Raw genomic sequence first — 72,089 nt, forward strand, 5'->3', positions numbered from 1 at the left:
AAATAAGTGAGATTATTTATTACGAGGAGAATGAGGCTCAAGGAGATCAGGAAGCTCATCTGGGTCAGAAAACTAGAAGGTATTCCCGTGGGACTCAGCTCCAGGCTTCTCTGATTGAGTCCTGATTATTCAAAGCTGTGTGCTTTGCATCATGTCCCTTGAGCATAGCTGGATCCAGGAGTCCAGCTCCTCACAGATCACAGCATTTCTGGAGCTGTGTTGAACCAAATTTTGTTGCTAATCTGGACTGAGTCACGCCCACCAAATACTGGCTGACAGTCCACACAATGCAGCCACCTTCTAGAGCTACGGGCTAACAGTTGTTGATAGATGTCTTTCCTGTCCTTATGGAGTTTAGTACATGAAGGGAAGAACACACTCATGGTAGCCTCCTTCATCGGATGGCATGGTTCACCCATCCTTAATACATTTTGGAGCCTAATGGTACACAAATTGCTTTTCTATTTGAATTGTCTTTGAATTGTGTTCCGAGAAGAGCAAGAAGAGAAAGTTTCTTCTTAGCTGGGGCTGCATTAAGGTTGAATGTGTTCATTCAATGAATCCTTCTTTGAACACATTTTTTAAAAGGGAAGATGAAGATGAGGAGCCATTTTGTGTAGTCACGGGCAGATAAGCAGAATGAGAAGAAAAGAATGACGGGTCACATAAACTACTGCAAGTCTTTTTTTGCAACGGAATGTATGTACCAGGTTCCAACAAACTGTGTGCCTTTAATTGGCGATTAGTCATTCTAATCAATTCACCAAACATATCCCCAGCCCTGATTCTACCTATGTGTGGAGAGGTAGTGACTGTACGTGTTGAAATGCTGGGTGGCGGTCCGAGCACACACTGTCCAGGCACCTGTCTATACCTGTCTGTATGGTAGGTGCCCACGGAGTCCCTCCTGTTTGGAGCGGAGTCTCGTGTACTTGTCAGGCTCCCTTTCAGAGGAGACCTTTCTTCCCACCCTGAAAGCAGACTCTCCTCCTGACAAAGCTGTCTTGGAGCTCGAGAGGCACTAACAGGAGCCAAGAGGAGAAACAGCGGCAGCTGGGCGGCACTTCTGACAGAATGAAGTCATTGTTGAGGTCCTCCAAGGGAAAGCATTTAGAAACTAGAACTGAAATTAGGGGCAGCTACAGAGAAGTGGAGAGAGGAGCGGGTAAAGAGGAGGCTGGCACATAAAATGAACTGGAGTCTGGAGGCTGAGCCTCCCAGTGCTTCTGATGCTTTGCTTTCCATAAGTGCAGAGCGGGCAGACAACAATACAGAGAAGTGTGGGCCTTCTTCTCTTTGAACCCCTAAAGTGCTCGGGGACAAAAGCCATCTAGCTCTTAACCAAGGGAGGAATGTAAAAGACCCTCCAAAGTGATCTAAGTTTTAGTATCTCATGGTGAGAAGTCACTTTTTAACCCTTGGTTATCTTCCAAAGAAGCTGCCCGAAAAAAAGTTTTTAAGACAGGTTAATTGGCTAATGTCTTAGCCATTATGGTTGGTTGGTTTGTTTTTTAATTGCAACCTACTCTCAAAGTACAATAACAACAAAAATCTCTGTAAAGAAAAAGCTGGAAGAAAACGTCATGCTAGCTTATTGTATGAAATTCCTCTTTTACCAGATTCTTTCTGTGAGCAGAAACTCAGCTTTAGGCGTTCATACCATTAGAATTAACGTTCTAGCAATAATGTTAAGAAATGATGACATACAATTAAAATATGGTATTTATAGCAGTAGAAACAGTTACACCTCAGACGCGAAGAGAATGAGAACAGCCCTTCCTTTCTCATCTCTGAATCAAACATAACGATTTAGTAATTTCTAAAAACCCATTATTAGACTTTTATTTTGATTATTCTTCCAACAATTCAATTTCACAATGTTAAGTGCTTTGTGTACCTGGCTGTCCTTCTCAAGAGGATTCTGGTAGCATAAGAACCCGAATGTTATCCAAGCCCGTTTTCTTTGAATTATAGGAATCTCCAGAGTGCATTCTTTCCTACATAGGGAGATAGCATGGCTTAAATTTTTCTGAATAATTTTCAAAATCAAATTTGAAAGTTTTCATGAGAGATGATCCTCCCCGGTGGGTGATATGAAGCATAACCTAAGGGGAAAACATGAAAATAATTAGCATAAGATATATTACCATATAGATGCCTTTGAAATAATAAACAGCTGAAAACCAAAATACTTATCCTCAAAAGAAAGTTATGAGAAAATATGAAATTAATATACACTTCTCACATGACAACCTCAGCCTGAAAGCCTGAAACAGAATATTCTCATTCAATGAAGGGTGGGATGGCCAGGGAAATGGAGAAAAAACCTCAAACCACCCTTCCTACATTCTTGTTTTCTTCATCATTGCTACATCAATTTTCTCTCTTTACTCTTACTCCATGCTACCCCTTTTCTGTTTTAGGTAGGAAAAGAAGTATCTCTTACACTTCTTCTAAGAGAAGAAACGCAGAGTAGACAGATCCAATATTCTTTCTCTCTTTTCTTCCCCTCTCCTTTGGCTAATCTTCTATCCTTCCCTAGATGGCATAAGAAATGCTAGGCTTGGCAATTCAATTATCAAGAGCACTGAGGAGCTTCAGATGAAAGGGGACAGTACTTAGCGCTTGCTAACCGTGGACCATAAACATCACTGATCATTTTTCCCTTTTGAGTTAGTATAGCCTCTCAAGGTAGTGAGCTTGCATATATGTGCTGTGAAAAGAAGAATGTCTTTGAAAACGACCCTTACTCAAAAATCTGATCTGGTAACCTTGGAAAAATTCGTTAACCACAATTAGCTTCAGGGGCGCCTGAGTGGCTCAGTTGGTTAAGCGTCTGACTTTCGGTTTTGGCTCAAGGTCATGATTTTAGGATCTTGATATTGAGCCTGGCGTTGGGCTCCATGCTCAGCATGGAGTTTGCTTGTCCTTCTCCTTCTACTCCTCTCCCTACACACTCTCTCTCTCAGACGTAAATAAAATCTTTAAAAAAATGTAAAAAACCCCCCACAATTAACTTCCTATTTCTCTTTCTACAAAAGAGCAGTTGTGTTGTCTCATTTCCAGAGAGCTGTGACAAGTAGAGGTTATATAATGATGACCTGGAATACAGTAGGGGTTCAGTGACAGTAGCCCCATTCTTTCCTCAATGTCTTTAGTGAAAACTCCATACATTTTAAATTCTGGGATTTGGTAAGCCTACTTTCCCACTCCCAATTTGCATGTATGTAGATTACTGTATAGGCTAAAGACATTTATTAATGCCTCAAAATAATGATATTTTGTTCTGGGTTCATCGGATCCAACCGCACTTTAAAAGTATCTGATATAGGGGAATTCCCTGAAGAAGCCCCTTGACCGTCAAAATAGTCAGTGTCCCCATATCTGGACCATCTACATTATTTCAGTTCTTGCAATATTTAGTTATTTTAATGGCTGTCTGTACAGCACTTAGAATGCTACGAATGGGTACTTTGCCAATAATATCCTTTGATTTTCTCAATTTGTTTTCAACTTTGAACTTTTGAGTGATGCTAATTACTTAACAAACATTGTGTGTCTTGGTCTCTTGGCATATAAAATGGGAAGGAAAGCTTCTTTACAAAATATGGAGTTCTGTAGAGATTTGAAACTCTAACTTGGTTTAAGTCACTTCATTCTCCTTCTGTGGAGAACAGATCTGGAACTTACCCTTTTTGTTATCTAATACCGGCTTCTATGTCAACAGTTACTGGTCCAGCAAAACATACCCATTGATTTCTTGAATGTTTATATTCCTTCATCAATACTTAGCACACTGCTGACATACAGTATTGAGACTGGGATGGGGAAACCCCCTCATGTATGTTTTTTTGTTTGTTTTGTTTTTGTCTTGGTTTTTGTTGTTGTTGTTGTTGTTTACAAATATGCTACCTAGTTAAGTTTGTGAGAAGCATTTTGCTCAGAACATTTTGGATGCTTTGCATGAACACAGACTGTCCTCTGTTTACTTTCGCCTGCTTAGACTTATCTGACTGACCATACATCTTCAGGTAGACATCATTTGCAGGACATTCCTGCTGAATGTCCTTTAATCCTTATCCTTTTTCTCCACTCTGGCCTAATGGAGACCCAGCTTACTGCCCAGTAAGTTTAAAAAAGAAAATGTTTAAAAAGACCCACCCCAGGTAAATAAATGAAATAATAAAAATAATAAATGAAAAGCTAGTTTTCTTTGGCTTTCGGGATTTGAAAATATTTTGATTGCCTGCATGCTGAGAATGGCTCCTCTGTCTATGAAGGAAAAGGGCCTGTTTCACAAATCAAATAAATACATATGTATACAGAAGATATTCTCAACAGTCTGCCAGTCATACGCTGGTAAGGTAAAACATGTTCTCTTCTGCAATTTGAAAAGGATTTGAGACTCAACCAATTTGTTCCTGAAGGATATTTTGACTTCTTATGGGGGGTGGGGGTGGGGAGCTTGTTTTAATGCTAATGACGTGCAAATGTGTTTGTTCTATGTTGTTTTCAAAGTTTAAAACCATTCCAGGTGAGTAGTGGGAAATGTGCAGGCCAGTCTTCCTGAAAACTCTAAAATCTTTTTCTGTTTTATTGATACATTTTCAAATCGTTCTTTCCAAAGTTTCTGCTTTCAGAACTAGAGTTCTGTTAAGGCTTGATAACATGAAAGCAAACCTTCCAAGTCAGCCTCCATTGGTTATTTTTTTCAGGTGGTAGACTTTTCATTTGTTTCATACATGGCCAAAATATTTTTTCTTCAATTCCACCATAACAAAATAGTCAAAATCACAAAAGGTACTTTGACGCTAACATTTCCTTGACTGAAAACATAGGTGGGAAGATTAAATCTCCTGCCAACACACAAGAATATTCTTCAAATATTCTCCACGACTAGGAATACAAGTCGGCAGAAACAGTAATATTCATCTACCTTGGATATAAACCCTTCAAGGATGAAGATTTGGGGTACATGATGGAAAAACAACAATGATTAGGTCATAATAATGACTGAGGCATTATCTCCTTGAGCTCTACTTAAATCATCCTCTTCTGTTTCCTACTTTCTCTTGCCCAGCAGTGACTAAGCACAAACACTGCACCCACAGACAATCCTTACTGTTAACTGGAATGTTTTGTCATCGGCTGAACTGGTGTTTCATAAGAAACTGGCATATTCCCATTTCTCCTCCCATCTGACAACACAAATAATTTATAAAAATCCATGCCTCATTTATCCCTTCTTCATAAAACCGTTAGACATATTTACATGGCATCATGGTAACACCACAGTATTAGACACATTAATGAAAAGACCCGTTTATCCCTAGAATTTTTTCCTCACCAAATTCCATGACCTGAGCAACCAAGATGACTTTAAGTAGGTAAATGGCTAAATAAATGTGGTATATCCAGATAATGGAATATTATTCAGTGCTAAAAAGAAATGAGCTACCAAGCCATGAAAAGGCAAGGAGGGACCTCCAATGCAGATTATTAATTGAAAGAAGCCAATCTGAAAGAGTAAATTCTGTTAGATTCCAACCGTATGATGCTATTGAGAAGGCAAACTACAGATACAGAAATGAAGTCGGTGTTTGCCAAAGGTGGTGTGAGGAGGGGAAGAGGTGACTAGACAGAGCATAGAGCCTAGAGGATTTACGGTGCAATGCAACCATTAGAATGATGGATATATATAATTATATGTTTGTCCAAACCCACAGAATGTACCTCACCAACAGTGAAGCCTAAGTTAAATATGGACTTTGGGTGATTATGATGTGTCAATGTATGTTCTTCCTCGGTAAAAAACCATGTGCCAGGAGCGCCTGGGTGGCTCAGTGGGTTAAAGCCTCTGCCTTCTGCTCAGGTCATGATCTTAAAGTCCTGGGATCCAGCCCCGCATTGGGCTCTCTGCTCAGTGGGGAGCCTGTTTCCCCCTCTCTCTCTGCCTACTTGGGACCTCTGTCAAATAAATAAAATCTTTAAAAAAACAACAACCATGTGCCATTCTAGTGATGTTGACAGTGAGGGAGGCTATGCACGAGTAGGGCAGGGGGTATATGGGATATCTCTGTACTTCCCTCTCAATTTTGTTATAAGCTGTTAAGTGCTTTAAAAAACTTAAGTCTTTTTAAAAAATGCCACAATCTGCTATATATCTGGCCTTGTCATATTTGAGTTCTGATAAAATAGCAAATATTCTTAGCTCCATACCCTTGATTACCTGCTTGCTTTTCTGTCTGCTAGAAGAGCTTGGGGGCAGCTCAAAGTCAATGTCTGAGAACCCTTTCCACAGCCACCAACTGGAGAGATACAGGAGAGAATGTTTACGTTCCTTAAGGTCAGGCTCAATCACTGATTAGTTCAAAAATATTTTTTCTAAAATCTGTTCTCTGAAGGTGGGACATGCCTGCAGGTGTTATTAAAAAGTCTTTGTGGTACTAATGATTGGATAGTTCTCCCATTTATCACTATGATGTGCAATCTGAGAACTGGACTCTGAATCTTAGATCTGTCCCGCACTAGCAACATGATTTGTCTCCTCTGTAGTTGCAAGGTCAACCACAGAGGGCTGTGAGAAGAAGAAAACATAAGGGGAGGTGCCCTATAAATTGGAAAGTATGCAGTAAATATTGTTTTTTTTTTGAGATATGGTTATCATGATGATAATCGTTACATGAGGACCAGCTGATTTTATAATATATGAAAAAGAAGATATGAGGAACAATACTAGATACAGTATGATGATTAAGCCCAAGAATGTAATTTAATAGAAACATATGATTTTGTTTATCTGACCCAGAATGGGAAAAATCACGAGCTCATCTAAAAGTTCTTGTGTAAAATGAAATTCTCCAAGTTTCTTCCAATGTATTTGATGGGAATTGATGCTTAGTAATAGATGTCATTTATTGGGGTTTGTTACCATATGCTTCTTACGGTTAAACATTTTGTGTGAATCATCTTGTTCCGTTAGTAGGGCAGGAACTGATATATTCTACCATATTAGGTAATACCAAGAATGTATAACATATAAGGGCATATTATATAAAAAGAATGGATAGAGTTATGTAAGCCCCAATAAGGCTATTTCATTTTTGAATGGGATTTCATGGAACTGATAAATTCAAGAGGAGGGAGGTAGGAGGACAGATTTGGGCACCTGGACTGACTGGAAGGGGTATCAGGAAAATGAAGTGGTAAGTTAATATGGCTATATGGGTGGACAAGAGGAGAGGTTTCAGGGAAATGTACAGGTCATGAACAAAATTCCCAATTCTTGTGAGGATATGGTCCCTCTCGCAGTAGAACACTGCTCCCCCACTACACAAATTATCCCTGAAAACTATGCCATTCTTCTGAACATTTATTGGTCACTGTATTCTATATACTGTCCACTCCTGACTTCTGACACTCACCCAGGACAAAGCCTACACCACCCTGGGAGGTCTGGGCTGAGGTACAGAAACTAATCTTCAATATTAATTTAACCAACCCCAATTGTGCAGACATATTTGTTGCTGAAAGTTCTATAATATATTTCAATTTCAGAGCTAAATTTGAATATTCTGTTGCCATGTGCATCAGTGAGAATAAAACTTGAGTAAACATTGAGTAAGCCAAGGTAGAATCCACAATACCAATTTTTCCATTTAGCTTGAAAATACGTTTTGGGGCTTGTTAACACAGTATTTTAACAAGCGCAAAAAAACTCCGAGTATTTATTTACAACATATATGATCATTTTTCCTTTTCCACAGAAGAGCAAGTAGGTGGGCAACTCAATGGAGAGAATAATACAAAGTAGGAGATGTGACTGCCTTTCCAGATTTCTACTCCTTAGAGTAAAATGGGCATCCTACTCCTTGCACCACTGGGTTGCACTGAGCAGCATATTTAAGAATAACAGAAATAACTGTGGTTGTGGGATGATTTTTTGCTAATTGAAAGGATGGACAGATTCCTGGGAAGACTTACTATCAAACCCTGAAAGTAGCCTTTGATGACACATGAGATATAGAACAGCCTAGTGGGCTTGAATCTTGGCTCTGTCACATCAGAGTCTCTGTGCTTCAGATTCCCTTCCAGAAAATAGGGAGAGTAACAGCCTCCACACCAAAGGTCTTTGTGAGTGCTCAGACCGGTACTTGGAGCAGAGCAAACACAGTGTGTGTGATAGACATGACCGTGACCATCAGCCCCATTATTCACAATGATCCGTTCATCATTTCAGAGACAAAAGATAACCTTCATGTCATGTAGGCTTTTAGCACAAGGGGAGATTAAATACCATTTCATTATCTCAGCGATAGCCAATTTATTCATTATTATATATAGAGTGCTTACTATGTGCCAAGCACTACAGTATTAAGCAAGGCAGAAAAACTCCTTCTCCTTATAGAATTTCCATTCGGGGGGATGGTAGACAATTAAAAAAAATTAATAATATAATATCTGTACTATGGACTATGTAGAAAACTACAGGGATGCCTGGGTGTCTCAGTAGGTTAAGCCTCTGCCTTCAGCTCAGGTCATAATATCAGGGTCCTGGATCAAACCCCGCATCGGGCTCTCTGCTCAGCAGGGAGCCTGCTTCCACCCTCTCTCTGGTGCCTCTCTCCCTACTTGTGATCTCTCTGTCAAATAAATATATAAAATCTTAAAAAAAAAAAAAAGGAAACTACATAGTTTAAACTACATAGTCTACACTACAGAGAAAACTAAAGGAAGATAGAGAAATGTGGGGTGACCTTTACTGTCCCCATGTTCACTGTGTTTGACACACAGCTTACCACACACCCTGCTTTTCCTCCGAGAGGAATTCTCAGTCTGACATTCTAGGTAACTGCTTCACTGAAATCTCAACCATTTGGCTGCAACAAAAATAATCCAGCATATGAACGCATCCAGATAGACATATGTACACTGGTTTTCTGAAATGTAATGTGTATGTAATTTCCCGAATGGCTGGTTGTCACATCCATCTGGTCTTATTTCCATAGCACTTGAATGCACCACGAGGATATAAACCCTAAAAGCTAGAAAACAGAATTTAAATACCCAAACACATACGAGGTGTGTTTTCAAAAGCAGCAGACAAGCGAGCACTGTGGTATCTTCATTAACTTCTCTGCCACAGTTGAGAGTAGCTAAGACTCAGCACAAAGGCCACCAAACATAAAAGACATTCCATGGCCAGACCTCATTAAGTGGGCTTAAGACAAGCCTGATGATCTAATGACAAAAATCTAGTTTGGAATTTCTGGACATAAGAACCCTGAAAAAGTTCACATACACCAACGCTCTACCATGCCTTCTATCCCAAAAAGGCAACAACGCAGCCTCCATTGGTCCACGTAGTTCATGAATCAAAGCCCAGGGAAGGATGTTGTCCTCTTCAACCACACTTAATAAGAAATTGTGTACTTTGTGTTTTTAGGTTTGGGCTCTGGTCCTATTTAAACTGCACAGATGTTGAAGGCTCCTAAATTAACAGTGGTCTCCCGGGAGATGCTGATCAGGCTGCACATACCGACAAAGGCATGGTTAGAATTCAGACACCACACTGCTCAGAAAATATTTCTGCTACCGTTTCCCCTCTGTCGAAAAGGCCTTTCCTATTTCTACATTCTTTCTGCACCGGTGGAGTCTGGATCATGTTAGACTGTACTTCCTTAAATGCCACGTAGAATTCTCCAGTTGCTTTTGGTGTGCGTGTCTGTCCACTCCAACTACTTTTACATCCCTTGAGTGAAGGAACAGACCCTTTGGTGAAATGGCAGCACTTGTGTGTGCCCCACACAGTGGGAAGTGCCTTATAGATACTGTTAACCCCCATAGCCATCTTATGATGAACTTAATTTTAAAGACAAGCAAGTGAAGATTCAAATAGTTTGCCCCACCTATAACTGGTGGAGAACCAATGATCTACACCCAGGCCATCTGATTTCAGAGACCACATTGTATTCCACCATCCCTGCAGGGAGGAATAAATGTTTGTTGAAGGAATACATGAACAAATGCACGTATTACTTAATATCTTAGAATTAAAGGAGGAAGAATCTGCCACTTGAACTATATCCTGTTGCAATAGTAGGTGTATAATGATAAGATAGTTATTTGAAGTCCTTGGGACATTTGTCTTATATTCTCTATGTTCCAATAGTATCTTTTGGGATACCTCACAAACACAAAGTATTGTGAAATATTCATGGAATCAGTGAAATAGTTTAACCCAACATAACAAGTAACATATGAATGAGATGATTTCCTTGGGGTCATTTTCCACTTCCTGTTACTAGCTCCTTATATGAAGGAAGAACAGATTTTTCTAAAATCTGGCTCCGGGTGCTAATTTCATAAGAAATCCCTACACATGTACACATGTTTCCACCTCTGGGCTCTTGGCCAGGCCTGAAAGAGACCTAAATTCCTGGTCCCAGCTTTTCAAAATATAGCTCACCTCATTTCTACAAAAGTCCTAGTAGTAAGGATGGAAATAGTAATCTTTAACTATTGTGAACAAGGCAATGAGTCAGAATATCTTAACACATGTTTACTGAGGAGAAACAAATTCCAGTCCACCTGTCAAAACATGGATAATGTCCTGGATTTCACAATATACGCATCCCTCAGCCCTCTATTTAAATACGGTAATATTTACATAGGATGTTACTCTGCTAATATTGCATGGAGAAACAGCATTAATAGCTTCTTTTTCCCAAACAGTCCAGAAAAAGTCTCTGAGTGTATTCTCCAACCTTCATTGCTTCCCTGTCCCTCAGTGTAGCAAGTGATTCTGGGTAAGTCCCTTAACATCTCTGCCTATCCCATTTATAAAGAAAAATGTAATGTCACTTATCCTATCTCGTTACTGTGAAGATTACATACAATCATGTGTGCAGAATTGCTTCTGAGCCATGAAATGTTACATAGCTGTAAGAAATTATATGAACCGAAGGAAGATATGTTTGTGTATAACACACCTTGAGAAGCCAGGTGTTTAATTTCATTCTTATGTAAATGATATGTGTATGTATATAAACACACATGCACATATATACACCCAGGACAAAATGGGCTTGTATGTGTACTGATGGGAAATTTGAATCACTTTGCTGCATAAGACTTTAAGAGTTAATGAATGTCACATTAAGAAAATTTCTCTAATAATTTCTGTTGGTTTTTGATGCAGAGCTATCGTGTTTTATTAAATAATTATATCTACTATTTATTAAGTGCCAACTTGATGATATGCATTGGGTTAATGTGTTTATATACATTGTGTGGTTTATTCATTGTAACACCACTCTAGATAGGTATTATTATCTCTCTGTTGCATATGGATAAACTAAGGCCCGAAAAGAATTAAGAAATGCCCCCCAAGGTCACATTGCTGGCAAATGACAGAGGCAAAATCTTCAGGTCTGCCTATTTACAAAGCTTCGCTTACCAGGTCAAATCCTATTCATCCGAAATTTGCATTAATTCAAGTGTAGCGTATGTTATGCTTATCCTAGAGCAAATTCAAATGAATTCTGTTCTTTGTAAAATGTTAGGCTTCCTCTGACCAAACATAAACTGATCAAAAACATGCAACTTTCTAAAAATAACCAGGAACTTTAACTTTTTAATTTTTTAACGTATCTTCAGAGGGTTTACAACGGCTGGGCCAGGAAATACACAATATCCTATAATTTAGGTTACTGAGCTATAAATGGGGTTAATGGCTATGATTTGGACTCCCTGGTACCCATAGTTCACTCCAGGCATCCCTCAGGTTCTCCTACTGTGTGCATACCACTTCTCCTGTCCTACAGCTATGCAAGGTACAGGGGAAGGTTTAACAAAGAAGCAAAAGATAACCTTCAGGGAGTCTACAGTCTATCCCTTTGAAAAGAGACCAGCATACACGAAGCACTCAGAGAGTCAAATTAATCTTAGAATACATTAGCAATACTTAGAAGTAATAAAACTAAATCAAAATTTCTTCAAAGGATTAAGTCTCTCAGCCTTTAACTCAGTCTGACCTGCTTCCCCCACATGCCAATTAGAGTTCAAAGAAAAGATTCATACACTTCATTTACAGATCTATTGAACCTTGGGCACAAGTGATAAATCCTTAATAAGTCAGAAAGATAGCTATATTTATTCTTAAAATTAACTAATTTGCACACTGAGGTTAAGTGATTTGCCTAAAGACAATTCATTGCAATGTCTGATAACACTCCGTAACTCCATTTTACATTTCACATCACTGACCTGGTTTCCCATTTTAAGGTTACTGTGTAGAAATGCTAACACACAATCAACAAAGATTATGGAAGAGATTTTGACACCAAGTAAGTTCACATCTGCACAAAAGAGACAAAGACAAACAAACAAAAACTTACTAAAATACATAGGGAATCTCATGATGAGCAAAGAGTGCCCCAGACATCACTGATAATAGAAGAGATGAATGAGCTTGGCAGGGAGAACTTTCCTTCTTTTCTCTCTGCTCTGAAAGAGGACTTAGGTTTATTCAGAAGTCCCTTTACTGAGTCTAGCAGCATGACAGTAACCACATTCAACAATCAAACTGGTTGGGGGACGTTAGTGTCTACATTCAACCCTTCATTTAGGTGATTTTATGAAAGTATGTATACACACACACATACACACACACACACACACACACATATTTTGAACTCCCTGAGACTACCCACAGAACATGTGGCAAACTACCATTAGCTGCTGGGAAACAAAATACTCCCAAGTTTTAAAAAAGAAATATTTCCAGAATAAAGGAATTTTATATTAGGCATTTTTGAAAAGGCGAATGTCAAAATGATAATTGAAGGCAAGACAAATCTGAAGGTGACTTTTTAAAGCATGTTATTAAATAACCATAATTGTAATACACATAAATTTTATTAAAAAAATACTGGGGTGAGCTTCATTGATTAGACAGCAAATGGCAATGCTATGTTACATCTAACTGGTGTTAATACAGAAAATGGAAGACCAATGGTCCAAGCAGGGCTTATGTCCCTTTTTCAACTTTGACTTAGGCTATTTCGAGGACTCCACGGTTTCTGGGGCCAGTTCACTGTACTTTAACATTTCTATAGCCAAAATGTAACGAGAGCAGAGTCATTTCCACAAATTCCCTATTTTCAGTACTAGATTTGATTGTAATTTTGCTGGATCTAAACCTATCTTTGAGAACCCAAATGACACAAAACTTTGGGAATAGAAATTAGCATAATTGAAATAATTTGATTTTTGGTAATTATAATTCTCACTTACACCCAAATTAAATATGCCAAACTATAATTATGTTCAAATTTGCATCATGAAAATTATCCCCATTTTGCTCATGGCATCTTAAAATACCTAATAAGGGATCTTAAACTCTTAAGTTTGAATCAAGAGGCCTATTTTCAAGCCTTTGGGAAGAAGAGACTTCTTATGTATTAAGCACAGTTATTCAGCCTCTTGGGAAAGATATCTTTCCCGATATGATGTGTAGGATTTGTACTATAATTTTTGGGTACCTCGAAGCTACCTTGCCATTAATGAGCCCTGAGTGCCATAGCAGATGGTAAAAGATTAATGCTTTCTTTGGAGAAAAACTTTAAGCAAAGCAGGTCATGCTTTAGGACACAGGTAATGGGAATCAAAGACATAGTAAGAGTTGTAATACTTTAAATCTGGGCACTTCAAAATAAGCATGATTTTGCGACCCATTTTTAAATGATCAAAGATGAGAGACAACGTGAAGGCACTGAGAACTTACCTTCCAGTACTGCAAAGTGCTCAGTGATTCCTAAGCACCCTATGATCAAAATATTATTATTATTATTATTTACTGGGGATACAAAAAGAAAACACCCCTAAAATACTACTCACTGGAAGCTGTCTGTTTAACTAACCTTTCTACTACTGGATTTCATTAAATTAACCAGTTAATGTGATTAAATTTGCAAGGTCGTCTATTTATCTTCATCTTTGGGACAGTGGGTGGATGTAATCTGGGAATATATTGGCCAAGAAGTAGATGAGGATGGATGTGCAGGGCTGGCACACGTCAAAGCACACGATGAGTTTCTTAGAAGAAAAACATATGAATACATCGCCGGTTGAGTAAAATATTCACATTAATACAGGAATAAAGAAGAAGAACCCTGGCTGACATCCCATCTGTTCTTCTGAATTAAATTTAGAAATCATATGTAATATAGACATTTCTGTCTGAATATCATAAAACCCTGACACATCTAGGCTTTCATTAGAAAGCTCCATGATGTGACTTGAATAACAATCTGTCTTAGCTAATTAGTATTTTCAGTTTAGCATATTCACTTCCAGACATATTGCTGTTTGCACATGGTAATTTAGGTAAACAGATACCATCCACAGCTGCATCAATTAACACTGCTAATCAAAACTGAATTCAGGTAATTAGGCACATTTATGCAAAAAAATGTGTAATTTTGGAGAAAAGCTAGATTCTTCAGTAATATGTCAATAAGTAAAAAAAATCTCCCTTTGCTTATGAAGATGAAGAATGAGGGGAGAGAAATCATCATTAATATATACATCATGCAGACAGAGTCAAAATTCCTAAATTAAATCTCAAACTTTAATTGGCCTGTATTTTCAGAAATTGGATCATATTTTTCATAAATGTTTCTCTCAATGTTTCCACATAGAGAAGTTGATTCACATCTGCCTAAGGGTTTAATCATCATCAAGCAGGACTCAAATGGTTAATGAATTCTCAAGTATTTATATACTTAGAAGAGATGTTGGTCAAACTTGTTCTTCCATCTTGCTTAGCATCTCTTAAGGAAGATGCTCTCGTTTTCTTATACACTTTACTGTTCTCTGCTGCAAAGGACTTTTATTTACAGTTAGAATCACAAGAGTAATTTCTAATTTTCCTGCAAATACTCTTACACCCCTCCCCCGATTCTACACAATGCCTTCGAGTTGTCTTTTCATTCATTTTCAAAATGAATATTGTGAATCATTTTTCTTATTTTCCTATAAACATAAACCCATCTGATAATTTTGATTATTCTAATCAGTTCAGAAAAACTAGTTTCGCTGTTGGTAAGTTATCAGTAACCAGTAACTAACAATTCAGGCTGGGAGGAAATTGGCAGGCTTAAGCATTAAAGCCGAAGTAAAGAAAAAATTGGGTCATTTTCAAAAGAATTCTACAGTAGATATGAGAATCTATCCATCATCTATCATCTATCTCAATTTCCCTTTTCTCTTTTCCAACTCTGAAGCTGAGATTTGTTTCTTAGTGCAAACCCCAGGACTTTATAAGGAAATATTGAGTTCAATATCCTTAACTTTATTTTGATGGTAATAATCATGATCCAGTTTAACAAACACTCCCTTGGTACCTATCATGTCTCAGGTGCTCTCCTACGCCCTTGTGGGCAGAAACAGAGATGGCTTTAGACCTATCGCACCCCTCTGAGCCAAGCTCTGAGGGTTCACAGACCAAAAGAATCAAATTTTAAAAAGTGGACCAAGTCTCCAACTGAAAATTGATCTGTCAATTCCAAACTTCTGGAACCTCCTATGCTAATTTTGCAAAGGTTTACTTTTTGTTTAACCCATGCTAACTCTTTTGTTCTCATAATAAATTAGGAAATGAGGACAATAATTGCTTCTGCCAGAGGAGCATGATGGCTTTCTTTCACATTACAGTAACCCCATACAATATCTATCTATCTATCTATCTATCTATCTATCGAGATTTTTTTCACATATTCCCTTAAACTCATTTGGTATGAGCAACTGGGCAATTCCCAATGGGAGAGCAATCTGACAGACTCCAGGCTCCTATGCAGTTTTAGGAGGAGAGATCATAAAAACATGGAGGCACATTTATCAAGGGTTGTTAAACTGCTTAGCCAATGACAGTGTGTGAGGCGAGGTGGGGATACCTCTGACTCTCACTGGGTTCAACAGAATTATTTACAAATTTCAAATGAAAGACAGTTAAGTACAAACATTTTAAAGACAGTTTTTTAAAAGAAGAGCCTATTGGCTGACTTTCAATGAATTAAATGATTAATATTTAGGGAGGATAATTTTTAGTCTCCATGAAATGAGCCAACCAAGTGAAGTTCATTGCATGGATGTGCCCATGAATAATCTCTGTCATTCTAAAGCACCTCTTCTCTTCCTTAGGAACAAATCAGAGGAGAGTTCCTTCTTTCCTTGTAGTCCTGCAATTTAGCAAATTCCTTTGTCTGAGAGAAGAGTTTACAATCATCTCAAATCCCCATGCTCGCAGTCACCAAGTTTCAGCAAAGCGGGATGCTACGGCTATGGCAACACTAGCTCTGGTGTTTCAAGAAGGCCTTGAAATATGGCACCTGCTTCTAAGACAGGACAATTGCTCTCCACCCTCAGTCTCAGTTTCTGGTCCAGAAAACGTGACTCCTGGGCCCACCTGGCTACGCTGAGGGGATACCTGGTACATACGAGGTACCCAAATAATTCTTGTTGACACCCCCATACAGATTAGTTGGTGATGGCTCCAGAAAGACTAACGCTAAAGGCATTTTAGTCAGATGTTATTTTATCAAGCAGTTCTCCATATTCCAAAGTCCTATGCGGAAGTGGTGCTAAAACAAGTGGCATGGAATGCACCTCCCCAACAGGCCACAAGTCACTACCCTCCAGTAGGTCACCTTCCAATTCACCTGAAAACTGATGCTTCAGAACTTTCACAATTGCCTGGGAAGTGAACATCGGAGCATTTATGGTATCTGGGGTATCTTTATGATTTTGTCAAACTACAAGAAAAAATTCATTTGACTGACGTTAACCAAATAATTTTATTCTAGAAGCACTGCCCGCTAAGGAGAATAACATCTCGAAAAATTCAGACAAGTTCTTGACCATGAGGGATTTTAAAAACCTTGAAAATCCTTGCGTTTGCCACTTGTTGTCTCTCTTTGATCTGGTACCATCCGATTGCTCATAGTAGGTCTACTCTAAATTTTTGTGGCATTAAATTATTGACTCACAAACCATACAAGATGCAGTGAATAACATGATACCACTGGTCACTCTCAGGACAGTCTGTTTTTTAAGCACCAGGACTCCGACTAAAATATGTGGCCCAAGAAATATCAAATGGATTAATTTTGGTTGTTAATGGTAAAGAATGTTCTTCTGCAGCCATAAGAGAAAATGTCAGGTCTGGGACTGGGTGGATTAGAGGCGAACAGATTGCCAGAAACAAAGGCAACAAAGAAATAAAAATGTCTTCTAAATACACTGAAGCAAAACAAATGATTGGATTTGGGATTTAACAAAATATAATCTTATTTGCTTCTGCTCTTTCAGCACATCTTTTCTCTATGCCAAGACAATATGAATCTCGCCTTCTCAAGCCATATTTTCTTTTATGGGAAAGACTGCTGGGAACTGAGGGCAACACACCGAAGATATTATCATTAGATTGGCATATTCGTTTTTTATGCTGAGAGGATGTCATGTTTACAATAAATTTTAATGCCCCCAATTATTTTCATTCAGTTCTGGTAAGAGGTAAAATAAGAATAATCAAATTAGAGGGGATTATTGAATTACAGCTGAAGAATGAATAGTGCTTATTTTAGAGACTGAGTTTAGAGTAGTGTTTGTTTGTTTTAGCGAGATGTGTCTCTAATAAGAAAAGTATTATCACGGAACAATTGGGTCTTTAAAAAGTTGGACAATTTAATGTATCCAAGCTAAAGCTGATAAACTATACTTTATCAGACAAGGTACAGAACAACATATTTGTTTACAGCTTATGATTGAATACCAGCCCCACGATTAAGAATTAGGAAATTATCTTTATAGCAAACAGATCTTAGCCAAACAGGTTATTAATCTGTGCTGCAAGGTATCACCCCGCTCTTTGGAGGGTGCCAGAGTCACTTTGCCAACGGAATTCCCTCTCACTCTATCACAGGATTTTCATCTTTGACTTTCTGCATAGGCCTGGAGTAGAAGCCTATCTTTCAGGAAAATATGCTAAAAAGGGTACATGAATAGCTTGTGCAAAAACAAACCATAGCACCTCAGGCTTTTTAATTTTTACACTGTAATACTTGGGACTTTCGTCCCTTGACATGTTCAGAGTGAATGCTTTGATGAAAAGAGAGAAAAGTAAATTACATATAGAATGAAGAGAATCTGTATTATCATTTTAATAGTCCACAGACACATAAAAGGAAGATGTTGCTCACTATGTGGTGGGACTTAAACAACTCACTGACTTGGGAATAAAAAAACTTAACATGGTATAAAAAATGGCAACAGCTTTTGCAGTGACGTGAATACGTAACTTCACAAATTTTCTGAAATATTTAACGAAGAAAAATAAAACCCAACCATTACGTGACTTTGTAAACAACGAGAGTTTGCTCCTCCTATAACATTTTTGGACCTAATGGAAGATACTGAATATATTTATAGACTCTCAGAGTCACAGGCAACGAAATTCTAAACATTAGAAATAAATCAACGTTTGCAACAAACAGCTTCATAAGCAACCATACCACAAAGCCTCGATTTTCAGGAGACGTCATACAGATTTAACACGGATATAATATCCAGTTTAGGTGGCTAGCAGTGGATTAGAATAGAGAGGTCCCTGTTATTTATTCCTAACCTCTTCAGGACATTTCTAGATCGGTTATTCTATTGAGATCATGCATTTTTCAGTGTGTGGAGATTGCCTTCAGGCTCCCGGCTTTTTTTTGAGGTGGTGGTTTTGATGTTTGGATAGGAGGAGTGATGCCTGGGATGCTTCCCACGTGCTCCCAATTATCTATACAGTATTCCAAATTCCCTGCCACTGGGATGCTCTCACCAGAGCTATGATCCTTCAAAAGCAGCATCCCATTCAGACGTGCAAAAATGAAAATTAAAATAGGTTTTTTAAATTATTATTAGTTGAATGACATACGACCTGCTCAGTGTTTGCATTTAAATTGGCCAGAATAATTCAGCTCTAGCTTTTAATTTCAGAAGGGTTAATCACCCTAACAAAGGTCAATCAAACTTTAATCTTCAATAAAATTGCTACAGCCCCAATCACCTGCAGGACATTTATTATATTCCTATTTCCATGCGAAAGAACGCATAGCTTTCATTATGCATCACTAATCTTCTAACTCTTTACATTAGCACATTTTACCAAAAATATTAATTCCTTTGAAACTCTGACAAGAGTTCATTTCTACACATCTCAGGAGATAATCCTGTTTAAAAGAACGGGTGCATCAGCTGTGAACCACTTTCCTGGCTTTTTCTAATCCTCATAGACCTTCGCTACTCCAACTGAGTTCTTACAATAGGAAATCTCAATGACACAAAATGTTATGGAGGTTTAGGTTAAAACAACATTATATCATTTTAGGAACTTAATCCCCCCTATTGTCTGTGATTATGCCACTCATCTCCTTGTTTCTATCCATAATGTTTACTGCGTTCAAAAGTTATTGATTGGAGGAAGCAAATGTTAACCATATTTGAACAGCAGCAGAAAGACTTAAATTCATTAATTTGTTCACTCAATAAATATATATCGAGTGCCCATTATGTGCCAGATACTAGGAGGCGAGAAATGCAAAGTCAAAGAAAAAAAGAGATTCTCTCTCACGAGAATAACACTCTCTTCCTAAAATGACATCCAGGATATAATAAAATGATATCTTAAACCTCCACTTTCAGCATTTCTTATCAACGTCATTAAATTTTACTGAAGATTAAAAATGTGTTGAGTCAAATTTTAGCCAAAATTTCAACAGTTTTTTTCTATTATTCGGACACTTAAAGAGTTTAAAATTCACAATCCCGCAAGTGGCTCATTTTTTAAGTTTTGAGATTATGAAATTTGATTTTTACATTTTCAAATAAATATATTCAGAGTATCTAGTCTCCCATGGCTAGGAATAAAGCCGTGAGAAAGTTTAAAAGGTCTTATTAAAAATATGCATTGCTATGCACTCATTTGTTTCCAAAATGTTATTTCATTATGTTTAAAAAACTGCTATGAACACATACAACAAATGGTATTGGTAAAACAAACAAACAAACAAACAAAAAAACACACACAAAATTTTACTTTATTTTTGCCATGACATACCGGTCTACACGACCACAGAGGGAAGCAAAGAACCTCAGGGTAAGTCCCAATTATACTGCAGATTGATTGCTTTGGTATTCTAGCGGTGACATGACACAGCATAAACAGCCCAAACTTCACCTTCTGCATCATTTTTGAGAAACCTTCCTCTCTCTTTGTACTCTGAGGAAGCACACAGGCATATGCACAGAGGCACACGCTCCTCCTCATTAATATTCAAGTTCATTAATTAGCAATATGTGATGGCTATAATTTGGGAAACTCCCCAGAGCCTGAATATTCAATCAAGCAAAGCAAATCCCAGTAAAAAGGAAAATACAGGTATGACAGTCAATGGCCAGACTGGCATTGAGGAATAGCACGATTTTAAGATATGCTGGTCTTTCTAAATGTTGTAAAAAGCCCCAATTATTTGACAAAAGTCAAGACCCCAGCCTTCCTTCCCCCTGCTTTAAGCATTTCCTGAAACTGAAATAGGACCTCTACATCTTCTATAACTATGCTTGCTTTTTTCACCCCCATAACGAGGTTGACACAATAGAAAAAGCAGAGCAATGGCTCTTATTTTTGAGCAAAATGAATCCAAGGCTACACGATATAAAATGTTCAATTGATACTTGTTAACAAACAGTTAATCTGAAAACCAATAAAGATTAGACAAAACGACAGACAAAACATTGCTTTATACTCTATTTTCTGTTTCAAAAGCCATTTCATTATAGTTCTAAATTCCCAGATTTGGGAAAAAACCCAAAGCTTTCAGAGAATATGCTGTAAATGCTCAAGATGCATATGGATCTTTTTACGAATCATTTTGGTCACAAAACAAAACGGAATCCACAAACCATCAAACAAAATCTAAATAAGAAAGCCCAGGTGTGAAATTATGAAAAAACAAACAAACAAACAAACGTACCTTTGGCTGAACAAGTTCACAATTTCTCATCTTGCCTATACGGCTTTGCCATTCCACCTTGAGCAAAAGTCAACTCCGTGTCCCTTGTGATCTTTGTGACAATGCCATCATATCACTGGCAAATTTTTTGATTAAACTTTGCAGATATAGTAGCAACTTTGTTAATTATGATATTAGCCAGCTGGCGGGTACAATCAGTCAACCGCTGTAAGAAAGCCAGACAAAGAGACATCTAATCATTGCAACCAGAGCAGATAAATTTTGTTCCTTTCTCATACGTGTCACAGATTCTATCCCTTCTGACCCTCTCCTCAGCCATCGACTGTCAAATTTAGATTCTGCAAGCTCCCAGCTTCCCTTTATCCCTGCCTTAGATCTGAAACTCCTGGTTATCAGGAAGACACGCGTCACCAGCTGTCTCGGAGCAGGAAAGCAATCAGGTGAATACTACTTATTATCTTGCATTGCTTTCTGAGGAGTGACAAGATTGATTTGGGACCCAGAATACTTCAGATCTCAGACATGTAGTTCCTAGGGTTTTGAGTTCAAATAGGAAGCTATGTGTAAGGTTGCAACAGAGAGTACTTCAATCCCAGTGTTAGGGATATGGGATATTAGAAACTTAAGGAGAATTAAAAACAACAACAACAAAAAAACTATCAGAGCTCCTTTTTCAGATGCCTTTGTATTTTCTTTTCCACGTCTGCGTTACCTTGGTCATGTCTATGAACAGATTGTTACCCAGCGGAGACAGCTTTATGGCTAAGTAGCCTTAGGTCAACCCATGGAAACTGTATTCTGACATTATGAAGTTGTCTCCATCCATCCCCTTTTCATCAGCAAGAGTACTCTATAAATTCCCATTCCTGGAACTCACCCTCGCAAATAAGTTCAAATCATACTTACAGAGAATTATATGAGGAACTAATTTGGGCATTGCAGCTAAGAATAACTTACACAACTTTAGGTAAAGAGACAGACATCTCTATATCCTAATACAAATTTTCCTTTCAGAAAAAAAATCAATGAACTCAAATTACATAGAAGTGTGATTGATCAATCGATTGGTAGATATATACACACATACATTAATGAACTTACTGAAATTGAATTGTATATTAGTAACATACATAATAACATTCCTATAAAATGACATAACAATATTTTTTAAAGTGAAACATTCGGTTGACCAGTAAAGAGTTTGATCTGCATGGTAAGCCATTAAACCAATATAATACTTACTAAACGATTATTTTTCCCCATTGAAGTGTGTCAATATCAGTGAACTAAAAACATTTACACTGAAGATTTTTAAAAAGAGTAATATACCATATGTTAATAAAATTATTTTTATCAACAAATTAGTAGGTTTTTCTGGGATGGAAGAATTTGGTGAAAAGTTAAAATGCAATTTTGAATTACATTTTAAATAGGAATTCTATATATTTGGCTCCCTAAAGGGCCCAAAATGGTTCTCTACCTGTGAAAATTGCAGGTATTAACTGCATTAACTGTATTAACAAATCATGGTATGTATCCTAAATTTGCATTTTATTTCCACATGAGGATATTCCTGTAATGGAAGGTCCAAAGCCCCTGCATTTGGTTTATTTAGCATGAAGTGCTGAAAAGATAAATGTATTTACATGCAGTCTGAGCTATATACAACAGGGATAAGATGATGTAGGGATCCCCAAAACTACAGAGCAAGATACTTTCATTCTAGGAAGATAAAAGTGTTTCTTAAATCCTACCAGAACAGAGATGGGAGGAGAAAAACATGGTTTCAGGAATTCTCAGAAATTATATCTATGCATAGGTCTTTCTGAGAGTAAGATATTCTTTGTCCTTCATGTCTGGGGCTGCATTTAAGAAATACGTCAGAGTCCATGAAAGCAAAAGAACAAAGGATTCAGAAATATTAGAGGCTGAGGGTACGCTGCAACACGGTCTCAAGGACAAACAAAACAAAACAAAACAACAAAAATCCTTAGACATGACCTTTAGTGATGTTCTGTTAGGAAATAAGCAGACTCTCACCTTCACTGTCACAGGCTTGATGACCACCACGGGGCCTGGCACACGGCAGTTTCTCAAGAAATGCATGTTGACGCAGAATGAACATTTTTGTTGCACACATCATCCTCCCCAAAGCCCAATTTACCCATCTTAGAATTTAAGTAATGCCAAAAAATCCTTCTTTGGGCCTTGTGTCTGTTGCTATAGATCAATGATCCCCACATATTCATTCAAGAATTGTATATTTAAACATATCCTCCCCCCCCCCCCCCCCAAAAAAAACAACCCAATTCAGACCTACAAAGAGTCTGAGATACAATTTTCCTTAAGATTCCAAAATAAGTGTTCAGGCTTGCTCACTATTTGCGCCCATGAAAATAGTTCTAACTCAGAAACTTCACGAGTCAAAAGCTTTTTTATTCTTTGACTGAAAGACTTTTTCCTAAGAAATTCAGAGCATAAAACATACTACTTATACTGAGTTTTTCATCGCAGTAGTGTCTATAAGAGAAAATGAAAACAATCTAATATTCCCAAAGAGGGAAATTACTAAATTACGGCAATTAGGTGTATGCAGTCATTACGTGAGAATGGGATGATTGAGGAAATCAACTTTTTATGACTACAGTGAACGAAAACAGCAGAGTACAGGACTGTACGTATACTGATTACTGAGTGCATCTGGACAAAGATTGGAAAAAGAAATGTCCGAGGAGGAAGTACGTTCTGCGGGATGAGAAAGTGTTTTTTTTCTTGCCCAGGAGCTTACTTTGACATCATTACAATTGTTCATCTCAAAAAGTCTGAATAGAAGCCCCCATCTGTAAAATGGAACAAGAATAATACCCTCCTGGTGGAGCGCTGGTATTAAATCAGATAGTGCACACAAAACCTTTTGCATCTCTCCTGACCTGCAGTAAACACTCATTACATATCTTCGTTCTTATCTTCCTATAACCCCCATATAAAGAACCCAGACACATTGACCTATACCTATAATTTTATTTTTTTCTTTGAAAATCCCCAAAGAATCACTGAATTAAACAGCGCTGAATTAAACAGTGAATTAAACTGAATTAAACAGTGTTCTTAAAAAGAACACTGAATTAAACAAGGAAAACTCACCAGACACAGAAATGGAGCCTAGGTGATAAAATGGATTTATGAAATAATAATGACAGGAATAATTTCAGGTGTACAACATAAGGATTCGATAATTCTGTATGTTACTCAGTTCTCACCATGGGTGTGGTCACCATCCGTCACCACACAAGTGGATATAACATTTCATGTCAAATATACATCAGTAAAAAACTAACGGCAATAATGACAATAACGAATAGATAAATGTGACTTTTTATAAAACCTACAGGTCTGAAGAAGCAGGTCCCAGCTCTGCCATAGGCTGTGCCAATAAAGAAACAGGACTGCTGGAAAAACTGAAGTGGAATCTGACCTGGAGGAATGGACAACACCTCAAGGAATCTCAGGACTCTTCCTTTCCTTTTCCAGTGGGGCGCCTGCTGATTTCTGCTCCCTGGGGGCACACATTCCAATGCAAAGCAGAATCACCTAGGCTGCTCTCTCTCTAGGGCCTGCCAGTGCCCCTCCTCACAATGGGTTATTATATAGATGCAATGCACGGGTGTGGACTTTTGCTCAGATAGAAAGAGTCAGTGAGAACATGTTAATCTGGACTTGGGAACACTGTCCGTGGAGAAGCTTGCACCAATATCCACAAACAACTGAATCCTACTTAGGTGTTTATGTAGGTACCACGCACCAGCTTCCGCTGGCCGCTGCAACAGTCCTTCCTAGTCCCTCTGGTCATTGAATCTGTTTAATTAAATCTCATACATGTACTTATTTCCTTCCTGCCTTCTGGCCTACTGGCTGTAGAATCAAACACCTCATTTCCCTTCCTGTTGTGCCATGGAGTCAGATGGCCTGTTCCATCCCATGCCCGGCTCCTTACTTACCAGCTCGGGGACTTTGGGCAAGTTACCAAAACTCATTAAGACTCTGTTAAAAAAAAAAAATACCACCACCTTGTAACGCTATTATGAAGATTAAATTATACATGTCAGTTGCGTAGCATACAGTAGGTATTCAATAAATACTCTGTCATTGCTGACGGAGCAGTGGGATCCCTGGGAAGCAGCACAGCTCAGCAGTGGGAGCAAGGCCCACAGTCAAACTTGGGTGAATTTAGATCCTGGTTTTCTCACTTCGATGAACAACAACAATGAAAACAGTAATAGTAATAATAGCATCTCCATAGCATTATAAGAGTTAAATGACTACAACAAAGTACTTACCACATAGTAAATAATGTTTGCAAATATAGTTATTATTCTGCCTACTATGCTAATTGGTTATTTCTTCCCCACTATGTAACTTGTATAGTAAAAACAGATCAAGACGTTGAATGTGAAGACCTGAGGATACACATATTCATATATGTCCATATTCGTTTTCATTGCAGCACTATTTGCAACAGCAAAGGCCTGCAAATGATCTAAAAAATCACCAAACGTAACTGGTTAAAGAAGGTTACATCCATACCGTGGAATGCCAGGCAGCCATTAAAATGAATGAAGAAGTAATAATATGAAATCATTTCTATGATCCATCTTAAGGGAAAGAACAGCGTATTGTATGTTATCATTTTGTTTAATAAAAGTTTGTACATAATGTTTGTATATTTAGAGAATCTCTGAAAGATACATAAGAAATTGCTAACAGTAGGGAACGTGGCACTTGAGGGACAGGAGGGGAGGAACTCTCTCACAGTACAGATAGTCCTCGATTTATGATGGAATCATGTTTTGATTAACCTATCAAAAATTTAAAATATCATAAGTTTAAAATGCATCTAATACACTTCATCTACCAAATACCATAGTTTAGCCTCGCCTACCTTAACTACGCTCCGGTTACTTGTATTAGCCTACTGTTAGTCAAAACCATCCAATACAAAGCCTACTTTGTAGTAAAGTGTTGAATATCTCGTGTAATTTATTGAATACTGTACAGAAAGTGAAAAATGGAATGACTGTATAGACACCGAACAGTTAAGAGTTGTAAGTCTATGTATGGGTTGTTCAACCCCCGCGGCTGACTTGGAACTGCTGCCCAGCATCAGGAGAGACCATCTTATCATATTTCTTTAGCCCAGGAAAAGATCAAAATTCAGAATTCAAAGTGCGGTTTCACTGAGTGTGTATCACTTTTGCATATAATAAAATAAAAAAATTTTAAGTCGAACCATGGCATAAGTTAGGGGCTGTCTGTATATTCTTTGCTACTGTATGAATTTGTGTTATATATATGTAGCTCTTTTAAAAACATTAATAAATGTATAACCTTTAAAAAGTCATTATTGCCCCTTGAGTATGAAGGGTGTTTCAGTTTCTTTATAAAAAAGTAGAGACAACGTCCACCCTCCATGCTAGTAGACATGATTGACTAGCTTGTCTACTCAGTTATCTGTAAGACACACTGTGTTGTTGTTTCTTAAGATTTTATTTCTTTTTATTACTTATTTATTTTTTAGAGAGAGAGAGTGTGTGTGTGTGTGTGTGTGTGTGCGTGTGTGTATGTTAGCATGAGCAGGAGGGGTGGAGGGTGAAGCAGAGGGAGAATCTTTAGCAGGCTCCATACCCAGCAGGGAGCCTGACATGAGGTTCGATCTCATGACCCTGAAATCATGACCTGAGCTGAAATCAAAAGTCAGACACTTAACTGATTGAGCCACCCAAGCACCGCTAAAGATTTATTTATATCTCTAAACCCAACTTGGGGCTCAAACTTACAATCCGGGGTCAAGAGTTGCAACTACCGACTGAGCCAGCCAGGCGCCCCCTTAGTGTTGTTTGTTTGTATCATAACATGACCTTCTCCTTTCAACTCTCATTTCAATGTTATTTCAGGAGCCTTCGTTGCATAAGTTAATTTTCCTCACCCAATAAATGCCAAATTGTTGATATTCCAGCAGCCTCTCCTTTCTCAAAGGATGTCTTCCTTATAAAGGATCGAACCCAGCACATGAGAGACAAACTATACATTCTGGATTATTCTAGAATTATTTCAAGTTAGGAGTACTCTTCATGTTACAAATGGACAAATGTCTGTCTTCAGATAGGCAGTTGGCTCTCAAGGCTAGATCCTCTAGTTGCCAGCAGAATACCCAGAGCTAAGGGTGCCCAATAGGGCACAAGGGGCAACTCCTGGTAAATTGTAAATTCTCCATGGATAACCTCAAAGCTTGGTATGGGCTTCAAACAAGACGGTTCTTGTCTTTTCAAATATGCAGATTTGAGAACTCATTGCTAATTATAAATATTATCTAAACAAATATCAACTGATACTTTCATAGGAACCTTTCATGTGTCATGTTTCCTTCTTATATGGAATAGTCTCTTCTACTTTTAAAAGGGGCAACTACCAATCACATATGTTAGTCATCAGAACGCTTGGATTTCCAACAGGTGTACATGCAACCTGTGGCCTTTACTGCCTGTCTATAAAACAGTATTGAACTCACAGGGAAAAGATGATGGTTAAAGGGGTTGGTTGATGTGCCAGACACAATGGCCAGCACTTGGGAGAACTTAATAACGAGTTTTCTCATCAGCAGCAACATCACTGTCATCACCACTAATTTTAAACACTGTTAGATGGTCAACCGTTGCACTGGGATATGAAAAACCGCTGGTTCTTCCCGCTTGTTAATTGTTCTATTCCAGAGTAAATGTTATCCATGAAATGAACACAAGCCCTTACAGCAATTGGTAATATTCATGCTATATGCCAAACCTCAAACTTTTATGGTCATGTAAATCAGGGAGGGATCTTGTTAAAATGCAGATTTTGATTCAAGTAGGTCTGGGTGGAGCCTGACATTCCACATTTCTGACAGGTTCTGGAGGGACCCTGCCACTGCTGATCTTGGGTTATCAAGGTTATGGACACCCTGGACTTTACAGAGGGTAAGAATGACGCGCTTTGTAATAAACACAATGACTATTAAACTATGTATTTATGTGCACAACCAAGTAATATCTTTTTCTTCTCTCTTTCATGCTTATCTCTCTGCATTTACATTCCTCAGTCTTCAAATAAATACAGGTATGCAATAAAAGTACAACTAGGTTCCTCTCTATGGTGACTCCTGCTGGGTACAAGGTAAGGGGTAAAAATCAATTACGTCAGTCATAAAGGAAGGGTCATATTTACAAAAAAAAATTTTTAAGGGAAAAGGCAAAAACTTTAACCTTGAGTTATTTTTTTTTTCCTGTAAGTATGCTCCACACCTAGCATAGAACCCAGCTCAGGGCTTGAACTCATGACCCTAAGATGAAGACCTGAGCTAAGAGGAGGACGCTTAACTGACTGAGCTACCCAGGTGCCCCTAACCCTGAGATATTTTAAAAGAGTGAGTGATAATTGTGATTTCCTTTCTTACCACAACCTAAGCCATTGTTTATATTCATTCTTTTTGGCCCCCCAAAAAATAAGATATTAACAAAATATTTTTTCTGTGATCTATATGCTTCTCTTGTGTAACCAAACATTTACAGCCACTTCTTAAAAGAATTACTTAAAGCTAAATGGTTTAATCAGTAAGAATATTGTACCATCAGCAAGCTGATAATGGCTGAACACTTAAAAATTCTGGAAATATTTGCTAAGCTTTCATTATTATTTCTACTGCTATGAGTTAGTTCTCTTGATTTGCTTGACGATAACTGGTGGGAAAAAAACCCAGAATTTTAATATAGTAAGATAATATTCTAAATTCTAAAACCCAGCATCCAGGTAAAAGCTAACAAGGGGCTTATGGTCTAACTCAGGTATGTTTTTGTTTTGTGGGCTTTTTTTTCCAAACTGAGACCCATGGTAAGAAAATATTTACAACAGAGCTAAGTGGCACACACACACTCAGAAAACTTTTGAAAAATGTGTTCATGAGACAATATTTGCTACATTCAGTGTGCTCTGATAGTTCCATTCTCTTTATTTTAATATTATTAAAATTATTAATTTTTAGTGCTGGCTGTGATCTATTCCATTGGTTTCACACAGTCCACTAATAGGTCACTCAAACTTCCAACCTTGGAAAACTTCTGAGAGCTAAGGCTGTTCCTCTGGAAGTTCACGGGTACAAGGCATGTTCAGGAACTGAGGTGATATCGTGACATTCATAGACCAAAATCCTGGCCAGAGAGCCCACACAAGGGCATTTCAGTGGCAGTTAACAGAAACCATATTTCCACCAACCCATTCAAGACAAATGTTTTCTCCCCTCCCTTGTCTGGAGGATAATGTAAGAAAATCACCTTCACGATTAGGTAGAATAATGGTGTTTAATTGAATTACCCAATTACTATTAGGAAGTAATAAGGAAGTGAAGGATGACTGTGGGTCAGAACTGATGAATACAAGGAAACGTGCAGGGAGCCATTTAGCAACATTTAAATACATTCAAATATAGTAGGCTGCCTTGACCTGAAAGTCACATCAGTGAACCAAAGAGACATTATTCTGACATACACTGGAACTTTTCTAAGAACTGGCAAATCACAAAAAAAGCATGGAAACAGAAAGAGATTTTGGATGGCATTGATCCTTTTTATGTAGGAAAGGCCAAATTGTACCTTTCAGAAGTTCAAGCAGCACTAAATTGTTATCAACTACAAGTACAGGCATTTTTGTTTCAATTTTATAAAAGGAGGACAGCAATCAGGTGTGTGAGTTAAGAAACTATAGCCAACGAAGTCATGGAACCTAAATGAAGTATACTGAAGCCACATGCCAATGCCTGGGTACTGGCTAGATCTTTTCTTGCCAGTTGAAACACAAGCAAGCAAACAAAGAGAAAGAACACCCCAACTGGTAGCAAGACAGACTGACTGGTTAGAGAGGAGCATTGCTATCTTTAGTGGGTCTCAGAGTATTTCTGTGTGAAGAAGGATTGGGTAACCTTTCATATTTCCTCCTGCACAGTTATTCTCAGATTCCATATGGGGAGTACAAAAATAGTGAAGAAAATCTCCCTAGTTCAGACTTGGGTACCATGCGGAGGCTTAAGAGATGCTTTTCAGTGGAAGAGAATTCGCGGAATATTTTTAAAACAATATTTTAGAGCAAAGATCAGAGATCATATTCCGTGTATGTTTTATCCCTAAGTGTTTCTAAGGAAGGTGTTTATTTTGATGAATCAGTAATAGTTATTAGTATATTTAGTATATACATATATATGTGTGTGTATATATATATATGTGTGTATATATATGTATATGTATATGTGTGTGTGTGTGTGTGTGTGTGTGTATCTGGATACAGATTTTAACAGACTAGAAAGCTGTATCACAATACTCTTCCTCTCAGAGAAAGACCTTTTCATAATTCTCTCAAGGGCCTCTGGCTCTTATTAAACATCAGCTTTTTTCTCTCAGCTGAAATTATTCTGACAGCCTTGACGTTACATTATCATTACAAGATAGTGGTATACTTAAAGATAAATGAGGATTCATGGAGAATTAAAAATCAAAAGAATACATGCAAGTCTCCAAAATACCAGGTTAGAATATCAAAGGTTACTCAGATAAAAATTTGATATTTTCTCATTCAATTAATCATACCTTTCTATGGGTAAGCAAACAACCCATGCTGTTCCGTCAACAACCCTCCACTTCCACCACACGTGAAAACATGTATATCTCATTTCAAAGATTTGTTTAAAAGAAATGATGACATTTTAACATCCTAAAAAGATTTCTCAATGAGGATTAGTTCTAATTCCAACTGATTTTCTCTGCTACTCAGGCTCCCTCACTCTCATGAAGAAAAGAAATATTCCCAGCAGGATCCTTTAGTTACATGGTAGATTTTTCTAAGTAGATTGTATGCCTCTTGCTCTTATATGGTCTATTAATAAGATATTGCGCTACTATACAATTTACTAAGTTGCAAAGATCAGTCATTCTTACTTTCTATGCAAATCTAATCCTACAAAGCACACGCACATTCAAACACACGTGGTTAAATACTCTCAAATCTGGTGGTCCCTTACAGAGTTACACAATCAAATCATTTGGGAGATTTTTTCAAGGAAGTTTATGATGACCAAAATAAATAAATAAATAAATAAATTCCAAAGGAAAAGTGAAGTTAGTACCTGAGTTTTAAATGGCAATTTTTATTTCTTTAATTGTATAATTATCCATTTATTTTAAGAACGCCAACTGGCGAGAACGGGAGTTTGGAAGACTATGTATGAAGAGGAAAGATGAAACAGATGCAGTACACAGTTAAGATCAAAGAGCCCCATCAATTCATTCGGAGAGTCAAAATCCAGCTGAGCCTCAGCGCCCTATCTGCATAATAAGAAAGGTTGACTAAAACATAAGGATTAAACAGATGAGCTGTCTCCTGCAGAGGAGTGGGAGGGAAGCCCCACTGAGACACTTGTAAAGACACTTTGGAAGTGCGCACCTGCTCCTCCTGCAGTCAAACATACAGAAGACCAGCCTGGCCGTAGACGTTCCACTAATGTCCTAAATTGCTAGTTTTAAGAAAAAGGAATATATATCCCAAGAATGTCTCTTTCTATTTGTCAAAATACTTTCAGTCCAGGAAAATGACAAACTAATAAATCGCCTCCATTTTTCCAAGGTGACTTATCAAGGGCTTGCTTTTCAAAAGCGAGAAGAAAGAGAGTATGTATTTTCCTATGTCATGAAACATTATTGGGGAGATGCGTACCTCATGATCAATTTCCTTCCAATACATGGTGCTTTTCTGAAGGCCATCTTGAGTAACACTGGTAAATATATGCTAATTCTATTTTCCATTCTCAGGAAATTATCATTTTTAGTAGAATATCCCAATTTTTATGAACACTGTGCCAGGTTATACTCAGAGCTATGCTAAATTACACAATTCAGTTCCATATAGCAAGAATACAGCACAGAAATCAAATGCACTTAAGGTTCTGGGCCCATGACAAATGATACATTTATTCTAATGACTTCACCACAATGTTGTGGTGAAGGTGAATGGTTGTAGCTACTGATAAGAAATTATTCTCAACATAAATACAATTTTCTTTTAAGAAAGCTAAGCTAAGCACGCTGGGCCTTTACCCTACTGGGAAAAGATCATATAGAGTTATAACATTAGACTTCAAATAAAATTTAAAAACCTTACCTTTGGTATGGATTAACTTTCTCAAGCACAGCATGTACGGTGATTTAAACATGCAATTAATAGACCCAAATATATGGTAAGCATCAGCTTTTAATTCACCAAAACAAGCAATCCAATTTGCAGTGAAAGCAAGAGTCTCTCAGGAAGAGAAGGAGTTGCAAAATGTCAGGAAGTGGTTTCATGGGGTTGAAGTGCAGTCTTTGACCTGCTCCCTAGTAGTCTAATTACATGATCACTCACTCAACCAACCCGCCAACCAACCAATGTTTTTACAGTGTTGATTACATGTAAGAGGCTATGAGGGATACAGAGAATTACACGTGAACCATAAGTAACAATATTAAACTGTAAGTGTCAAACGGGTGTGACGTGAATAAATACTGTAGAAGCAGAACCTTGTGGGATAAAGAGCTGGAGGTTTTCATTTAAGAGGTGGGGTTTGGCTTAGGATGTGAGGGATGAGGTGAAGAGGAGGGAACTGGTTTTTCGGGGAAGTACAGAGATACAAGAATGTAGAATCCACTTGGAGAGAGAGAGAAAACATTCCATTTGGCTAGGAGATATAGACACATATGTTCGAGATTGAAAAGGAAAGAAAGGTGGGTGCCTGGGTGGCTCAGTGGGTTAAGCCTCTGACTCTTGGTTTTGGCTCAGATCATAATCTCAGGGGTGTGAGATGGAGTCCCATGTAGGGCTTCCCACTCAGCGGGGAGTCTGCTTGATATTCTCTCTTTCCTGCTATCTCTACCCTCCCCCTCTCTAAAACAAATAAAATAAATCTTTAAAAAGATAAAACAGATTAAAAAGGAAAGAAAGGTAATATTATGAGGAGCCTTTTGCTCGTACACAAACCACTTTCCCCCAGTCTTTCCCTAAGAGTTCTCTACATGTAGTCTGGAGAATCACTTTGCATTTCTAGTAAAAACTTATGATCTGATCCACTCTGGACAGTGTGGATCAGAATCTTCAGAAATGAGAAGTGAGAAACTGGATTTTTGAACAAACTCACAAGTTACATTATTTTTAATCTTTTAGGGCAACAGGGAACATTTAACGTATTTGGGAAGATGCAACTGAAGGATATGTCAGAAGGACATATTTTCTCATTCAATTAATCATACCTGTCTGGGTACTGGCTGAGGGAGGGAGGGAGGACTGGGAGACAAGAAGAAACTGGGAGCAGGAAGTCCAGATCAGAAGGGTTTGTTTGTTTGTTTTTGTTTTTAAAGATTTATTTTATTTATTTTAGAGAGAAAGTGCACATGAGCATGAGCGGAATTGGGGGGCAGAGGGAAAGGATCTCAAGCAGACTCCACCTTGAGTGTGGAGCTGACTTGGGGACCTGAGGCTGATCTCAGGACCCTGAGATCATGACCTTGAGCTGAAATCAAGAATTGGACACTTAGCCAACTGAGCCACCCAGGCATCCCCAAATCAGAAGTTCTTATTTTAATCTAGATGTGTGGTAAGAATAATCACCTTTGCTCCAAATAAACATCAAAATTTCCATTTCTCTCAAAACCAGAAGCCCTTAATCCCAAATCTCACCAGAATTTCCTACATATTAATATTCCAATGTTTTTTTAAAATGACTTTTTAAAAAAGATTTTATTTACTTATTTGAGAGGCAGAGAGCAAGAGTGCAGGGAGAGGAAGAGGGAGAGAGAATCAGAAGCAGACTCTGCACTGAGCACAGAGCCTGATGTGGGGCTCAGTCCCACCACTGCAAGATCACGACCTGAGCTGAAACCAAGAGCTGGATGCTTCACTGACTAAACCACCCAAAATTCCCTAAAAAGGACCATGAAGTCCAACGTATTTCAGTAAGACATTACTGATGCCTTTTTTAAAAAACCCTTTAAAGGTACACTAATTTACTGATCACTCTACTGTAAGCACCCATTTTCAGAAGGTCTCACTCAAGTCTGACTCTTCAGATAAATCAGCATTTGTTTTGTTAATCCTTAGACAAGTCAGCAAATCATCTATAAATACTATCATATTGTCAAAAATTAAGACAATAAATAATATTCAGTGTTGGTGAAGGTACTGAGAAAGAGGACTACTAATAACTGTTTATGAGAATTTAAATTTATATACCTATCCAAAGGTGTTAGGTAATAGCTAAGAAAAATTTAAATGTCTACAGTGTTCAGCCACAAAGAAAGTACCACTAGAAGTCTAGCTTAGAAAAGTACCTGCAGAGGTGTATAAGGATAGATAGTGTGCTCACACATACACACACGTTTATATAATTATTAATTCACAGAATAAAGGTGGAAATAATTTACAAGAACCTTAATAAGGGAATAATTACTTCAAGGTACATATACAGAAAATGGTACAGTTATAGTCACAAATTCTGAAAATCTATGTGTTGTTATGGAATAATGTTTAAGACAGGTAATTTAAAAACCAAATTACAGAAAAATATGTATAGAATAATCCAATTTATAATGAAAAAAGCAATGTGTGTTACTAAGTGTACTTATATATGTTTCTTTGTTGATAGAAAAAGCTCAAAGGGGCGAGTGCTTGGCTCAGTCACTTAAGCGTCTGCCTTTTGGCTCAGGTCATGATCTCGGGGTTCCGGGATGGAGCACCGCATCAGGCTCCCTGCTCAGCGGGGCATTTGCTTCTCCCTCTGCCCCTCACCCTGCTCATGCTCTCTCTCTCACATGCGAGCTCTTTCTGAAATAAATAAATAAAATCTTAAAAAAAAAACCTCATCAATTGTAGTGGGATGGAGGAATAGTACAAGAAATAAAGGCTAAGGTTTTTCCCTCTTTAATTTATACATGTCTGTATCACTTATTTCCTTAAATAATAAGCAAAAATCCTTCTGTAACTTAGAAAAAAATAACTTAAAACTTATCTTTGAGTCCATAGTCTCTTATGGTTCGCCTCCCCTCCCCAATGTCCATAGCCCGCTCCCCCTCTCCCAATCCCACCTCCCCCCAGCAACCCCCAGTTTGTTTTGTGAGATTAAGAGTCATTTATGGTTTGTCTCCCTCCCAATCCCATCTTGTTTCATTTATTTTTCTCCTATCCCCCTACCCCTCCATGTTGCTTCTCCATGTCCTCATATCAGGGAGATCATATGAAAAACAACCTGAGGGTTTTGAAGGGTCAGGGGTGGGAGGTTGGGGGAACAGGTGGTGGGTAATGGGGAGGGCACGTTTTGCATGGAGCACTGGGTGTTGTGCAAAAAGAATGAATACTGTTACGCTGAAAAAATAAATAAAATGGAAAAAAAAACTTATCTTTGAAGTCGCTACTAAAATGAACATAGTATTTGCAAAATATATTAAATAGTTGCCAAGGATTTTAAATAACTTCTGAAAATAAGTGACTCTTCACAACTGTCAGTTTTGAAGTTAGTGTAGAGGGGAAACTGGCTTCCTTTCATTTTGATTGATTAATTCTCAAAATTTAATGGACTTGCAGCCTTTAAAAAAAATCATTCAGAAACGTTAACGATTTACGTATTGACTTCTACTTTACAAAAGCCTTTCCATTTTAATTAATCTATCAATCTTCCCATCTGATAGAGGAAAACTTTATATTTGCATTTTTAAAGAGGAGAGTCTAAAATAAATAGATACACGTAATATTAGAGCTTAGAAGCTAAATCATATAATTATGCTACTTGATCATTCATTAGCTACATCTCATGAGCCTACCTTCACTCATTCTGATTTAGCACTATTATTAGATACTTGGTTCCCACAAAATATCATAACTTATAATATGTGGGAATGCTGAATATGAACACTAATTTTCATTTAAGTCTATTAGCAATCCATTTTCAAAATGCTTCCAAAGGATGCTGTTTAATTTACCAATTTCACATTATATAAAAGATGGGTTTTCCTATACCAACACAGCAATTTTTAAAGGTGAACATAAAGCTAATTTATGTATTTCTTTTCAAAGTCAGAAAATGTCTTTTCACATTAAAGAAAATTTTCAACATTAAAGAAAATTCTTAAACATTATGGAAAAAACATAACTTCATCATGAAATTCTCTACAATTGAGGAAGATTTACATATTTCCTAAATCTCATTTTTCAAGTTTTTAGCAATTGGTTTTAATTGGAATTCTAGTGCCTTCTAATTATGAGAAACATGAAGGGAAAAGTAAAGTATGCATTAGTTGTGAAGTAAGTTAAGTCACATTCTGATGTATTTAATAGCACCAGTGGAATGCATATATCCTTTGCTGACTGTGTATGTTACAGTGAAAGGAACAGCTTTACCAAGCCTGTTCAGATAGGAAATAAGGAGAAAACTATTTACTGCCGTTTCCTAGAGTTTGATGGCAATTAGCAAGTCTTACAGCTGTTATTTAAATTACTTTTAAAGTCATGTTTTATAAATGGGAGAATACTTCAGTAAACATTAAATTCTTGAGCAAAAGTATCTTTTTCCATAAATGTAAAATTAGGAAGTTCAATAAGATGATTAAAATAATATAAAATGTTCTCTCTAGATGTAGGACCAGAGGACATAGTCAACCACTGTTGGAATAGTTTCTTCATCATTTAAGCATAAATACAAATGAAGGTTTTTCCACTGTCTGGATCAATGGCCCAGGACTTTTCGAAACACTTTGAATCCAGAATTATACTCAGGTTGATAGAGAACAACTAGGAAGGACCAAAAATAATTTGCCAACAAGGAGTTCATAGAAGAGACAAAGCATATACCTGTGACACCATTAGAAAATATTTCTCAAATGCTTGAGTGTCACTGTGTGTAATATAGTCATAGAATGAGAGGCTGAGGTACAAAAAGTCCATAATTTCTCTGGGATTTAAAAAATCCTTAGGTATGTTCATTTTTTCTCCTAAGTATAACAAACATGTCAACACAGATCTCAGAATATATATGTATTTTCAGCTTTCCCAATGCTAGTTTCCCTGCCTTAACCACACTCCAGGACAAAGCTGTTAAGCGACTCGTCTGTGCCATGGAACTTGACTATATTTGCCTCTGATTTCTGGAATTCTTACAAGGTGATAACCTTGTAGCCATGTAAGAATTACACAAATCAGAGGCAAGTTCCACGGCACAGATGAGTCGCTTAACAGCGTTGTTTGCAATGATGACTTTTACTTCTTTCTGCTATCAAGAAAATGTGTTTATTCATTTAACAAATACAGTTGAGCACTATTATGGGCAGGATACTATGTTTGGTATAATAAGGCTGGGTGATGGGGGAAAGAGGATGAACAAACGGATAAGGTCCTTAAAGAGACATGAACTGGTTTTCGTGTTTTTTAAAGATCCCTCTCCCCCAAAAGTAAGCCAATTATCTTTCCTAGCAACGTCTCCCAGGTCCACCATAGCTTATTTCAAGACCTTACTTAACCTTTTGTTTCTTATTTCTGTTTGTGCTAAAAACCATAGTAGGTAGCCTTTACACGTGCTAGGTTAGGCCTAACTGTAAAAAGCTTAGAATGGAAAGGAGACTGGCTCAATTTTAAATTTAGGCTACACAGATCATGTCAGAAGCATACACTTCTCCCCACAGACTTCTTAATATTTCCAGGTTGGTTGATGTTGATCAAGATTTACTTTCATCCTGACTTAATTGAAAAGTGTCTTTCAAAGTGAATACCACCAGGCAACATACCCAGGTGTGCCTGGGGTTAATGTCATAGCTTTCAATTTGAAAATCACTACTATTAACTTTTCTAAAGGTTTCACAAACCGGCATCTCTGAAGTATTGAAATTGGTCTCAATTCTTCACAGTGATGGTGCAGCGATAGAACTTTTTGCTTTTTCTCAAAATACTTCGACTTCATCAGCAACAGATGAATTCATTAACTTCATTATTAATTCAAATGATTTTTTCATTTTTGTAAGCTCCAAGGTTGTCTCACTAAGATCGGCTCTCTCTGTGTTCTATAAAATATAATCAATCTCTATTATAGTCATGAAAATGGTATTTGTCACTTTGCTGGGAAAAAAAAATCAATATATTATCCAAGGCTGAACAGGCATTTAATGCAATGAATTGAAGACCTTTAGAGAAATTTAGCTTGCCAGGAGTTTAGGACAAGTTAATTGAAATCCAGAAAATTCACAGAAGGTTGGCCAATGAAATATATAGATGTGCCATAGAAATTAATATTTGGGCAGTGGAATAACCTGTCATCTCCAATCCTGATAAGAAAATGGATTTAGACAGGCAAATCTCCAAGGGGTCACCATTTTGAGAAACAAAAGTGAAATCCATACACCAAGAAAGCATTTCTTGAATGTGGCTGGTAAATAGGAAAGGCTTCATTCTCATTTCTTATAAAATGTACCAGGTAGAGAGATGCTTTTAGACCTGCGTAAAGGTCAAAAACCTTCAAGGTCAGAAACTTGTAGGGATACTGTCATTGGACATATTTTGGCTTTGAGCTGTTGGGGGCTGTTCTCGGTTGCAGTGGTTAACTACAGGGTGCAACGGTGTTACAGAGAACTCAAAATGCATCTTGCCAGTCTCCCGCTCCGAGAGGACCTCTGATCCTGTTCTTCCGGTTTCTGCTGTGTTACCACCAGCAAAAAGGAAGCGTGCCCCCTGATGACCTCCTGTCTGTAGAATAACTCCTCTAAATGGATAAGTCTCTGTCTTGAGCTGGAATCTACTTCCTTAAAAACCTGTCACTCTTTGATCCTAGTCCTATATTTGGAACAGCATAAAGTCCTTTTGTTGCTGTTCCTTTGCAACAGGCCCTCAGATGCTTGAGGTCAGCTATCATTTCTTCTGCCCCTTTTCTTTTTCTGAACAGAGACTAAGTTCCTTCACCCATTTCTCCTACTACACCACTTACTATGCGCATGGTTTCAGAAAACCCATGGTGAATCAGAAAATCATTCCCAAGATACCCCAATTTATCAATATCCCTTTTAATCTGTGCCACCAAAAGTACACATAAAAAAACAAGTATGTTCAAGAAGCATAAGCTCCATCGGAGCCCTGCTTTACTACAGTTGGAAACTAATATAAAAGTGAATTCCTTCTTTCTTTCTCACAGTAGCTTCGCTGGATCTGTTTTGGGTTGAATTTGTATCAGTGAGAGCAGAAGCTCTATGGGGCCAGGAATTCGTGTCTGTTTTGTAAACTGCTCCACCTTCAGCACTGAGCACACGAAGGCACTAAACAAATATTTGATGAATGGATGTAGGGATAAAAGAGTCATTTAAAGCTGCTAGATCTTTGCTTATTGCATGGTTAACAAGCCACATCCCTTCCATTCTATACTCATGAAACTGATTTAAAAAATCCAAATACAGGACTTTGTATCGGCTGCATATTGTCTTGGATTAGATCAAGGGTTTGCAATAGCTAAAGCTATATCAAGCGCATATGCATAAAAAAAAGGTGACTGTAAAGCAATGGCTTACATTAATAAGCCTCTGAGACTTGACGGATTCGAAAGTCATTTGGTCATTATCATACCCTATAGTTTTCAAATACGAAGTAAATATCTCTCTGTATTTTAATTTCACTTTCAATCCTGCTGGAAGTGGTTATTTCATTACTCTTCAAATGATAGCTATGATGTCCTACGTGAGACAACTGAGGCGTTGCAAAATTAATAATTTGTCTTGGCTCATATCAGAGATAAATTCCAGGATCAAGTTTCAAATTCCAGTCTCTTAGGACCAAATCTTGTGTTTTCCACCATTCCATGCTCCCTGTTTTATAAAATTGAAAATGATGGGAAAGGGAAAATAATGATAAGGAATTTCTAAAGAGAGATACTCTGTAATAATCTCATTCTCCTGATAGGAAGAAGTACCATTCCAAAGAATTCATCATAAAAGTTCCCAGTGGAAAACCATTTTTTCTTAAGATATTTTTCCTTCTCTGCTTTATAGTCTGTAACAATTAGAGATCAAAATAGTAAAAGAAAATTTTAACTTTGAAATTTACATCAAATTTTGAATTTTCACTCCTATGACTGAAGAAACTGATAGAGGTAGAAAAAACAAAACAAAACTTTAGGAGAGGAGAAACAAGATCATGGACTCCAAGTGAATAAACTGTGTTTGCACAACAATAAATCAACTACTAAATGCAACTTTAAAAATCTGTGCATGAAAAAGAAATGAGCGCTTCTACTTATTTGATGAAAATTAGCCCAAAGAAACAAGTGGTAGATTTAATATTAAAAATGTTGGCCATTTTGGTGGGTGTCACATAGAGTGAACACACATGACAAATGTTTGTATCACCAGTTGTCCAGAAGCAACCCCATGTGTGCTGAAATAGCAAGGCAATTTTGACCAATGAATTCAAGCAACTGCCAATTTAACAGAAATATTCCCCTCAAATAGGCTAACATTCTACTGAGACAAACTGGATAATTACTTGTTTGAATAATGGCATTATAACCATACAGTGTACCAACCTTCTTAACTATCTTGAAAATTCAATTTCTTATTAAGTAAAAGCACATGATGGTTCATCTTCATTTGCATCAAATCTGTGGATGCTCGATTCATTTCATGACTTGCTCAATTACAAAGTAAATAAGCGACCCATAGAAATCACTTATTAGGTGGCAACAATGAAAACCAAAGATCTTATTTCCTTTATGGCTTAAACTACCCCTCTCTGGTTTTTATAAATAGAATTTTTTAATGTCATCTATTGTTGGCACTTTCAGTAAATGTTCCTCATAGAAGTTTAATAGTAACTTTCACCAAAATGACAAAGTTGCATCATTTCTGAAGTCACAGAACAAAGCAAGTTAATTAAAATGATTTCTTTGTATTTAAAATGGCAGATTGCAACCTCTTAAGAGATAAGTTACACTAAGTCTTCTATAAATATATCTCTTCCATTGTTAAGTCTCCGAGTATAAATGTGCTTAGGTTAACTGATCTGTGCTAATCTGTGCTAATTAACTTACTCAGCAAATCTTTATTGACCACCCACTATGTGTCAAACACTACAATACATCACGAGGATTTGAAGAAATAAGGCACAATTCCTTTTCTTCAGGTAGGTATAGTCTAATGGGTAAGACAAACCTGAGCAGAGAATTTCAACATGGTGGGGTAAAAATAGCATTACAGAGAATTACTTAAGTTCACAAATGTCACCCAGAACCCAGAAATGTGACTATCATACAGTAAGGACTCAACAGATACTTGTTGACCAGATGAACAATGGAACGAATCTCAGTTGCTCTAGAAACAAACAGAAGAGGCACCTACCTCAAGCTAGGGCACTTGTGCTGCAGATGGGAGTGATGGATAAGGAGGAGATGTTGGACGTTACTTGCATGTTTCCAGAATATTCTGACCTCATATTGGGGGGGGGGGAGATAGGGAAAGAGATTGAGAGAAGATAGAGCCATCTTAACTGTCCATTGAAGAGGATTTTATTATAAGGTGATTTCTCCTACATGGCAGGCTCTGAGCCTGAACCTTGGGAGAAAGCAGTTATTTTCATGCTGATCACACTGAAGCTCTAAGTTATAAAGTGACATATTTGGATTTAAGTGGTTGAGAGCAGAACCGGGCCATCAAGTTCAGTATATAGTTCACTATGTCACACCCCAGAGAACATATTAATGAAAAAGCTTTTTATACTTGAAGGCAGACTTCAACACATTTCTGTGACAGTAAATTAAAGATCTGACTTAAGACACCAACAGAATAGAGTAACTCTAGTATCAGCTGTATGCCTACAATAGTCTTTACAAATAAATTTATAATTATCCCTTCTAAAGGTCTATCTTTATTCCCTCTTACTAACTAAAATATAAGAGAATTCAAGCAGTTACAAAGATAGCTGTTGAGACAAAGTAATAATGGTCTTCTGGTTAAGATCCTATTCAAAGGATGAGCTTTCGAAGAACTCATTTTACTATAAAAACTCAAGAAAATTAAGCCATTGAGTGTGGGTTTCCTCACTTATGCCACCTTATACCCAACGATGACTCTAGTCAAGAACAGAGCTGATTCTGTCCAAATATTTGTCTTCTTTTGAAGCTGACTTGGAATACATTCAGTTTTTCTGCCTAAACTTCTTAAACTTCCAAGATCGTAGTAAAACAAAAGCAGTTATAAGTCTCAATTATTTAGCATCTGCCACCCTACGTCACTGCATTACCACTTTCATACTTCTATATTTTGCCCCACTCTCCTTCTGTCATATCCCTGGATTAATTCCTAACTCTGGGCAATATAATTAATACATTTTCTCTGTTCTTCCTCCAAAGCGATTCAGTGATGCTGAAAAAACTTACACCACTGGGCTGATTGATGCCATTACAAAGGGATGCCTTCAGAAACTCCTTCACTTACACCAGGGCATCTCCCTGCCCTAGTCGTTAAGAAAGCTCTTACAAATCTTTTCTACTCTTCACTTGTCCCCCCTCAGTGGACTACCTTGCCTCCTACTCCCTAAAGAATAAAAGAGCCCAAGAGGTACAAATAGCTTCATTTCACCAGCTGACAATCATCCTCAGCTTCTTCCGTCCTCTCTTGGAGGGGAGAGGTGTATTTTGTTCTTTTGAAAGCCTCTCCTCCTGGTGGATTAACTTCTCTCCCCCCCCCCCCCCCCCCACCAGGAGTCGCTCCATGAGGTAATCTGCTTGGCCTCTCTTTCCCTCATTCTAAACATCTTTCCCTGCAAACGTGCTCCATTCTCTTGCCTTGCCTTTCCAAAAGCTTCCCTTCGATCCTTCTACTGCTTGTTCCTTCCCTTCGATACAGAATATCTAGAAAATGTAGGCTGCTGGCTGTGACTCTAATGCTTCTCAAGTCATATTCACTGTGGCTAACTCAGTCTTTCTGAGATGATCATGACCATCCTTATTTCCAGCCAAAGCCTGGATGCTTCATCTTCATACCACTTGGCAGCTTAGGGGAATTTGGCACCAATAAGACTCTCTTCTCAAAATCCACTTTTTTTTCCTTACCCCCCACCCCCGCCCCACTCCCCCTTGGCTCCCTTGGTCTCACTCTTCCCTAAGGTTCCCTTGCTTCACCGATCTCCTTTGATTGACTCTCCTGCCCTGTTCATCCTTTCAGTGGGAGCTAGTTTGTTAAGTTCCCTGGGCAGGACTCTTCAATGCTTTCCTTCCTTCTCCTAGGTTAGAAGTTGAGAGAAAAGGTGTTCCATATATAAACTACCTCTTCTGTCCAGCTAAACTTCACCTGCCTCACAGGGTACTCAAAAGGTGTTTCATTCATACAAACAAAACAATCACAACTCTTTTTACTAACTGAGGAATGTTTATTGAATCTAGTCTCTTCATTCTCATCGCCATGTGTAAACCAGCTCCTTATTATTTAGAGGGCTAAAGAAAGGACAAAATCTTCCTTATCCTTCCCTTCTTGTTTCTCCTTAGAGCAAGTATGCATATAATTTTCATGACTGACAGAATTAGCTCTCTCCAAATAATAATAATGATAACGGCATTTCAAAATCATAAGCCCGTTTAAAAAACCAAAGTGCAATCATACACCTTGGTTGGCCATTTCTTACAAGATTAAAAATTCAGGTTCCTTTCCTTTGTATTTAAAGCTCATCACCATCACCGCATCACATCTTTGTAATTCATTATTTACCTCTCCTCCTTCACGTGTACATCTACCCGAAGCCTCACTGTATTGATTTTCCATAGTAATTGCGGGCAAACTTTGCAGGTGTTATGTTCTGTGCCTAGAATGATTTCCCCCATGTCTTCATTCTGCATCCTTTAATAATCAGTCTGAATATCATCTTTTTAGGTAAAACCTTTCCCAGTTACCCCACAGAGTTACTGAAACTAACAAAATGTTTAATTTTCTTGTGTGGCAATTTATCCATTTTCCTGTCATTTGGACTTCACAGTGAAGTCCTTAAGGACAAAGAATTTATTTCACTCATCTTTGTATCCAGAATCTGGTACAGTGCCTAGGAAATAGGAAGTAGTTGTACATATAAAACAGATATTTTTGATACATACATGTTTTACATTAATCACTGAAAATTAATGATGAGCATTCTGATAGGGAAAGAAACTCATCACTATTTTCATTTCAACATGTCTGTCATGTTAGACACAAAGGCTACCTTTTCAAATTAGCTAAACAAGTCATAAAGGAAGTAGATTTTTAAGCCATTTTATAAAGCTATATTTACGGGATAAATCTGGACAGTTAATGAGATAGCCTGGTAACTAATACATTCCTGTAAATCATAATATAAAATCTTATGTGGTCATGCATGTCTATCTATCTGACATTATAATAAGAATACAGTGTATCGGGGCACCTGGGTGGCTCAGTGGTTTAGGCCTCTGCCTTCGGCTCAGGTCATGATCTCAGGGTCCTGCATCAGGATCTCTGCTCAGCGGGGAGCCTCCTTCCCCCTCTCTCTCTGCCTGCCTCTCTGCCTACTTGTGATCTCTATCAAATAAATACACTCTTAAAAAAAAAATACAGTGTATCATGAAATGTAGTTACTATAAATAGCTTAATGGCTACTTCTATTAAAATAAATGGTTTTTCAATAATAAAATGGCTTCTTACTCATATAGAAGTCAATAAATATTTTAAGTAATTCACACCTTCATGTCTTACATCTAGGGTGTATTTATCCTCTTGGCAATGTATAAGAAAATAAACTGCTTTTCAGATATTTAGACCTGACCACTTTCTTTCCATCCTATTTCAAAATTTACAAATCAAATTTTGATTTTTTTTTTGACAATAAGAATGATAGAGACAGATTTTCCGAATTTTTTTAAAACAATCTGTCATGACAGTGATACCGAAAATTAAATCCAGCTCCAGAAATTTTCTTTGGATTACATTGAAAACCCTAGAAGAATAAAAATAAACGCGATTTTGGTAAAGCAGAAGCCACTCATGTATTCTCCATTCCATTATCAATACGCGTCTGTAACTACATACATCTTGTTAGTTAATGGAAAAGAAGAAGGAGAGAGTAGTACAGGGCATTGTCACCACCTATATTTATGGATTTCATGAAAGAAACTATTTGCAATTCATAGTAAAAAGCCTGAAGTATTCATTACTGCAGAAGACAAGTGTTGCTCTCAGTGAGTTTTCACTATAAACCTTTTCAGCCTTTGTTGTCATATCTGAGCATCTGCTACCCTAGTAGGAGACGTCTAAACACAGCCCATTGCAGCTGTCAGGTTCTGTTCAAACTTTTGTCAAAACCCAAATTCTTTGCAAGCAGTCATTCATTTGAGATTTGTGTTCCTCACTGATTACCGAGGCATTCCTAATGGTTTCTATGTGCACTTGTAATCCTGTAGCATAATCATAGGAGTTAAGTATTAGTATTTTTCTAATTGGGTACCTGAAGGGAAACCATCCCATTGATTTTGCCTCAGACAACTCTGAATAATTTGCATGCATCTGACAACTAAATTTCACCTGTGTCAAAGTATGAATCCCAGAAAGAAATTAGACCTAGTATTTTCCAATTAAAATACTTTCACAGGCCATCAACAACAAAGTGAAATAAAAGTGAACATACCATGAAGATTAAAATGAGAGGCTCTCAAATGGGTGTGACCAAGGTTTCCAGGAAGGTAATCCTTCTTATATTACTTCCTTTAATACTTCCTTCTCCAATCATAAAGAACAAGTCTAAGAGGCATTTATTCCATTTCCAAAAGGTAGAACTCAGTAGAGCAAGAAGTAAAAAGAAACCACTCATTTTCCTTATCCTCATATCCTGGATATAAAAAAAATTGAAGTCTGAAACCATATGTATTAGGATACCGAAAATACAGTGAAAATAAATATGAAAACAAATATAAGTAACCCCTTTTAATGCATGTAATTTTTTCTAAGAACTTTTCATGTTTCTAAAAGGGAACGCAATACTCAGTCCTCCTCCTTTATTGGTAATACAAAAAAACCAAAGATAAACCTGAGGTTTTATGACATCACACTCATTACACACGCAGGTTATTGTGCTAACAATACTTCTGGGATGATATTTAAATATTATGATGAAAATGCCAAGATAAAATAAGAACTGTATTTTAGGAAACAGTCATTAAATTTGGGATTAAACTTAGTCATTAAAGTGTGTGTCTTTGCATTCTTAATCAGGTATTTACATCTTTCAGTTGGCTTGAGATTTAATATAGTTTAATAAGACAGTCATAATCATAAATGCATAATCATAAACGATTAACAAGACCCACATTTCTTGCTCACGTTAAGAAAGTTTCCATTAAGTCTATGAAAAAAGCTGCATGCTCTGCAATTGTGTATTTGTGGTTTTAAAGAACACTGAGAGCAGAGAGTCAATAAAGTGGATTCAGAAGGCTCATTGTGCATGGATAAAAGCACAGAGCTGGCTTTTAGTAAGATGCAGAGCATGAGGAATGGAACAGAAAGAAGGAAATAGGTGGGATGACCAGGGAGGAAGACAAAGCAAGAGAAGGTAGGTGAAGATGCAATTTGCATTGGATGTATGTGATGGGAGCCACCACTTGAAGTTCTTGAGCAAGGGGGTGGCATATTCAGTGCAGAAATCAGCAAGTAGGACTCTGAGGGCTGTAGTGGATTTTATAGAAGGGAAAAGAAGATAAGAGTAAGCAAAACGTCTTAGCAGTCCAGTGACAAGGAACATGAACATAATATTCCACCGTCGTACCCGGTTTTTGCACACCAGAGAATGTGGCTTGCTTATATGACATTGATAATTTCAAAGGATTAGGAATGTATTCACTCTCCATTATTCATCTGAACCTGACATCATAGTCCCCGGTTCAGAATTCACAGGTCTTTGGGGTGTGTTGGAGTGGGACACTTTTTCATGTTGACCTACAAAATGGCATTGTTGAATATCTGAACTAGTCTCACCAACCAGGTTCACATAAACATTTGAATTTCCAGACTTAAAATTGAAGGTCTTTAAAGATTTAGAAGTTAAAATTAGAAGACCTTGCATGGCTAGATCTGTATTCTTATATAACAACACATTATTTTGATTTTCTGACAGGCGTGCCTTCTCCAGTTTGCCAGAGTCCCCACTATTCTCTATTGTCACTCTGCTTGAGGCCCATTCATTTTACTGCAGCCTTGTTGGGCTCATTGAGTACCCAGTGTTGGATCTAGATCTTCCAAAATAGATTTATATTTTGAGATATTTCCCCCCCAGTGGTTTCCCTATAGCCATGTAAAGTACCAATAAACAGAGCCTACCTTCATTTATGGTTTATTGCTCACAAAGAACCCTCCTAATACACACGTCATTCTATGAGCAAGGCAAGGTATATATAATTTCCACCATTTTACAGGTGTAAGAAAGGGAACTGTACCAGATCAAGAGACACATGTAAGCTGGCCTGTGACAAGTGTCTGGGTTGGCTCCAGGTCTCAGGTCTTTTGTCCCCTGGTAATTGGTCTTCCCACTCCTGTGAACTCCCAGGGCTATACTACAATTCTTACATCTTGGGTTTAAGCCAAGAGTTCTGTGTTATTATGACATCCAACCCTATCTCTCACATTTGCTCAACATTTTTTCCCACCCGACCCTACCTTTGTATTTCAAACTCTGCCCTATCTCAGCCTTTATTCACTGCTGGCCAGCTTCAATGAATCCTCCAATTCCCACCTGAAAGTTCACTTGCTCAGACATTCCCCATGACCCGGCTACATCTCTCCTTTTAGTTATGCCATTGTGCCCTCTACTTAGCCTGTTGTCACATGCCTAACATGAGATGATCATCTGTGTCCCTCTCTGAGCCCTAAGTGCTGTTGGATTGAAGATAAGTCTTTCTGATTTTCTGCCATGTCTCCAATCCCTAGAAGAACTATGCTGCTGGTACATGTGAAGGCATGGTGTCAAGGTTTTGGTTTGGGTTTAAAAATAGTGTTTTAATTGTGTCAGCCTATCTTAAATGAACAGTGGCTGATATTTACTGAGCACTTACTATCAACTATCAGATATTCAGATGTCTTTATTCATATCAGAGCTGCAGGATTCTGGATGGGAATAGAATGTATGTTTGTACAAAAATAAGATACTGGGATTTACTCTTGCCACTCTCTGACTATATATAACGACATACTACCATCATCCTTTAGCTGACATATAGAGCTAGCACTCCTTGTCAATGACCCTTACATTCTGTGTGGCCCCACCCAGTATGTAGTTTTCAACTAAACATGGTCAGGCAGCCTATCTGGCTCACTTGGGCATTTTTTTTTCCTGCTGTTCAACGTTATCCTTGCTCTTTGTTGGCATGTCTAGTTTATGCATGCTTAAAATCTTTATTCTTAAAAGTATTTATGCTTTTTTAATAAGTACCATTCTTTTTCCCTGGAGTTCTTAAAAAAAAAAAAAGAAAGGAAAAAAAAGGAGGAGAAAGGGAAGAAAAATGTGTTTTAAAATGTTTTCAAATCTCCCTACAGATCACTTACTTCCATTATCACCACTGCTATTCAACATAGTATTAGAAGTCCTAGCCTCAGCAATCAGACAACAAAAAGAAATTAAAGGCATCCAAATTGGTAAAGAAGAAGTCAAACTATCACTCTTCGCAGATGATATGATACTATATGTGGAAAACCCAAAAGACTCCACTCCAAAACTGCTAGAACTTGTCCAGGAATTCAGTAAAGTGTCAGGATATAAAATCAATGCACAGAAATCAGTTGCATTTCTGTACACCAACAACAAGACTGAAGAAAGAGAAATTAAGGAGTCAATCCCATTCACAATTGTACCCAAAACTATAAGATACCTAGGAATAAACCTAACCAAAGAGACTAAGAATCTATACACAGAAAATTATAAAGTACTCATGAAAGAAATTGAGGAAGACACAAAAAAATGGAAAAATGTTCCATGCTCCTGGATTGGAAGAATAAATATTGTGAAAATGTCTATGCTACCTAAAGCAATCTACACATTTAATGCAATCCCTTATTCTCATTTTCTAAAGCAAAAGCCCCCCATTTTGTCAAGGCTCCCATAGTTAAAATTGAGAAGGCACAGCTTACTTTTTAAAAAAAAACTAAATGCTATCTTAAGTATGCCTGGTCTCATAGATCCTTGAGGCAAGGCTAAAGTCTATTTAATAGTTAGGCACTCATTAACTACTGATAAATTTTATCATAGGGAAAGAAGGAAATAAAACATCATCAGAGTTGCTGAATTTGTGAAGCTAGAAGGAAGCTGCTGGCAGTCAGTATGGCAGAGACAGTAGGGAGATGTGGCAGGCATGAATAAAATTTTGCTTTTAACTGCTCTAACTTTTAGCTATTGTCCAAACACAAGAAATGCAATGTGGAGAAGCAGAGAAACAATATGAAATATTCCATAAAGAGAATTCCATTGGGAAATCAAGTAAGAGTTCCCAGAAAACACAGCGTGAATGAAAAGAGTCCAAGGAAAACCACACTGTACAAAAATATTGTATTTACCATTACTAAATTTTTTAAAAGTAGGCTCCATGCCTAGTGTGGGGCTTGAACTCATAGCCCTGAGATCAAGAGTTGCATGCTCTATTGACTGGGCCAGTCAAGTGCCCCACCATTACTAAATGTTAAACTCACTCATTTTTCCAGCTCTACGCTGTGTGTCACCTATGTTGTGAAGTGTTCTGATTCCATGGCTTGAGTTCGTCACTTCCCCTACATTGATAAGCCAGTCAGTCCCTTCATTTATTATGGCAAGTGCTGCGATGTTCTAAATCTACTTCTGTGCCCCGCGCTTCCAACCAGGCTGCAAACTCTTTGAAGGTAGAATCACATTGCCACAATTGTTTCTCCAAGATCTACCAATCCCAGGACCTGAAATTTAGTGGGTATTCCATCAAGGAATGATCAACGTATAAATGATTACATTAAATTTGAATAATGGATTAAATGCCAAGGCAGGACACTGCTTAAGAACAAGAATGGAGCTCCATTTGAATTTCGGGGGACTAAGGTTGCCCATGTAATGGTCAGCATTATAAGGGCTCCATTATAAGGGCAAACAAGAATCCTCTGTATTTTCTGCCATTGTTCTTACTTTCTCTGAAAGCGGAGAAAGTTCTATATTGGCAAACTATTAACACTGGTAACACGGTGATCGAAACGGGTCCTCAAATGTAGCATCTCTTCCTTGAAGTTGAAGCCCAATTAAGATGAACTATAACCAACATTTAAGTCATGTAGATGCAGCATTCCAAACAGTAGTGATGTGCTTGGAATGCTGGGCCAGGAATCCGGCAAAAACAGTTTTGTCTTGAAATCTGAGACATGATGTTGCTAAATACAAATCAAAAATAGCAACTGACATTTTATGTTTATTAAGCCTTTTTCTCTCATCTATTTCCTGCAGACACTTCTACAGATGGATATGGAGATAGGCACCTGCTATAGATCCTGTTCTCCCTTGGGAAACATGCATTTGCTGTTTTTCATGGCCATTCTATTTTAAAATTTGCTTTCAGGAATGCTGAAAAGGGGAAGCCACTCAGCTAACTTGCTCTGCCCAGAAGAGCACTAGCTGCTGGGGGAACGAACCCGTTTGCTTTGCTGGCTTTGTGTTATCATGCTTCTTTTCATTTAACTCACTTGAATACAGCAGGAGAGAATATTATTAATCAGCCCAACAATGAGCCTGTTCCCTGGAGAGAGTGATATATCTGTAACACAGTGGTATCTCCATTATCAAATAAACTAATTTAGAGTGGCCTGCATTTCTTGGGTCTGTAGGTTGTAAGATGACAGGCCTTCCAATAATGGACATATCCCATACAAAATTAATTCAGTTTGTGAGGGCATATTTTTAAGACATACTATTGAACTTTGGTGAGATTAAAAACCACACAAAAAACAGGGGATGTGGCTTTTTCCAGTTTCAACCTGGGTAATTTCATATTTGTGGAATCCAATAATAAATGAGTTTGTGTTTCATACATCTTTTTAAATTTTATTTTTTCAGTAATTCATTTTTGTCATATTTTATGAAAATATCAGCCCACAAAATATGGTAAATTTAAGAGGGGAGAAAAAAGGTCCTTTTTGAGAATGAGAGTACTCAGGATAGCAGTGTGATGTAATGTGCAGGGTTGGGCTGGCCTGGACCATGTGCAAAATCTCAGGATCCTTGGGGAAATCCAGAAAATAATGGTTTGATGCCAGAGAGCTCTCTTTCCTCAACTATAACATGGACATATACCACTATGCAAAGTTGTTGTACAATTAGATAACTGGATAAGGTCTGTAACTCAGTGCCTAACTGATGTCTAGCAAAAATCCAGAGTTAGCTGTTATCATTATTCAGTGTCTTGCACATAGTAGATACTCAATAAATACTAGCTTCTATTTATTTCCCACTTTGTGTAGAAGATTCTGAAAATGTTAATGCCTTACATGGCCATAGTCCGAACTTCTGAGTGACCTGGGGGCATGGCAGCCTGACCAGGCCACATAAGAATATGCTACAGAATGATCTGGACCCTTTGAGAAGCTGGTTGTGGATCCAGCCCATCAGTGTGGGCCCCTTGTTTACCTGTGGACATTTCGCTTCTTACATTTTCATATATTCTTATATTGATTCTTATATTGATTCATTCTTATATTGAGAACACTCTCCTCTGGGCCATCCCTGAGTCACTGACAGGAGGCAAGAGACAGAGAGAAAAGAACGCACAGAAGGAGCCATTTCAGGTAATGAGGGAAAATGTCAAAGAGAAGTTATTTGATCTCTTCTCTCACAAATTACTAAGCCTAATGGGTCTCCACATGCTCTCTATTAAAAAAAAAAAATTGCTTGAGGAGGTAGTTAGGATGGGCAAAAAAGAAGACCAAAAAGCTTCTACACTATGTTTGACTTTAGAGAACACTTTAATTTGATTCTTAGAACCCTATGGCAGATCCTGTTGTTCCCACTAAACTGACAAACTGAGGCTGAGAAATTAAATTGTTGTCCAAGTACATCTTGCTGGTGAAGACATACTTTCATCCTGAACCCAGTGCTTTAAACTCTTAAATATGTGCATGGAGAGTATAGGTGAAGTAGAGGGATATATATATATATATATATATAGAGAGAGAGAGAGAGAGAGAATATTTCAGGAGAACGTCTCAGTATGATAGCTGGTAGCTTGATGCACAAACAACTTGACATCATGCATACAGGCCTTTGTGAAAGAAACAATGGGCAACCGAGAATGAATATATGGATGGGGTGTTCACAGTGAAAAGTGGACGTATATCCAAAAATAAAGAAGTGTATTAGGAAAAAATGATCAAAGGACTTCAGGTTGTGGTCTAAGGCATAAATAGATTCAAAACCTAGAGTCACAATTGGAAAAAAAAAAAAAAAAAAAGGAAAAGCTGACAGACATTTCTAAGTGGCCCCAGGCTGTGAGAGGCAGCCTTTGAGGATGTCAGACAACCCCAGGAGAGACCCAACAGGCACCTTTGGCAGCAGAACTAACCTCACCCCTTGGCCCAGTTAGCCATTCCCACTCCAGGGAGATCTCCAGAGGCAAGGGAGAGATCGTACTGTCAAATAAATTTCTCCAGCAGCTGCTGGCTGTCGGCAATCTCATCAGCTCAGTATTTGATCTTTGATAAGAGGTTAATGACCTTTACAAGGGCAACACCTGAAATGTTCTCCATCACATAGACCTTTGTGTGGATAAATTTCAGGTCCTTGCTCCAAGGAGGTTTTACCCAGGAAAGGCAAGCAGCGGGGCAGGGAACTGGGCTTTCCAGGGGAATAAGGACAGAATGCACCTTTTCCATAAAAGCTGGCTTTGCTGAAGGCAGATATTGCCTTTTCACGATGTCGTCTAAGATGAGCCATCATTCTTTGCCTAATGCAGCTTATAGAAAAATTGTGTATATGGCGTATATGTGTATCTGCACAGACAGGCGATAACTAAGAGGAGTACTAAAGATCACTGCTAATGTTTATTGACCTCCTACCATATGTTAAGCACTGTGCTTTATACTCATTATTCCATGTAATCTTTACAGCAACCCAAAGGGGGAAGGTCTGATTACTTTCCTCATTTTATAGCTGAAGAAGCAGGGTTGGAATCTGTTTATGTAGCTCGTAAGCAGTACAGCAGGAACTCAAACCAGTCAATCCAATTCCAGTTTAACTGCTATGTTTATGCACCAAACTTAAGTGGCAGTGTTTTCACGGTGTGACACAGACGCACACGTGTATCAGTCTGCAGACCTGCAGCGGAGAACTCAGAGCCCCCATCCACTGAGTTTCTAATCTCTGGTTTAACACATACTGCGTCCACAAAAATTAGACAAGGAAAAAAATGCAGCTTTATCTTCAGAAAAGATGGGAAACAAGGAGGGTAAGAGTGAACGTGGTTGGGGGGAGTCAATCTCTAGGTGAGGAAGTGGGAAATGAAGAACTTTCTGTGTCTCTGAAAAACAAAGTAGAAAGGTAATCTCAAGCCTAAAGGAATTGTTTTAAGCTCAATAAAAATTTATGGATTTGATGGGGCTAAATTCTGATAAGAGTCAGCTAAAATCCTTGGGTGCAAAGCGTGCCCAGTATCAAGGAGTTACGGTGATTTACAACGTACATATCTATTGCCGATTCATCTGTTTCGCACTCCTGCGTATCAATACTCTGGGCTTTTCAGACTTGACCAGGAGTGTCTGGGTATGTGACAGTGTTGGGGGGAGGGGTAAGACTGCACCTGGCACATGGAGGACACTCAATAAATGTTCTTTTGAAAGAATCACAAAAGGGCAAACGTGGCTCACTCATCTCAAATATCAGATGTACTCAACAACAAGCAAATTACTTTTTTAAAAATAAAACAATCACAATATATAACGAAACAGAATGTTAAGTATGAGCGAATTCCTTCAAACTAAACATGACTTGCTTTGGTACCTGTTTAGGGTAATGCCCACATTCCCCAACCGTTAGAGGCCTTGTGGTTTCTCTTCCACCATGTGTAACACTCGGCCAAGATATGTGTACAAAGTAAATGCATGCAAATATGTGTGTGCACATATTTAACCCGGACCATGGACCACTGCCTTTCATATTTAAAAATGAATCTGTTTAGGGGCACCTGGGTGGCTCAGTGGGTTAAAGCCTCTGCTTTCGGCTCAGGTCATGATCCCAGGGTTCTGGGATCGAGCCCCACATCGGGCTCTCTGCTCCGTGGGGAGCCTGCTTCCTCCTCTCTCTCTGACTGTCTCCCTGCCTACTTGTGATCTCTGTCTGTCAAATAAATAAATAAAAATAAAAATCTTAAAAAAAAAATGAATCTGTTTAAAGGAACTGTTATCTTTATGTCACGTTAGAGAGAAATGGTACATCATTCTTTTTAGCTTATTAAGACAGTATAGTGGGCCCCTGAGAACCATAGTAGCTGAAGGGTAACCGCCTCCTTCCCTCGCTCCTCACCATGACCATTATGCTGTGATTCACATCTCGTGCAATTATTTGAATGGTAAACAAAAGAAGGGCATTTTATTCTCCAACATTTTTCATTTAACAAATTAGAAAAGAAACACATACACGCACAAGTCATTCCCCACCATTTTCATCCAACCATGACCATCCCTGGAAAGAGTTTTGAAACCAGAAAGCACCAAGTAAAGAAACGTGAGACCTCATGCTACTGGACATCCAGAAGGTCATTTAGTGCACCAAAGGGCAGTGGAGGTTAGCTGCGTTGAGTGTCTGGAAGAACATGGCCACCAACATGGCACTATCACTTTAGTGGAGGCAAGTACACAGTAACTTCAAGATATTTTGAACTTACTGGTCCTGAACACTTCTTTGCAAAATAAATGAGTATCTGAGGTTCCTCATGGGCACCAAGAGACATTTATAAATAGGAAATCTTTGCCAGATTGAAGACAAATTGGCTAAAGAATATGTCTAACTGCTAAACTAGAAGGGACCGCATACTCTTGGAAAGATTCCAGGTATGGTCATGGTGCAGGCATCCAAGACCTTTCATCATTCTTTTTTTCTTTTCTCTCTTTTTTTTCTTTTTTGCTAAAACTTCAAAGATAAAGTTATTTAGTTTTCCCACTGCACCTTCTATGAACTTCTGATCCTGTCTGCTAAGAAATATCCAGAGATCAGTCCTAGAACATAAAACAAACAGGGGTTCTGCTCCATGGTAAGACGGTGCACGTACAGGCTCTAACTCCAGTGAAAGAGGCTCTGTAAGATTTCCTTCAATATATGGCCCGTGGGCACCAGCTAGGGAGCATGCCAATTTAGTCTTAAAATGAGTTATGATATTCTTACAATAATCTAATACATCTCAGAACTTTAGTCTTCATGCCTGACATGTGTATTATGTTCATCCTCTCAGACAACTCTTGAATCGTGCTCTCAAGCTTCCTTAAGTATATATTCTGTATGAATGCAAACTGATACTATCATCCCAATTTCACCACTTGCAAGGAAAGCCCCTCCAATGAGACAACTGCTGCTGCTCAGACAGAAGGTGGGTGCCTCTCCTCACTCTCTCAGTTCCCTGAGCCTTCATCTGCCAGCACATGAGAAAAAGGCATCCACTATGGCAGAGTGACAGGTTGAAAAGTCAAGAATCAATACAGCAATGTGCTTTAGGATATTTGCTTGATTAAATGAGTTTCATAAAATATTTAAGGAGGTGTATACTTACCACTTCGGAAATACTAATCAAATTAACATAACAAAGTAAAATCAATTCTCACGTTCTTGTTCTTCTAGAAGCAAACAATAACATGCAACACGTACTCTTTGAGGAACTTCACGTGTACCTATGTTTTATGGGAATTTTCACCCTGCACATTTAGTTTTTGCTAAACCTGGAGTTACTATTAAAGCTATGTGGAATTCTCCCACTGCACCGTATTTAGGCAGTGGTAGGAAGTAGCCCAATAACATGCTGGGTAGAGGGGGACCCATTTGGGCTGACAAAATCCACCATAGTTAATCCTCAAAAGTGAAATTTCTATATCCTATGATCAGGAGTTGCGGGGCATTTGATTACATACCCCAGGCATTTGGTCCCCAACCTCCTTTTCGAAACTCCCCCCAACAGGCAAACAAGAGAATTTAGACCAAAAGAACCTGAAGAAACAAAGTGTGTACTTTAGTACGGAAATGCTTTTACCTGCCTTGCCTGCTGTGAACGAAATGGGCTGGGCTTTCAAAATGTTAGTCAGCTTAACTCCCAGTTGGTGGCCCTGGAAAAATGTAGCCATGCAGTCTATTGCTCTGTTTCTGTTCTTTAACTGCCAACTGGAATACAATAGGCCAGCAGAAGGGGAACAAAAGAGAGATGGATCCAGAAAGAACCCAAAGAATGACAACAAAGCAAGCAAAGAAAATGATAATGAGTCAAAGACACTGAGCTTGCCAAAGTTAGCATCCCAGACTATTTTCACATTGAAGATAATTATGCTTCCATTAATTGCCACTTTTCCCCTGAAAAATTCATGATATTTTACAAGCTACAAATTATCTAGTGCAGATTCATCTTTGCAACATTTTAGGAAAAGTCATACCATGTGCATAAACCAAAGAGAGAATGTCTACAGTCATGTTGCTCAGACGTGGATAAGATATATTTTACGTATCGAAGGGGATTTTGGTATAAACAGAATGGGCAGTGATGTTGAAAACACCAATATTTTTGAACTACAAAGTGAGCACCTGGCCACTTTAGTGGATTACAGACTAGGTACCAAATAAAGAGGGATAGATATTTGTGTATCTACAGGCACCTTGAACTTTCCATATGTCCAGCTCCTCTCCTTCATCATTCTCCATTGTCTTTTGTACTTTTGTCCTTCCCAGGAAGATATGAAAGTTCTACCACAGTAAACACAAGGCTGGCACTTACCACGAAATCTTTATTTCCCATTTTAGCTCTAGAATACTTCCAAGTATGCCATTGTCTTTAATTTGTGCACATTTAAGAATCAAAAGTTAAACCTCCCCAAAGGTTAGAAAATAGTACGCCTTTTCCCCCAAGAACAATGATAATATTCGTAATTTATTTTCATATAAGTATGTCATCTGATATATTGAGTTACAGTTTTCTAAGCTGAGAAGGATAGAAAACAGTCACAATAATATAATTTATACATAAATAAAATACCTTACTAAATAGCTTAGCTTTCAATGCCTCAAACTGGTCACAGTTTAGAAGGTGTATATAAAGCTTTATATTACAGATCTCTGTGTCAAATTGACAAATGCAAACTTTCTTGGGGGCTGAAATCATGCTACATAAAATCAAATGTAATCTCATTTTATGGGACATGATAAAATCTTACCTCCTCAGATGGGACATCCAGAATGTCACATTTTCCCTGCGATTTTATTAATAAAGCAGCAGCAGACTTCTAAAAGAGAGCTCCTCCTACACAACCTTCTCTTTTTGGGTAGTCAGAGTCAGGGTATTAACTAGGTGTTCCGAAGTTAGAATACAAATTACAGATAATTTTTGTTGTTATTTCAGCCAGTCTGAAAGTTCAGGAAAAGGAAAAACAGAATGAAGAATCTTCGACTGGACAGCAGAAAGAAAAGCTTACTATTAAGAGGATTCTATATATATTACCATGAACTTGCTAGTATTTTACATTTTAACTTACTTATAATCAGTTTTTGATCTCACAAAGTATTAAAAGTTAAATTATATCTACTCCCAGACATAGTCAAGTGATGACTGGGCAATTTTCTCCTTTAAGATCCATATTATCTTCCTTGATCATCTACTCTGCTCAAACACATTATAAAAATGACCAATTTACCACCCCACTTCACATGAGGAAAAGACAATACTACAGAATGTCAGTCCCAGGATAGAGCAACCAAATGCAACCCTGGGACAGATAAGAATGATAGAGTGTGTATGAGTAACTTAAATTTTCCAATTATTCTTTAGCTTATAAAACAATTGCTAGACTCGCCATTATGAGTTCCAAAAACATACACTTGGAAGCATGAGCGATTAGCATATGTCATTTTCTACTGGCGGAAGCCAGCTCACAATAAATCTCTTACCTTGTAGAGAGATGGAACCGTACAGGGCTCATAATAGGATGAGTGATGCATGAAATGTTCTTCAGCTCACTTCCCCTGGGATTTATACTTCCAAACCTAGGAGCACCGTTTGCCTGCATGAATGGAATGCTAAGCAATGCGGTAAAAACAACCAATGTGTTATGTATAGCTTTTCAACTTTTTGAAGTCTAGGAGAAACTGTGAAATCAGTAAACAAGTAAGCAAGCATGTGTCTAAAAATTATGGCACAAATAAGCTGGAAAAATACACAGTTCAAATAAGGAAGATTAGCAATGAGCACATATTTTAAGTAAGACTGTGTAAATAATATGCTTCTTTCTTAGAAGCTGAAGGACTACTCCATGCCTGGTTATGAGCTTAAGAACGAGGGTGTTTTATATTGTACAAGGAAATCACTGGATTTTAATTTACAGACAAAATGTTGGTTAAGTAGTCAGATTGTTTTCAAGGGCACTCAGAGGAATAAAGAAAAAGGTGAACCTAAGAAAAATATACAAGAAAAATCTTACAGGCTCAAATTCTCATTTCATTTCCTTGCTTAATTTTTTTTTTGAAAGAAAAAAATTGTCACTAACTTTTTGAAAGGCATACTTTCAGATTGGACTTGTTTCCAATCTAAATTTAGCCTCCAGTCCTTGTGTCATATTTCTTCAGGCATGAGAAGGAAAATCAATGCCCCTACTCACCTTTGGAAGAATTTCACTGCCAAGTCTCCATGGTTCTATGAGATCCAATAATCCGTGGCTCAGTATTGATTTTTCTATGACACCTGTAGAAACAGCCTCTCCTTCCTTTCTAACAAAATATAGCAACAAGAATTGTGTAGTTTCTGAATGAATTAAACAGAGGCTATTAAGCGCAACTGCATCCTGAAAGAAAATGGGGTTATATTTTCTAAAAAAATGTTACATTTGTTTGATATTTCTGAGACACTTAACAACTTTTTACAGATAACATGAACACATAATTTTAAAGATAATTTGAACATAATTTCCTCAGGTATGCTGTAGCTAAGTGATGGATTACAAATACCACGTATTTTTCTAAGGAAATAGACAAATGGTCAAAGACAAATTGGTAAACTTCAACCCTCAATTTAAAAATATCTCCAAAATCAAAGCCTCTTTTGCCAGTGAAAAACCACACCATGCCTTTAAGACCTAAAGTTTTGATAAAACAGCGGATGAGCCTTTCGAGCAGCAGAGTAGAGTAGATCAAACCCTAGGAGAGAGAGTATGTTAAACCTGGAGGTGTGTTTTATGGCATGAAAGGAGTTGGAAGATCAGGCAAGGGCCACCAACATTCCCATTTTCCTTGAAAAGCATAAATGCAAAAGTCAAGCCAAACCAAACCAAAATCCGAGAAGTCATGTTTCCCGCATTCTTCACACACCTGACTGAAACCTCAAAGATACGTATCTCCCGCTGGGCAGACTTCTTTGGTCACATCTGAATATATTCCCTGCAGCCATCCCGCATGCTGAGTGGGGTCCCTCTAGTTGGCAACCCACTCTGTCACTCACTCCATCAGCCTGAGAATCTGCAAAATAAAAATGCAGTGTTAAAAAAAAAAAATTTCCTTTTACATTTGCTTTTCCCAGTAAAATCCTAGAGAAAGAAAACACAAAGCAGGTTGTTTCTCACAATATATGTGACATCTTGGTTAAAAGTGACACGGCCATGTTGCACTCTGACAGGCTGAGTGTTAAGATCTGACAGATATGAACCCGCAAGAACAACCTTCCTGCCACATGTATTTAAGCTCATGTTAAAACCTTGATCTGATAGTCTCTTGATTAGCTTGAGCAACAGTGAGTGCTACTGCCTTTCAAGTTCATTATAAATTATGCTATTCCTCACATTACTGTCAATTTAAGCTCCTGTTTTACTAAAATGCAGGCATTTAAACACTCATCAAACCTGTGCACATTTTTGAGTTAAGGACTGAGATCAATCCACACTCCAGCAAGGGAGAAGTTCCATTGTTTATCAGGCCATGTCTACACTGGCTGAGCAAAGCGCTCTGTTCAGAAGGAGAAGCGCCTTTGGCAGCTAGAGTCTACATAGCTGACCCATGGACGCTCGGGCGGAGCTTCTTCACCTAATTACACAAGTGCAATGAAATTACTAAGCATTTGATAAAAATGACCCAGGACGACAAAAAGGTATGGCATGATTGTGGTTCTAATTTATTTACATGGTAGTCATTTAGCATATAACTCAAAGAACCTATTAAAAAATAAGAATGTTTCTACTCTTAGGCATGATGAAGATGGACGATAGTTGATGACTCAACATTGAGTGTGATCCAAGTTGTATTCTTCCCAAAGAAGACAGTGGTAGCATGGTTTTAAAATGCAATGTGTTTTCCTAAATGGTCTAAGTTAAGCTTTCACCTCTGATTTTATATTTTCACCTCTGTGGGGCAAATCCCTCAGACTTCAAGTAATTAAAAAGTTGATTTAGATCTGCCAGAAAAATGGGTTAAAACAGTAACTGATCTTTGCAGGAAATATTTTCTACTCTTCCAACTTGCGCCACCAGGATTTAGTAACAACTGTGGGTGCGTTCTATTCTGGGGACACTTCCGTGCCCTCAGAGCATCTTGTATGTTGAGATCTTTGCACCAATTTTTATTTTTTTTTTTTTTTTTTTTTTTTTTTTTTTTTTTTTTTTTTTTTTTTTTAAAGATTTTATTTATTTATTTTGACAGAGAGAGATCACAAGCAGGCAGAGAGGCAGTCAGAGAGAGAGGGAAGCAGGCTCCCTGCCGAGCAGAGAGCCCGATGCGGGACTCGATCCCAGGACCCTGAGATCATGACCTGAGCCCAAGGCAGTGGCTTAACCCACTGAGCCACCCAGGCGCCCCTTTGCACCAATTTTTAGAATAAAAAGAGATTTAGCAGAAATGTTCTATTAACAGCTATGAAATTATAGGTTTCCCCCTCCATCCACCCAAACACACTCCACCCTGTGCAATAATAGATACAATGTTAATCCCCTTTGGAATTTTGCCAGGCTTCCCCCATGGGTGAACTAGCAGAGTTGGACCAAATTGCCTTGAAGGAATGAAGCCTCTCTCAGCCCCAAGGAAGCCTTCAAAGGATGTCACAGGCCCCCCATTCCAAGTCTTTGAAGAAAGCTGGGTGGGGGGGAGGAGAAGTATTTAAATGTGTGCAAGTCTATCCAAACCATGATCCATGAACTATACTTCTACCGATGCCTCAAAATACATTTGCTAAGTCAAAGTCTAAACCCCAGTTTCCCTAATCCTGGTCTTTGCAGGCAGGATGATCTCCCATTTTTTGCCACCCAAATTTTCTGATTTTCAAGACAGTGGTCAGTCTGTTGCTGTTGGATTGTCATTCAATTTATATGCCAAAGCGCTTTTCCTGGGAGCAAAATTCCACCTTCAGACTGCGTCATGGCAACACATTAGTTGATCAACTTTACAAATTACCACTCAGATTCTAAAATTAAAATGAATCTAGGTGATCTAAGAATTGCTTAATTTAGTGAAGCCCACCTAAGAGAAATTGAATCCAGTATCTCCTTTTCCTATAAGAAAGCCCTAAGAATGTCTAAATATAAAACCACTGTTGATGTCTTGGTCATACAATGTTTGAGCACCTCATGAGGACAACATAGAGCAAATGTCTTCATGGTGCCTGCTACATGCTAGGCATGGTTCTACATGCCTTGTATATGTGATCTCACTAAATCCCCATAACAACGCTCTGAGGCAAGTACAGGTAAGAAAACAGTCCAAGAGGCAACGAGGAGGTTGTCCTGAGTCACAGGGGTAGGAAGTGGTGGGGCGAGGATTTGAATCCAGTTTGGCTCTGGAGTCCATGGTTTTACTCGGCATCTCTCCTTGCCCTTCCATGCTAACTAAACGGCTGTCATTATCGACAGGGATTGAGAGCCAAGGGTGATTCCTTTAAATTGGGCCTTTCTTTCCTATAGGAGCAGAATTAATTTGCCTGGAACTAAAAGCTTTACTCTGTGAATGGCTCTGTCCCCTGGGCTCATTTTTCTGCTTCTTCCCTGTAGGCATTTTCTTCCATATTGATCCAGCACCTTCTCCTCTCAGAATAAGCTGGATGTCCTCAGAAGCAAAATTGCTTCTCACTGATCATCCCTTCAGAATACCGCTTACTCCTTTACAATTTAAATCCTGGAAGATGCTTACTGAATGTGGAAAATACCGAGTAAGGAAGAAAATGCAAGGATGAGAATCGTTAATTAAATAAGACCGCTGAGTAGAGTATGAACCCAATTGTTGCCTCATGGAATTGGGCTTCCTGAAGTCCAGTCCTGATGGTACCTTTTACAAGCTGGGCAGGTTGTTTTTTCTCTCCAGGACTTAGTTTCCTCATCTTTAAGATGGGAATAAAAATAGTACTATTGCTTAGGGTCATGAGGATTAAATAAACTAATTCATGCAAAATAATTCAACCTAGTGCATGGCTCATAGCAAGCCCTCAATAAATACATGTTTTTGCTATTATGACATTTATTTTGTCACTGCAACTAAGCCTAGCCTTCAGCTGCCACAAAGCTACTAACAATCAAAAGTTTTTGTCATTTGGGTGTGAAAGTATTAATACGATTTTAGGAAAATCGGTTGTAGTCACATGAAATCCTTTCAGGCCAGGGACAATCCGGCTTTAAAAATTCTCTGTGGCAGGGGCGCCTGGGTGGCTCAGTGGATTAAGCCTCTGCATTCGGCTCAGGTCATGATCTCAGTGTCCTGGGATCGAGCCCCACATCGGGCTCTCTGCTCCGCGGGGAGCCTGCTTCCTCCTCTCTCTCTGCCTGCCTCTCTGCCTACTTGTGATCTCTCTCTCTGTCAAATAAATAAATAAAATCTTTAAAAAAAAATTCTCTGTGGCAGATCTTCACAAATAATTTCATTCCCCTTTATTTTGCAAGGGCACGGGCAAATCACAGAATATGACAGAACTACTTAAAAAGTCATCGGAGGCTACAATGTTGTCAGACACCTACCTCAAGAGCCAGAAGTAAATTTTTCTATTTGATAAGGTTTTAAGTAACTTAAAGGGATTGCTCTCTTAATGATTTGTTTTTTTATACTACAATCCAGATTTCTGCCTGGAGTTAACTGACATGAAATTGACCTGGACATTGGGGATGCAACTTTCACAATTGTGCCATTCAACAATAGTAAAACTGTCCAGGCTTCAGCTTGTCTGTTTCTTTCTTTGCTCCTTTCCCTTCTCTATATTCTAAAAGCTTAGGTTTATGCTTAAGTCCCAACTCTTTGAGGCCACATGAGTGATTCAGAAATGGCTGCTTAGGAACCTGAGACAGAAATTACCATTGCAAAGAGAGGAAAGTACTAGAGGAAAAGGACTCATTGAGTGCATGCTTGCACTGAGCTATTCGGTAAGTGTTATACAAAGAAAAAGGAACAGATTGAAACCTTTCTTCCTTTTGGTTCTAAAATGGACACCATCACCAGAGAGAGAGAGAGTGAGAAGTCAGGAAGCCCAGCAGGAGAACTGGGGGGAAGCTATTTTGGGTAAAATTGACACTTTTGCCTGGATATTCCCAGGATGCTCAGGGCTGCCTTTTTGTGGTTCAGGTGCCATGGGAATTGGGAACCATTTTTTGTCCCCAAGGGGCTAGTGGTGAGGACAGTGCCTAATTTCCCAGTGGCTCAGAGATAACGTACTCTTTGGTGATCCAGAGGGGAAGGAAATACAGATGTATAAAGTTGCACTCTGGTCAAGAATTAAATTTTTGAATAAAGAGGTCAGTGTGCACTCTCATCTAGCATAAAGAGACAGAAAATGGGATGGTGAAAGAAAGCACACACAGTCTCAAATTTTAACCCTACATCTGTGCCTATGAAAGCTTACTGCCACCAACATTCAGAAGGCATGGACCCATAAACTGCCCCAGGCCAGCCGACTTTCATTCTGAAATGAGATTTTAGCAATAATTAGCCTCTGAGTTTCTAGAAGAGCATGGTGTGTCCCAGAAATACTCACCTGCCTAAAGTAACCTCGAGTGAGGGACAGTTCTAGGGTTAGAACTCATGGAGGTAGAACGTGGTAGAAGCATTAGAGAAGAAGTAAGTTTCCTGAGAGCAGCTCAGTCATTAGAAGGAAAGGGGAAAGGCCAGGAAACACACAAGGATTTCTATTGGCAAGAGATGCCTCATCTTCCACTGGGAATGATCTACAGAGACAACAGGGGTACAAAGAGGAGATGCTCTCCTCGGCACTCTGCCACCAAAAGGATGTGAATAGGGGATGATGGGGAGCCAAACAGCATAATATGGTTTCTTACTTGAGATGATGAGCCATCCATAGCAAAGGAAAGGGACCACTCGTGCAACTTTGTGGGAAAGGTACTCCATGCTCAGACTTCCAATCTGCAACCATCTTTAAGTCAGATGAGCACAGTACCAGGCACAAAATCATTCTCAACAAGCAAAATTCTTATTTTCTTGTGGCAGTCTTATTTTTTCTTATTGCCACATGTTGGGGTCTTATTTAAGGTTGTCTAAAATCCTTTGACCTGAGGGATTTTTAAAAGAATTCTGCTTATTTCATACCAAATACAAGTAAATGACGTGGATGCCCCAACACCAAATGGGAAGTTAACAAAAGAAAGAAAAAAAAAAAAAAGATAGAATTTATGAGTGGTCTGTCCTCCTCACTGGCCACACCGTAGATCGGCCCTCATGTCTCTCTTTTTTTTTAAATCCTCACACAAATTCAACCCAGGTGATTTAGTTCTTAACAAAATGAATGTGAATTAATTCTGATCATAAATTTTAATGAGACAACACTTCAGATGCTCTTGGGCATTCCAAATGCAAAATTTCTCTTTTTCTGTGGTAAAACTGAAAATTCTTTCCTTGGGAAACCTTGATGGTTTCACCTCTGCTGTTTTGACATAATGAATCAATGTGCGTAGCAGTCAGGTCAGAGGGGACAGAACCGGAACGTCAAGCTTCCCGAATCTTTACCTCCATCCCACCGCTACAGATTTCTCATTCCCTTTTGTTCACGAGTTTTATAATTTCACAGAATTACAAGTCATACAGCCTGACACCAAGCTTGATCTTGCCATTATGCTTGATTGTTCAAAATTACACTAGTCCCAGAATGTTGACAGAATTCCTTTCAATATTTTCTCTGCTGGGTTATTAAGTGGCAGTGTCAGACTTAAAGAAACAATCATTTCTGGGGCCACTTGTTCCATTCTTTGAAGACTGACATCACATTAAAAAAATGCTCCCCCCAATCTTCTACTATTCTCTCAATCCTCAGTATATTTGACGTGTCAGAAATAATTACAAGTGGCTTACTAAAAACGGGAGACATTTCTCTTGAATATTTCGGAACGGAAGAGGGCAGGGTGGCTTGGTTATCAGCTTCATTCTGGGTGGAAACAGGCACCCAACATCAGCAGCGTCTCACGAAAGAGTGGAGGCCTGCCCTGATGTTGTAGATTTCTATTTCTGTGAACCCAGCCCAGGCACCGTCTGTTCCTTACAGGTAATCACTGATGGCAAAGGCCCTTCTTCCTTAGAGGTGTCCCTCACCTTCTCGTGCCACTTTTTTTTTTTTAAAGATTTATTTATTTGACAGAGAGAGATCACAAGTAGGCAGAGAGGCAGGCAGAGAGAGAGGAGGAAGCAGGCTCCCCATGGAGCAGAGAGCCCGATGCGGGCTCGATCCCAGGACCCTGAGATCATGACCTGAGCCGAAGGCAGCGGCTTAATCCACTGAGCCACCCAGGCGCCCCTCTCGTGCCACTTTTTATGTGAGTGTGCTCAAGGCAGTACCTCTGCTATGTCACTTGTTAGTATCAGGATAGCTTGTTTAGAAACAGGTTGCTGGTTAGAATGGGGGGAGGAGCAGGGGCTTTATTTCAGAGCTCTCTCTTGTTTCACACTCTCTCCTTAGAATGGGGTACTGCCTGTTCTTTTCATCAGAAGCAGAAAATCTGTTTTGTGTCTAAGGTAAATGGAGAATGTCCACATCTATATTCCCTTTCAAAGCTTACTATTCTCATCTATGTTAAAAAAAAAAAAAAAAAAAAAAAAAAGCTAACAAAAGATCCTGCCCTATCAGTCCTGGTTGTATCGTAGGATAAACAGTCATCTCTCTATAAAATGACGCATCCTATGCCCCTCTTCAGGGGGATGGAAGGCAATCTAATACTGGGGACATTATACCTTTTCACTGATAATCAGGATTATAGCAAATTTCCTGAGTCTCTGATCTGTTGCTTGATATTAGCCCCATTGACAAGCTCTCGAAAGAAACTCTGCCAGATGGGCTTACACGTGGAGAGGTCCAGGGCTGAAACCTCCTGATGCAAACTCTGGGGACGGGTTTCTGAGATGGCCATGCACTGATGCACAAAGTTCTTGACTTGGACAGAGGGAACTGGGTTTCTTCTCTACCACTTATTATTAGCCATGTGGCTTTGAGCAAACCACCTAGGCTCCCCGAGGCTTATCTTATAAAACACCATTTGAGGCTTATCTAATAAATTAGACAATGTATCTGACAGTGAAAGGATTGATTCATAACGAAACACCATACAAATGCTTGGCATTATTTTGTCTCAAATAACAACCAGGACTAATGAGGAAATAGGTCAAGATCATGGACATCAAACAGAAATCTAGGGGAAAATCCATATAGAACATAATCGTGTTTATTCAGCACTAAGAACAAGACTTCCTTCTAAAGAAATAGTATCATTACTTAAAATTTGGTTTTATGTATATATCATATCTACAGGTGACCAATTTTCAAAGAATGATAATACAGTAAAATACTCGAAGCCACAGAGAGTAGATATAAATGAACACTTCTTAATAATTCGGGAGGTAATTCATTGTCTTACTGCACCTAAGGGTCATAATTATGATTATCAGTGGCTAATTGACTAGAGAAAAGGATGGAATCTGAATGACTCTTTGATGAAACTAAGAATAAATTTTAGGCATTAATTCATGCTATCCATTTTGAATACTATCATAGGTCTCTACAGCAAAATAGTAGTATCACCTCAATAACTCTAAGCTATCTGCCCTAAACTTATTAGTGATTTATATTTTCTCTAGGAGGATGCTAACCACAACAGAAATTTCCATAGTCTAACACATCACCAAGCATGTTGCCCCAACATAATGACTTTTGGGTGGCGCTGAAGGCTGGGAGTTTCACTTCTCTGAGTCTGACGCACCAGCTTTGGAAAGAACAGCAGAAAGTCCCTGCAGGGGTGGGAAATAGGGAGGAAAGAAGAAGCTCTGTCCTGACTCATGGACGGGACTGTCAAAAAGATGAAATGAGTTAAAATTTGAAGAAGACTTTGTAAGTTATATGGCACTAGACAAGTATAAGATATAATTATTGCTCTTAATAGTCTTGCTCCGTCTACCACTGATATTATATATAGCTTGAAAGGGAAGAGTTCTTTTTCAAACGATGGTATATTTATCCCACCATCATCCAATTCTTGCTTTCTCAGCTCATCTCAGCCAACATGAGTGACACGCATAGTCTATTCTTGTTTTCTTCTGTTTTTGTCATAGTTTGACACAGTTGGAATAGATGGGAAGATCTTGCAGAGAACAGAGCTGCAAGTGAATTTGGAATTTTTAAAAATAGCTGTCTCTGAATAGTAAGGTATAAAGGTTTCTGCACGTAGACGGTTAAACACACTTCTTGTTAATACACCTCAAAGCATGTAGCAATTATGGCAGGATGGTAGAATATTCTGAAAGCTCAGCAGTCGCACACTGTGTCTGTTAGGATGCCATCGTCACAAAAGGCAGATACGTGTCGTAACAATTTCCACTCTGAGCTTAGTGGTCTGAACCACATCCTTGAAATAAATAAATAAATAAATCTGCATATGTGCACGAGCATACATGTGGCGGCATGGGTCCTTATGGTTGTATAATCATAAACACACACAGTTGTCCAACAATATGCCACAGGAAGAACCCAGGACACGTTTGGCAGACTGCTAGAAAGCTCTACGGAGCTCTTAACATTCATCTGTAAATCAACTGAAAGTAAATTTAGATTAATCAAAGTAGGTATTCATTTCTTCACAAGGAAAGGGCTGTTTTTGTTTCCTTAGTTTCTAATAAAAGTATCTTTGGAATACTGCTTCCAAAGCTTAAGGGACGAAGGGGAGAAAAGTATAATGGAGTTTTATAATGGGCAGTGCTTTCCTAAGTAGAATGAGGGAGATTTACATTGGCTAGCATGGGCTGTTTACCAGGTAGGTTGGTAGGTAAGTAGATGGATACATTAAGAAAAGAGTAGTAGAACATTAATCATAACGTGGTTCCACGTAGGTTTCACACACACAGACAAGTATGTGTGTATATATATATATATATATATATATATATATATATACATATACAGCATAAAACAGATGAAGATCAATCTGTTACCAGATGTTCTATTTGGGAAGGGAAGTAGAATTGGGGAGGGAGGAGCAAGAGGGGGAGGAGGGAGGTCCTTTTCCCTCCTTAAATCTCATTGTGATTACTATTGTTTTTATAATTAATTCTTAAAGAAACATTAAGCTTAAAGAAATAGAAGTCATGGCACCTATACTAGAGGAATCCTGAATGTAATTACAGGTCTTTTGTAATTGAGCCTACTACTTTTCGTGTGCTCATCGAGTTCTATAGAGTAAATGTTCTTCATTGACATAAATAGCCTCTCTCTGGCAAAGGGCCACTTACCTGCTACAAGTACTTCCAAAGCTCCACCCAAGACACTATGTCCATGATAACCTCAAATGTAAGGAGTCGAAAATACTAGTAAATTCATCATGCTCCTCAGCCCACCTTCACAGCTGAAAGTGTTTTCCTTTTTGCTTTTGATGGGACAGATACAAAGCACTAGAGAAAAAAAAATCGTACCCTACTTACTAAAGTCTTATCCATACATGCTTACCATATCACACTCCCCCCCCCCGCCCCCCCGTCAGCTGTTTCAGAACATGGGCTCAGGGGGGAAGCACACACACTTTCCCCATTGCCCATGGCATTGTTCTTTATACCATTATCAGTGCATTTAAGCTAGGAACCTTTGAAACAGCAGGGCACAAAGAGCTAAGAGTCTTCAAGATTGGGTCTGATACTTTGCAACAGGAGCAACCTGACTTACCAGTCAGCACACGGGGCCCTAACAGCTCATTCATTTGTTTGAAAATATGCCTGTACCATGATGCAGGCACTTTGGTCATGGTGAGAACGTGACATAAATGATCATCTCTTCGTTCCCCTCAAGAAACCTGTAGCTGTCCAAGCAATAAAGTCAGATACAGAAAAGATCTTAAAAGTGATCAACCTTTTCTAACCTTTGAAGAATTCATGTATATGTCTTTGACTGTAAAATTTGACTCATTAGAGAAATCAGCACTAATTTTCATATCCTTGACTTAAAAAGTCAAAAGAAGAGAGTTCTGAGTTACACGAGGAGTTGGCAAAGCACGCAGTGGGCCAAATCCAGCCTGCCACCTGTTTGTGTAAATAGTTTCTTTGGGACACAGGCACACTCATCTGTTTATGTATTATCTGCGGCTGCTTTTGAGCTACAACAGAAGAGATGAGCAGACAACAAGAGACAATGTATCCATTGAAATACGAAGGTGTACTTAAAAAACAGAAAGTACTTATTTGTCTTCCATTTTGGCATGTTCTTTTTGGGAAGCTGTTTCTGTAGGATAGTCTAAGAGTTGTTTTTTGTTTTTTGTTTTTTGTTTTTTAAGGAATGTGTGTGTTCCCTTTCTGATACTAGGAGAACAAAAAGAGATAGTGAATAGACAGGTATTGTAAAGCACGGGTAGAAAAAATATAAATTGCAAAAGGAGGCACTTTACAAGCAATGTTTTTAAATCCGAACTTTGCTACTAGTTCATTTACCTCCGGCTGGGCCAAGTGCTGAAATCTGAATGTGTATGGTGGGGATAGGAAGAAAAGACCTGAATTAAGTGATTAGGGAAATAATAGAGCTTATTTAACCACTCTTTGAAATGTTTATAATATTGTGAGAACTGCCCCCAATTCCTGAATGTCTCTTCCTGAAGAGAATCTGTCCAAAAGAAAAAAAAATTGCTTAAGCTAAATTTTTGCAAAACATTTGCATGGATAGAGCAACATAGTGTACTGCCAAAGATGCTCCAATTTAATTATGCCCGGCAAGTTGGCTGGGCTTGTTTGGCACTTCATTAACAAAAAATAAACCTCACTCTTTTTCCTGAGAAAATAGCATTTATAGCATTTTTGGGGACAGCAAAGTTCAGTGTGCTACTTCTTGGTATGAAAAAAATGTATGTGGATAAATAAAACTTCAAGTTTTTTTTCTCTGGCACGGTAACTGACTACCCCGGAAATTCAATGTTTTAGACATGTGAATGAATAAAGGTCTTGTAAAATTTACCTTTAAATTTTTTTTTTTTTTTTTTTTAAATCACAGAGAAGCAATGCCATAAAGCAGCAAGAGGAAAGATCTGGAAGTTGAGAAAATAGAGTCTTGTGACACTTCTCAACTAGCGGGGGTGTTCTGTGCAAGCCAATAACTTAGTCTTTTTTAATTTCAGCTTCTTTGGGTGGTAAAATATAGGTAAAGTGTGGATGTTGGGAGAGAAAGTAAGATAAAGATAGTTGTATATTTGTGACTGAGTTACTGCTCAGAAGGAAGGAAAGGTAAAATTAAATTAAAGGTAAATTGCATACATAGAACTCCTTACATGAAGAGCTTCCTGAATCAATTATCAGCCACGAAACAGAGATATTTCCAGTCTTGTAGCAAGTTTTTCTCCAAAGAGGTCAGTCTGAATTTAGTTGGAAGGAATAAGTTGCTAACAAGCTGCTAGCAGCTTGGACCGCAGAGCTCACACCAACACAAACTAGAGAATGACACAGCTCACGCAGTGAGTGGAACATGCATAGGATGTTGGTAAGGCTAAGAAGCTGGGGCAGAGGATGGCGAGGCACACAAAAGAAGGAATCTTAGAGGAGGTGACATATTTGTGTTCAGCAAAGGAAGCCTCAGAGTGGGCCATGAAAGAGGGCACGGAAGTGAATTAGAGGCCAAAAAACGATAGGGTTCATAAGCAGAATTCCCAGCTATTGTCTGGGTCTGGAAAGCAAAGTTTGAAACAGGACACTGTTAGAGACAAGATGAGCAAGGGAAGATGCAGTGTATTTAAGGCTAGAACTCAAGTTGGGACTATTTTGGACTTTACCCAGCTGGGCAGAAACACACGGGCATGTTTTCGGACCGCGCGAGGCAGTCTTGGCAGTGGGTTCTACGTGGGGGACAATGGAAGTGGGAAATAAAAGCTGAAAATGAGTCTCCTCCTTCTAGTTCAGGTAGACACGAGGACGTGGTCCCACAGCGTGTTATGGAAGAGCACAGAACAAGAGGCCAGATGAAGGGGATGGTGATGAGGTCCCTCTATGCATGCGGGGTTGGAGGGTGCCTCGTGGACACAGCAGGCAGTTGGGTATCTGAGGAAAGGGATGTGAGCTACGGATAAAATTGGTGCATCACTGTAAATCCTGAGAGTGGATGGAAGTGCAGAAGGGGGGCAATGGACTGAGGGTGAACCCTGGGGAAAGAGGAGGAAGAGAAGGACACGATAGAGGCAGGGAAGGAACAACCAGGGGAACTTCAAGAAGGAGACTCAATGTGGCCCAATGTGTAGAGAGATCCAGGAGAGACTCCAA

The 72,089-nt window shown here is 38.4% G+C and overlaps 1 long non-coding RNA gene across 1 annotated transcript; it reads right to left on the reverse strand.

The window, feature by feature from the left end:
• Positions 1–2,002: 2,002 nt before the first annotated feature.
• Positions 2,003–32,445, reverse strand: LOC123945954. The gene is made up of 3 exons (XR_006819539.1): positions 32,313–32,445; positions 21,081–21,285; positions 2,003–2,105 (listed from the first exon to the last, which is right to left on the reverse strand). It is a non-coding gene; the product is annotated as an uncharacterized LOC123945954 (long non-coding RNA).
• Between the last annotated feature and the right edge of the window lie 39,644 nt (positions 32,446–72,089).

The sequence above is a fragment of the Meles meles genome, chromosome 7, assembly GCF_922984935.1.
Source record: "Meles meles chromosome 7, mMelMel3.1 paternal haplotype, whole genome shotgun sequence".
Classification (NCBI taxonomy): Eukaryota; Metazoa; Chordata; class Mammalia; order Carnivora; family Mustelidae; genus Meles; species Meles meles.